General features: G+C 29.7%; 8 protein-coding genes and 1 non-coding gene across 9 annotated transcripts in view; 5 read left to right on the top strand and 4 right to left on the bottom strand.

The window, feature by feature from the left end:
- EXO70F1 (exocyst subunit exo70 family protein F1) overlaps positions 1-2212 on the bottom strand; it is a 2466-nt gene extending 254 nt beyond the window's left edge. The window contains exon 1 of the mRNA XM_028063183.2: positions 1-2212. This exon is cut by the window's left edge and continues 254 nt beyond it. Coding sequence (XP_027918984.1) covers positions 57-2048 — 1992 coding nt within the window. The 5' untranslated portion in view covers positions 2049-2212 and the 3' untranslated portion in view covers positions 1-56.
- Positions 2213-12392: 10180 nt separating this feature from the next.
- On the bottom strand, positions 12393-17919 carry PAP24 (purple acid phosphatase 24). The gene is made up of 13 exons (XM_028065449.2): positions 17903-17919; positions 16998-17214; positions 16682-16773; positions 16472-16541; positions 16254-16376; positions 15974-16066; positions 15588-15717; positions 14786-14867; positions 14561-14693; positions 14044-14249; positions 13828-13953; positions 13205-13514; positions 12393-13003 (listed from the first exon to the last, which is right to left on the bottom strand). Exons 2-13 carry the CDS (start codon positions 17202-17204, stop codon positions 12698-12700), a joined length of 1878 nt encoding a protein of 625 aa, XP_027921250.1. The 5' UTR covers positions 17205-17214; positions 17903-17919; the 3' UTR covers positions 12393-12697.
- A 5350-nt stretch (positions 17920-23269) lies between these two features.
- LOC146887957 (subtilisin-like protease Glyma18g48580) lies at positions 23270-24692 on the top strand. The gene is made up of 5 exons (XM_085670474.1): positions 23270-23350; positions 23506-23615; positions 23703-23800; positions 23887-24048; positions 24631-24692. Exons 1-5 carry the CDS (start codon positions 23270-23272, stop codon positions 24690-24692), a joined length of 513 nt encoding a protein of 170 aa, XP_085526600.1.
- On the top strand, positions 24639-26984 carry LOC146887956 (subtilisin-like protease SBT5.4). Its single transcript, XM_085670788.1, has 6 exons — positions 24639-25159; positions 25252-25349; positions 25426-25671; positions 25764-25878; positions 25966-26173; positions 26258-26984. Exons 1-6 carry the CDS (start codon positions 24701-24703, stop codon positions 26806-26808), a joined length of 1677 nt encoding a protein of 558 aa, XP_085526914.1. The 5' UTR covers positions 24639-24700; the 3' UTR covers positions 26809-26984.
- A 3234-nt stretch (positions 26985-30218) lies between these two features.
- LOC114175516 (subtilisin-like protease SBT5.4) lies at positions 30219-36351 on the top strand. Its single transcript, XM_085670787.1, has 11 exons — positions 30219-30299; positions 30406-30515; positions 30603-30700; positions 30787-30948; positions 33468-33582; positions 33796-34336; positions 34486-34583; positions 34665-34901; positions 34986-35100; positions 35180-35393; positions 35492-36351. Exons 1-11 carry the CDS (start codon positions 30219-30221, stop codon positions 36043-36045), a joined length of 2325 nt encoding a protein of 774 aa, XP_085526913.1. The 3' UTR covers positions 36046-36351.
- Positions 36352-36574: 223 nt separating this feature from the next.
- Positions 36575-37590, bottom strand: ATPD (F-type H+-transporting ATPase subunit delta). Its single transcript, XM_028060730.2, has one exon. The coding sequence runs from the start codon at positions 37475-37477 to the stop codon at positions 36734-36736; it is 744 nt and encodes a 247-aa protein (XP_027916531.1). The 5' UTR covers positions 37478-37590; the 3' UTR covers positions 36575-36733.
- An 8064-nt stretch (positions 37591-45654) lies between these two features.
- LOC114179889 (NAD(P)-binding Rossmann-fold superfamily protein) lies at positions 45655-51175 on the top strand. The gene is made up of 14 exons (XM_028066379.2): positions 45655-45979; positions 46125-46193; positions 46304-46417; positions 47243-47371; positions 47660-47728; positions 47876-48028; positions 48127-48163; positions 48715-48797; positions 49080-49154; positions 49369-49443; positions 49652-49738; positions 49863-49978; positions 50172-50218; positions 50910-51175. The coding sequence occupies exons 1-14, from the start codon at positions 45890-45892 to the stop codon at positions 51044-51046; spliced, it is 1281 nt and encodes a 426-aa protein (XP_027922180.1). The 5' UTR covers positions 45655-45889; the 3' UTR covers positions 51047-51175.
- Positions 51176-52511: 1336 nt separating this feature from the next.
- On the bottom strand, positions 52512-56319 carry LOC114177295 (Cytidine/deoxycytidylate deaminase family protein). Its single transcript, XM_028062576.2, has 9 exons — positions 56000-56319; positions 55838-55913; positions 55684-55723; positions 55547-55605; positions 55426-55463; positions 55182-55245; positions 54727-54780; positions 53130-53231; positions 52512-52934 (listed from the first exon to the last, which is right to left on the bottom strand). The coding sequence occupies exons 1-9, from the start codon at positions 56164-56166 to the stop codon at positions 52878-52880; spliced, it is 657 nt and encodes a 218-aa protein (XP_027918377.1). The 5' UTR covers positions 56167-56319; the 3' UTR covers positions 52512-52877.
- A 3319-nt stretch (positions 56320-59638) lies between these two features.
- Positions 59639-59719, top strand: TRNAL-AAG (transfer RNA leucine (anticodon AAG)). The gene has a single exon. It is a non-coding gene; the product is annotated as a tRNA-Leu (tRNA).
- Positions 59720-72089: the final 12370 nt, after the last annotated feature.

Raw genomic sequence — 72089 nt, 5'->3', positions numbered from 1 at the left:
CATTTTCAAGTAATCCTCATAAAATGAGTTCACCTGCTAAAAGATCTTATAATGTACTATGTACTTTTCCTCCTTATGTGATGCAATACAGCAGGGGATCCTTCAAATAAATCTAATAGATAGGTCTCTAGATCCTCTGGTGTATACTTGATGTATTTCCCCGCATGCCTTCCCTCTAACTGACTCCTAAACCTACCCACAAAAGAGCGATATGCAGGAATCACCTTCTCCGATATAGATATCCGCAGCTCCTCTCGAAGCTGATCATCCGGTACCTTCCAAGCAGTCTGGATCCTATAAATTTCTTCAAAGCAGGCATTGAAGCTTTTGAATCTCTCCTTCAAAGCCATCTTCGACGCATTATTAGAGCTCCCTCCAATCCCTTCATCCTTCAAACAAGACAAGGCCCTGCTCCAAGAGGCTCTGAGATACCCTGTAGCATACTGCCTTATCTGACCACGTCGTTTCCGAATCCAATTATCCCCCAAGACCTTCCCAAGATCCGAGTCCTTCACTTTCCGCACTAGGTAATACAGATTGTTCATCAAAAACACCTGCTGCATAGCACTATCTTCATAAAGCCTCGACTTCTCCTCAAGATTATACTCAAGCTCGGACATGAGCAACAGAATCCGCTGCCCCAAGGGCGTCATGGCCTCCAACTGCGAACCATCACCACCAAGATCATTTTTAAACCGATGGAGATCCTCCTCGCTAATCTCCAAAAGCGAATCCATGGGGTCACCATAATCCACAAGCAACTTGAGGTAATTCATGACATATCGAGGCAGCGGGTGAACATCCCCAGTTATGACTGGCTTCTTGGAAGTTTCATTCCTAATGCAATTCTCAAACTCAGCAAAAGTTCCTTTGGCAGCCTCACCAAGTCCACTCAGCACTCCATTGGCCTCACCAATCACAAACTCATCCGAAACCATGGCCTGCAAATCAGGCATGGCATCCCTCAGAGCCTCATACATGTCCAAAATCCGAAACAGCTTTTCCGGCGAGCGCTTACAAATCGAAATAGCCTCGCCAAAATTCAGCAACTGCATAACACACCCCTTAGCAGTCTCATTGAAACAAATCTCCTTCAAATCATCCAAATCCCCGAACAAACTATCACACAGCCTCTTCTCACCACTCAACAAAACCCCAACAGCAACCTTCACAGCCTGAACCCAATTCTTCATCTTCTCATCCAAACTTCTCCACTCAACCCTCTGAACCTCTTCAATACTCAACCGCTCAACACCCAGAATGACTAAACACTCATCCAGAGCGTCGCGACGGACACTGCTATAAACCTGAAGACACTCTCTTTCATAACCAGACCTAACCATGCGATCGATAATTTCCCTGAGATCCTGAACCGCTTCGGGACGAACCAAATCGACGAACAAATCGTCGCCAAGGCTCGCGCCTCGCTCGTGGAAGCGACTCGAGCCGACCTCACCGAAGCTCTCTAGGGTATCGTCGATGGCGCTGTCGTGCGAACCGAACGAGAGCGAAACCCTCCTGATCGAACCGTAGCGGCTCATGGCGTCGAGCGGGATCGTGTTGCAAATCAGCACGTGCCGCATCTCGTCCTCCAGTCGCGACATCGCAAGCTGAATCGCGTTCTCCGCCCGGTCCACGATGGCGGGCCCTGTGCGTCCGACGGCGGAGGACGGTGGCGCGATCGAAAACTGCTCCATCCAGTGGATGATCTCGTCAACCGCGGAAAAGTACTCCGCGGGATTGTTCGGAGGGTTGAAGAGAGAAGTGGATTGACGAGAAGGCTCCTCGGAGAGAGATGCGTCAGCGAGAATCACTTTCTCCGCGGCTTCGAAGCGGTCGAGTTCCTCCTCTTCGGAGGATTTGGAATCGTCGCCGTTTATTAGGTCGGAGATGCCGGAGAGTCGGTTATCGAAGGTGGAAAAGATCAGAAGCATGTCTTCGCGATCCTCTTTGGCGGCTCTGAGACTCTTCACGATCTGCTGAGCCGTGGCTAGGACGCGGTCATCTCCGCCGGCGCCGCCGCCAAGACTTGTGGTGGTGGTGGCCATGTTTTCCTCCACCAAAACGGTTTTAGGGTTTTTCTATATTTATTTGTTGAGTTTCTTTTTTCTTGTGTGTGTGTGTGTGTGTGTGAGCGGAGAAGGGTTGGAGTGAAGAGTTTGGAGTCAGAGAATTGTTGGAGTGAGAAGGGAAAGGGGAAAGGAAAAGGGAAAGGAAGATATGCTGGTGAGCATTATTCTCGGATATGTCAGAATTTTATTTATTTCTATTTTTTATTTTCCATTTTTTATTTTTTATTTTTTGTGTTGTTGCGGAGTGTTTGGGGAGACAGAAAATAAGGGAAGAAAAAAGCAGTTTTAGCCGGCATAGTTGGAGTTAGAGAGTGAGGACCTTGCTAATCACGCTGTGGACTTTGTGGGGTTTTTACGATCTTGGTTCATATTTGGGTAAACAAACAACCCCTTTCTCTTTTTTTAATAAGCTCACCAATCACCATGCCTCTCTTCTACATCCAAAATCCTCTTTTTCAACCCTTCTCCAAATTTCAATAATTAATTATATCTATCACAGTTATAATTGTAAACTGTTTGAGTTTAAACATTTGTCAAAACTTATTTTAACAATACTCATTTGATTAAAGTGAGAAAACACATGTACGAATCTAAAACAACTATATTGAAAGGTTTAACAGTAATCTAAGGATGACTGTTAGAGGAAAACATTGTTAACAATATATCACGGAAAATGATATATTAATTTAGTTAAAACAACTAAAATATGAACGTTGAACAATAATCCTTTTTCCTTTTTTTTTTAATTTAAATGTATTTTTTATCTTACTTTCTGTCCTTTAAATAAATAGGAGTTTAAGAAAAAAATGTTTGAACCAGGATATTTCTCCTGATATGATTAATTTGAGGCAGACCATTCTTCTTCAAAGTCCCAGTAATTTGCCATTAATTTAAATCGTTTTCATTCAAAGGGTATTTTTTGGGACTTGAACAAAAGAGATTTGGAAAATCACCCGGTATTAAGTAGTATCAATGGGTTTAATTCGTTCCAGCTTAAATCAAGACTAAAAATTATTTATTAAAACCCATTCGTTCGTATTAATTTGATTTAAATTTTAAAATATTATTGATCTAGCCAAACTAAATTAATATTACTAAAACCTGGTTTTTTCCAGTTAACGAGAAAAAGAGACTTAAATTAAAAATACGATAATAAAGCTATGGTTAAAAGATGGTTATAAAAAAATACATAATATATTTTTTTTATATTTATGAAAAATAATGTATAAAGATTTAGATAAAAAAAAATAATGCTAACTATTAAATTAAAATTAAATAATGAGTTTGTGTTTAATTTTTTTTTCTTCACAAACAAAAAAAACAAGTAAAAATGAAAGATGACTATAATATGTGAGAAAGTCACATCATAATAATAAAAAGAAAAAGAATATTTTAATAAATAATTTTATTTTTTATTATATTTATTTATTAACATTAAATATTATGTTTTATGAAAAAAATAAAAGATATATAATTTAATTTTCACCAATTCTTAATATGTAGTAAATATAATTTTAAATTTAAAAAATAATCTCAATATATAAATTTTAAAAACTTGAAAAATTTGAGGGATTCATGACATCTCCTGCTCTAAATAAGAGATGGATGTCATAAGACGAATATATATCTAGTTAGAAGTTGACTATTTAAACCTTATTAGATTATTGAAAGAGAATAGCGGAAACAATATAACTAACATTGATTCATAAAGGATAATCAAAATAGAGAATCGAAACAAATTGAAAAAAAGGATAAGACAACAACCACTACAATGACATGTATAATATATCTTCACCATTCAAGATGTGTGGACTCTAAAACTGTTATGAGAATTTTTTAGGACAGTTATAAAATGACTTGACATGTATCTTAACGGTTAAGGGAGTGATAGAATATATAAATAGGTTAATTTTATATTTTTGGGTGACAACAAATCGTGGGAACAATAATACATTGTGAGAATGTCCCATACATGAAAAATAATTAATCTGGTATTGGTTATTACAATTTGGATCACCGATTTTATTTATTTATTTTACAAGTTTCTTTACTTTTCTTGATAATTTAATATATGCAGTTTATTTTGCATTATTTACATTTCATTGCAATCCATGTATCTATTTATTGTCACCTCCATATACATCATTTCTTGATTCGCCATCTTAATTCATACTTCATTCATTGTGTTTTTGTTTTCCTTTCATCGTTATTAAAATCCACAAACAAACAAAACGGAGTATATTAGTTGGACATACACGAAATCCTAATTGAAATTCAAGTGAAAAAGATATCGAATTCTTTAAGTGTTTATGTTAGAATAACTCACAACATAAATAATTTCTACATCAAATTAATCTTGTATGTAAATATTAGAGTAAAATACCCTAGATAGATGGAAGAACATGTGTTTGCTAACTCTATTAAGAAAGAACTTTATGTAATTGATTTAATTTAAGTAATACTAATAATTTAACTATTAAAATTAAATTCTCGAAAACAATTATTAACATTAAAAAATATATTTATGATAATAAATAATGTTTTAAGTTAATATATTTAATTGTTTTGACGTGTCTCGTTCAATTATGTCATGTATTAATTACTTCAATTAGAAAAACAAAACATTAACAAATTGTATATAAGTTTTTTTCTTATTTTACCTACATCATTATATACTTTTGCCAAATTATAATATAATTTGACTTCAATATTGTTTTGATCATAATTTTTGTTCAATTTTTTCAATTTGGTTGTATTTTTTTTTTTCAATTTGGTCATAATATTCATCAATTTTGTTCAATGTGATGGTTTTGACTAACATTTTTTAAATCATTAACGAATGACGAACGCTAATTATTATATGTCATTTTATAATTTTATATATATATATATATATATATATATATATATATTAAATACTTACTTTTAATATATATTATCAACATAAATAATTTCCATTTTGTAGTTTATTAAAAATACTTTATATGTGACTTCTAAATTAATTGTTACCTAAATAATTAATTTTATTGTCTTCGACAGGTAAATTTATTTATGTATTATAATCACTACAATTATAAAATAAAATATAAGTAAGCAAATAAAAAAAACCAATCAAGATTTTGAAAATTACTGTATAAAATTTAAGGTCTTATTTGTTTTATGAAATACATAAGAGTTACTAACACAAATTTTAAAATTTAACAGCTTTGTATAAAGTTGATATTAATACCTAAATTAGTATGAAGGTTCATTTGAAGATTAAAATTATAATTTTGATCTGACTTAATTGTGTTTTTAGTCATTGAATTTTTATATGAAATTGAAATTCTTCTTTGTCCAAATTTTTTAAATATTTTGATCCTCAAATCTTAAAATTAAATGAATAAAGTCTTTTTAACCTAATTAAGTTAAATTGTTTTGATGTGTCAAAAATATTTTTCAACGGACATTAAAACAAAAATGTGTCAAACCGTCTAAAAAACTCAAATATTAACATAAAACACATTAGACAAGTAAATAACAAGTAACATAATTAAATTAAAAATATTATATCCATTAATTTTTTAAGTTTTAGTACCAGAACTTATCAAAATTTAAGAGAAAAATGAATTCTAGTTTTACGTCAACATTTAGAAACTAAAAAAATACTTAACACTTTCTATCTTAATTTGATACCTTGTGTCAATTATGATAGAATTTTACACTACTCATGTAAGAATTTTTATTAAGTTTTCACCGCTAAACATTTTTATCTACTTGATTTAGGTTATCGATAATATTTTAAATAATTAACTTTATTAACAATTTCATGACTAACAACTCACCTCATACACCTAAACATGCATAGGAGCGTCAAATCTCAACTTATTTTGCAACATTAATTTAACTAGTTTTACTAAATTGAATACTACATTTGCGAATACAATGACACTGGATGGGTCAATTGTGGATAGTGTTTATCAACTATTCATTTCGTCTAAAAAAAGTTGTCCTATTATCTATCTTGTTATTGGATATTGTGAATAACTATTCATGGATTTTTTAATACACAAGTATTCATGGATAATCTACAAATATATATATATATATATATATATATATATATATATATATATATATATATTAAAAATAATAAAAAAAAATTATTTAATAACAACTCTTTAAAATATAAACTTAGATAAAAAAATTTGATATTTAAGTACATAACAAATTAAATGAATCAATAAAATATTAATACAAATAAATTTTAGGTTTAATTACTCGGATAATACTTACTTTGGTAGAGGTGTGTCAATCTGGTATCCACTTCTAAAAAAATGTTTGCATCTCACCTTTTAAAAAAGTGTTTCAATTAGATCTCATTCAGACGGAGTTAACTAACACAGTTAACGACGTGTCACGTGTCAGTCTGTGATTTTTTTTAGTTTTTAAAAAAAAAATATTTTTTTTTATTTTTTGAAAAAAAATAAAAATGCCACATGTCAGGTTCCTGTGTGACACGTGGCATTGTCATTGCCACGTGTCAGTGTCACTATCATATACCATTTGTGTTGATTTCGATTTAGTCACCATATATGCCTTTTTGTTTCAATTTAGTACCTACTTATGTATATATGATTCAATTTTGTCCGATTTTTTTTTAATAATTAAAATATTTTTGTAATCCACTTTTTATAAAATTAAAACTAATTAAGTATAAATATTTTTACAAAATTAAGTACTAAAATTTATATTGTTTCTCTCAATTTCAGACCAAATTTATTATTTGTATATATGTTATACTAATATTGTTTATTAAAAACGATTTTTTAACATATTACTATATTAATTAATTTTTTATTAAGTATTCATGTTTTGTTAATTCTTATTTTTTTTCCAAAATATAACAATATTGTCTCTTACTAATTTTTAACCAAAATTTATATTTGTATGAATGTTATACTAATTTTTTATTTATTGAAAATGACTTAATAAAATGACTTTTACCAATAAATTTTAATATAAATATCAAATACTTATTTTTTTATAACAATTTTATACTTAATTACTTTTAATTTTATAAAAAATGGATTTTAATTATTAAAAAAATTAGGTCAAAATTGAATCAGATACACATAAGTAGGTATTAAATTGAAACAAAAAGACATATATGGAGACTAAATCGAAATCAACATAATAACATCTGATAGTGACACTGACACGTGGCATTGCAATGTCACAATGCCATATGACACACACAGGGACATGACACGTGACATTTTTTTTATATATTTTTTTAAAGAAATTTATTTATTTTTTTAATAAAAAAAAACCACATATGACAGGTTGTTAATAACGTTAGTCAACTCAACTCTGTCTGAAAGGGACATAATTGAAGCACTTACTTTTTTAAAATGTGGGATGCAATTGACACTTTTTTAAAAGTAGGTACTTGATTGACACACCTCTACCAAAATGAATACTATTCGAATAATTAAACCAAATTTATATATTTCTATTTATTCCATATAATTAATATACGAAGAAAAAAAAATAGTGGACTGGACCTTGCTTTAAATAAGTAAATTAACATTCATAAATAATTTCACATAGATAAAAATAAAACTCAAATATGCATCCCATTTATAACTCTACTTAAAGTATCATTGCCTATTTTAACATTTTGAACATACAACAATTACGAAATCAACTTTACATTATTGCTAACAATCCAGGAACACCATTACAATCAAACTCACTCAAACAATTTAACTTTCAATTAAATGCAAGTAACAATGATACAATTTGCAAAATTTCAATCGTTCAACAACTCATAAATTATAAACTAATTATTACCATATTAAAACTCATTTTTACATTCCAAAATCACTTATTCCCCTAACCTAGTTTATATGCGAAGTATAGTTACGAATTATTTTAGTGGAATCTTTGATTATTATTATTATTTTTTCAGAACTGAACTTTAAAATCACAATTACTTTAAACCATTTATGTATAATTGTAAAATTTAATCACATCCTTCATTCTCACACAAGTGTTCTTTAATCTTAATAAAATCACAATTACTTTAAACCATTTATGTATAATTGTAAAATTTAATCACATTCTTCATTCTCACATAAGTGTTATTTAATCTTAATAGGTCTCTACGGTCAGTCATGGTCTCCCAAAATTTTTAATTTTTTAAAATATATATTTATTTTTAAAATTTTTAAAAATAAATGTTTTAGATATATTTTTATTTATAAAATATAATACTTAACGTTAATAAACAATTAAATATAATAGAGAAAAATAAAATTTATTGAGATTTTTTTATTGTCTTTTATTGTTTTATTGTATTAATCTTTTACTCTTATCTTCTTTTGTTTTTTTTTTTTAAATAGAAAGCTAGACAAATTTATTTTTTCTACTCTCATCAGTTCTCTTCCATTTTTAAAGACACAAAAGGTAACTTTGTATCTTAAAATATTAGTTTGATATTTAATATTTTTTTCGTCTCATGATTTTTTTTTATGAATATAAAAGGAAAAGTTATGTATCGTGTATTGTGTATTTTTTTCATAACTATTTTTTAAATGTGACTTGATTATCATAGAAATTACATTTTTCAATTTTCGATTAAATTTTGATAAATTATTCTATAGTCTTATTTATTTTTTAAATAGGTACATCGATAAATAATAAAATAATATATTCATTTTTAATAATGAAAGGAAAAATATTCGTGAAGATAAAAACAACACATATTTACTTCCTTCTTCGTGCATATTTTTTAAGCAAGCATGATACTAAGGATCCAATGGTTGAATTAGAAGAATCCTTTCTTAATATTAAAAAAATTACATGTAAAAAGTTTTATATTAATCCTTTAAAACTTATTCCATATCCCAGGAAAATGTTATCAAATATGAGAATATCCAATGAGTGAAAGAGATAAAATTAGAAATCTTATTTAAAATGGGTTCCATATCAAATATAACTTCAAAATTATCATCTTTATAAGAAACATACAAAGAATATCAATATTAAATTATATATTTTTTTGTTATATTAGTAGACAATGATTAAATATATGAATTTTAAGTATATTATTTTAATTCCTTCCAAATTTTTGATGAAGATATGTCAATATATATATTAATTTTAATTATTTATATCAATATATAATGATTAATATTTATTCTTTCCAATTTCGTATTAAAATTCCTTGGACAAATGTCAACAGTTGTTTCGCTTTTCTGTTTTTGGTTTTAATTTCAACACATATATAAAAAATATGTGTAAACTGTTAACCCATATCTGTGAAAAACTACAAGTCAAATTAAAAAGTCGTTGAAAATATCCTCAAAATAGATTCACCAAATTTTTAATTCTTTATACTATAATTTTTAATAAAGATTTATTATCATTACTTAATCAATACTTTTTGCAATGCTTTAAAATAAAAATCGAGTATTTGGTATTGGAATGAATTCAAATTTAGAAAGTTTCAGATCCTGAAAATTGAAGTGTGAAAGCACATTTGAGAAAGTGCGTGATATTTTGAGGACCGAGTTGATCCGGTCAAACAGATTAATCACTGAATTCATTGAAACATGCAAAGCAAAATGGATCTGAAGCTTTTAATTTTAAGTATAATATAATTAATATTTAACTAGGAGTTGACCTTTGATTGATTGATCGAAAGTTATTTGATCTCATTTTATTAATCAACCAACTTGTTGGTCAAGGGTCTATTTCAATCTTATGTTCACATCTTATTTTATTTTTCAATTTCTGGTAGAATAACTTTCTTGAGTTTTTTTATATTATTTTTTCTAATCAATCCAAATAGTTTTGGCTCACAATATCAACAAAAATGTTTATGTCTTTAATTTTTCTTTCATTTTATAAATTATATTTTATTTATTTATTTTTATTTAATATACTATTTTTTCATTATTAATAATGATATTTTTACTTTTCTCTTCAATTCATTTTTATTTAAAATTAAAAAATAAAACCTTAAGTGTGGAAACCTTTTAAATTAATATATATTTCATGATGTTAAATAATTCATTCATGTTTATTATAACATATTTATTATGTTTTAAAAAAATAATGAAAAATGAAGCATCTATTTGAAATTTTATCCGCACCGCACAGCATATTCATTTCCAGGCTTAGATTAATTTATTATTTTAGTTTTTAATTCTTATTATTGTATTCATTCCCGTTTTACTTCGTTGCGTGCATTTCGATAAATATTGCTTTTTGTGGTAATTTTTAGTGAAAAAATAGACTTACTTAATAAAGGATGAAAGTAATAGAAAATAAAATAGAAATAGAAATATTAGTATTGTTTAAAAGATAAATGTTTTGGCTGAAAATTTATTTAGTTAGATTTTATGTATTGTTTTATTTATTTTAAATTAAATACCACTTAGCGTGTTATTTGACTTGTTTTCTTCTTCCAATTTAATAAAAAATATTACAACTTCCTTTTCTTTAAGAAGCGTACGAAATCCTAGTCAAAATAATATTATGACTTAGAGTGGTATAGTATTCACATTTATAACCTATAGCACAGATATCGTTTTACGTGTAAGAAAACTGAAACTTCGATTATCAGTTGAAATAAAATTTAACATCGTTAAAAATGAAAGATTAAATTTTGAATGTAAGAGTACTAAACAAAATTAAGTTATAAATATGAACCAATTATAATTTTTCGTTACGAGAAAAAAAAATTAACCTTTTCATTTTAAAAGATGAATGAATGTGAATTCTTTCTCTCCAAAATATCTTAAAAACTCAAAACTCATTAAATCGATGGTGGTGGGTACATGTATTCGAAAATATCTAACGATATCGCGTGGAACTATGTCTAATAAAATTCGCTAGGTAAGACTCTAATTTGACTCTGATACCATGTTAGAAGTTGACTTAAGCCTAATTCAACTCTAAAAATTATTGTAAGATGATAATTGCATCCACTTATATATTATGAATTGGCCTGATTTCTGGTCGATGTGTGTTTTGTAACAGGTTATAAGAAAATTTGTAGCATGAGGCCTGTGATAATATATTGTAAAATTATTGACCCCATGCAATATATTTTAATAATGAAAAAAAAATCCAAAATATGACTGACACTTCTAAATTACGTTTTAGATAATTTTTTCTAATTGAGGAAAAAAGATGTGTATAAGAAAAATAGTGAAAAAAAGAAAGATTTGTGTTTAAAACATCTTTCTTCGTTAGCCTTAAAGTGAGTTTTTAATTTAAATTTTTATGAGTTTTATTATATAATTTTTTTTAAATCCCATATTTTTTCTTTGGTAATTTTTTTTTATAATATCTCATGATATTATATTTATACATCAACCTATATAATATCTAATTGACTAAAAACTGTTTTTAATGTAAAAAAAATGACTTTTTACTTTTGAGAGCAAATGTTGTATTTAAGATTACCAAATTTAAATTTATTGTCTCTGAGCTTATTCTAATATAGGAGTTATGAATTTGGGATGTCTTTATAAAGAAATAGAAGAAAACATATAAAGTTTTGTTGAAAGGAATTGATTAAAAAAAGTAAATAATTAAAAAAAAAAGTTATACCAGAAAATCTTTTAAGTAAAATGCCTTTCAAAAATTAAAATAATAAGGCCAACACTGAAAGTAAACTTGAAAGTTTGGTTTAATAAAATAAAAACATTTGGTAAATATCTTTTCTAATTTAAAATGTTGACTTTGAACCGTGTCAAATGAGCGTAACGACGTGATTAAATAAGTAGCCGACTCAATTTATTGCGATAAAGTTTTGTTGTTATGTTGAAATAATACCAAATCTTCTAACTAATTATTATTTTCTATTTACTTTGAGTGTTTTAGTAGAAGTTCTCATCCACCATCGTTTATTTATTATATTTTCTTTTTACGAAATTCTTCCTTTAATATTACTTTATTTGTTATCTTATAAATACATCTTCAGACGAAAATGATAAACGTTTAAACGAAGTGAAACCTAAAAATTATAATTGCATAAACTATATTCTTTTCCATATAATTAAATTATATTTCAAATAGAAATCATATAAATATGCATAAAAGGTATTTAATCAGTGATTTTAATCGTTTATGATTCAGTTTAACTAGTTTATAGCAGAGTTTTTCAAAATAAACTTGTTTAATAAAATCATATCTAATATTTCTAATTAAATAAGTTAATTTAGCTTTCAATAAAAAAAAATTGAGGTTTCCACTGTTTTACTAAATATTTACTATGTTGAGAAAAACAAAGATCTATAGACCTCTTAAAACTTCTAACAATAATAACAATATAAATACAAGGATTATATATATAACTTTCAATGACTTGATACTATTTTTTATTTTTTTTTTACTTTTTAGAAACTCTCTTTAACACTATTTTTCTCTCACAATTTTTCTCTATGACAATGAAGATGTTCCTTCTGACCAAGCTATTGCTTGTGCATCCATTGCACTTCACTTCACATATTCATAGAGAAGTTTCCCTTTGACATTTCATAAGGTGGAAAGAAAAGACATTAGAAAATGTTGTCACTTAATTTTTAAAGAAAGAAAAGCTATTAAAAGCTTCATGTGTGTAAAGCAGTTCAAGTTGCTGAAGTGGTTGCTTCGCAGCCATCACGCACACAGGCTAAGACATCTTTGTAATCCCTTGAAACGGTGAAAGAATCGTAGACCTTTCCATCACTGCTTTTCTTGTATTCAAAGAGGAGAGATGAATGATTGAATGCTGTCAACTTTACAAACCCAAAATCATAGTCTCTGTAAAGACTCCACTTAGGGGTTACTTCACTGAATTTTGACAAGTGGCTTCCTGCACCTCCAGTAACAACATGAATTGTTCCATTCACAACACCAGAATAATGAGACCTTTCATCATTCACACACTGATTCTGCATATGGGTTTTGTTCATAAAAACATTGGCATTATTATCGTAACAGTAGTAACAGCAGTTCAATAATTTGATGAAGTTAAAAATGCAAACCATGAAAAGCATACAATGAAAGTAACAAATCATTAACTTTTCAACTGTGCATGCGCAAGTTAGTTTGGATTTAAATAAAGTCATGACATATTAGGCTATTGTCTTTACCTGATATATGGGGCATGTCCTTTCGTAGTTATGTACATGACCATAAAATGCAATATCTACTTTATATTTCTGCCACAGTCTCTGTAAACTTTCCCTTCCCATGGGCTCTTCAAATGAGCCGTCCTTGGCATACCCAGAAGCAGAAGAATATCCAAGCACACGATGAGCCACAAAAATCAACCAGGGTTGTTTCTGTCTATCTACTGTTGCAAGGCAATGTTCAATGAATTTGTATTGTTCTGTTCCTTCTCTCCAATCATGTTCACTGTCAGCTATGCAGAAGTGAAACATGCCATAATCCGTCGCGTACCTAGATATTCAGAATATCATTTTTTTATATATCAAACACGAAAAATAATTACAGTTCATCCTTAGAATCACAGACTACATTCTTTTGTATATAACTCGGTTGTTCACTTTAGAATATCAGAAGTATAACATTCTTATGTCATGAATCATTCTTCAACATCATTCTTATAATTATCCATAAAAGTTCACATTGGTGCGTTTCAATTAGCTTATAATGCAATCAAAATAGCTTTATAATCAGTATAGTACAAACACAGATAAAAGAAGAGATTTTCGCAAAAAATTGATTTTTTTTTTCATGGAACTGAGTGTACCAAAAGTTTGCTCTGTTCTCTGCTGGAACAAAATACATGTTCTGGGCCAAAACTCCACACTCGCCGCCTGAATCTGTACTGTTATAAAAGGATCCTGTGTTGGGCCAATCACGTTCGTGATTACCACTGCAGGATTATCAGACAATTCTAGTTCAATATATGAGTCACACAAATCTAATTTACTTGCAAATAAAGTTGTGGAAAATAGGACAAAACCTGGCAATCATGTAAGGTACTCTTGATGCAATTGGTTCCACTTGAGCAGTGAATTGGTCCCACTGCGAGATGTATCCATTTGCATAAGTTATATCTCCTATGTGGAAAACAATGTCAATATTTTCTAAATCCTTGATGAGCTGGTCAGTGGTGTTAAGCGAACCAGGTTGATAGGCATTATACTCATTTGAACCATCGCGCTCGGCCTGAAACAAAATGGAAGAAAATCCAATGCTTTTGTCGTAATCATTTAAAATTGACTCAATTCTATATAAAATCTGTTTGTAAAGTGAGGTCTGTAATAACCCACTTATGGTTGATATCAGATCTCTAACAATGATCAAATAAGAAAAGATGATAAGAAGGTTGAGTTATTTTTCTTGATAAATCCATCATAGGCAAATATTTCATAATATGCCTAAAGATTACACTTGGTTAGAGAAGACTTGGTTCTTCCTCTCAGACAGTTTTAGAGTATTCTTCTTTATCTACATTTTATTTTGAAGATTAACGTTACCTTTCCCATGTCACCAAATATGATAACACGTTGCAGTGAGTCCTGTCCAGGATAAGGTGATGACTTAAATGAATATTGCTTGCTCCAGATGTAAGCACCATTAGACAGTAGATGCCCTAATCGATAGGTATACCTGAAGCGATATATAAATTTTTAAAAGTTACAGAACAAACATTTCTAGTTCCTCATTGTGTTATAAGAAGAAATGGATATCTGAATGCATACACTAAGTTTGGCCAAAGACTTTTTAGAAAACTTGTATGTATGAAACCAGGGTCACGCCACCCAACAGTTCGTGCAGGTGAACCTGCAAGTGAGAATAGCCAAAGAACCACATTATGAAGCTATACAAAAAGCCTAAGAAGATCCATTTTCAAAAGAATAAAATGCAGCAATCTGGATATGAGTTTCCAACATATAACTAAGACAAAATTAATATTCCAACATTTAATTGCTTCCAGTTGCAGGAGAATTACAACTCTTTTGGTAGTAAGCTTTTGGTGATGTGATGAAATGTAGCAAATTGTACAGAAATCATGAAAAGTGAGATTTGATGGCTATTGAAACAGGAAAATCATTAGTGGTTACGGACATAAGCTTACCGAAAAATACTTCTTCTATTTAAACTTAGATTTTCAGTTCTTTGTTTCTTACCGTCTCACCCTCCATTTCACATGATGCTACTCTAGAATAATTTTCAGGAATAGAAGCTTGTTCTCCTTAGTGTGTTTTCATGATACCTTATGAGGAACATTATAGAAGGGGCAATAGAGAATAAACCATCAGGTTTCAGTTTATTCAGTTTCAAAACCCATGTTTTGCACGGTCAAGGTTCAAGGTTCAAAGTAAAAGACTAGATTATAGATTAATGCTCATGATGACTCCTAGCAAGGGTTAAGACAATTTACAGAATACTAAGCAAAAAATCATTTTGCACTTAGGTTTCTGAAAAACATTAACTGGAACAGACCATAGTATGCAGTAAAAAAAGTGTTGTGCGATGGCAATACGACCAAATAAACCATACCACACATGCTGTTACGACCAAATGTCAATGTTCCGGCTGGAGATTGCACTTGTGTTTTACCCTTAGGACCCCACTCAACAAACGGTATAGCTTCATTTATGTGATATCCACTAGTCCAGGTAACTGTCATCTGCATAAGACAGACCGAATAATTCAGAAATCACTTCGTAGTCGTAATAGTGTTTCCAGAGTGCTAAAGAAAAGAAAATAGCATGAATTCCTATTTCCATAATATCATTCATCATAGGATGTTTGTGCTCTAAATCTATTAAATCTATACATGTTGCCTTAGGATACTTGCTAGTTTTGTGCTTCATTTCATATATAGGAATTGTAAGACTGAAGAAAAACCATAATAGGAGAAATCATATGGAGGATAAACTTACTTCATCCCAAGACTTCCCCTGAGCAAGTCGTGGATATAGAGGCACCTTAGGATTGACAAATGATATGAAATTGGAAACTGCCACAAGCTTAGGCTGCATTGTTCAATCAGATGATTCCAAGTCAGTCATAAAATCATATACATACTGTGCATAAAGATAGGTGGTTTGGTATTGAGCGATAAGTGTAGCATAGTTGCAGAATCAATTAGCATGAGCATGATTTAGTAAGAATGGGAGGGAGATAACAGATATAAGAACAGCTGAAAGGGCCAGTAAGCACATTTAATAGTCCTCCTGAAAATAGAGCAAAGGAGAAATCTGCACGTTGATTGATCAACTGGAACTTCAAAGAACCTTTTCCTGTCTTGGTATAGTGTGAGTTGGAGTAATTCAAAAACTGGAACTGGTACAAAATTTCAAACAAACATGAGAAATGCATCACTTTTTGAAAATAAATCCAACCCAATCAGAGATCTATGATAGATCTATGACACATACCTTAACTGGGGCCGAGCATATGTACGGAATCTCTTCTCTTGGATCACTCACAGGTGGACATGTTGATGAACTGCCATTACAAAAATAAGACTCTCTTTTAGTTCTTCTAACAAACAATATATAAGCACAGGGTTTTGACATAACTAAATTTGAAAATTTCAGTTATTGAGGAACAGTATGCAATATCAAGAGAAGATGTGTAATTATTACTTGAGCTTCGCAGGAGAGAAAACTCCAACCCAATCATCTGCAGATGGGTTAGGGTAATCAATATCTACTCTCACCCATTGGGTATCCTCACCCTGAAATCATACACATCATCATAGTACAAATGAGTAAACTTAGGTCCACTGGTAATAAGTACTAACTAACTATGACAGTGCTCTTATTTGCAAAAATATGAGACTAAACTGTGTAACAATATCTCAGTCAAACACGACCTCGAACTTGGAATCTTATAATAATATAGTTGTGAATGTTTATTCTTATCTTAGAAATTAGCCAAGTTTAAGGAAAATGTTGTTACCTTTGTACCGAGAAGCGACGGTGTGGCAGTGATGGAAGCGGCAGAGTGGAGAGACACAACAGCTTTATTGATGGCAATCTTGGAGAGTGGTTGGTCCCCGAAGCCATGAATATGAGCAAAACAAAAAACGATGTTGAAGTTCACCAACCACGCCACCACAACTACCAGATTCCTCATGTTAAGGAACCCTTCTACCCTCATCTTCATGTGCTATTATCTGTATTGGAAAATTCAGGAAGAGGTCGAATAAATAAGTTATATGCTGTTTGGATACCAGAATCATTCCACCTTGACTTTCTTGTATTTTGTGTTTGTTTTACTCAACTCTAACATGCTTTGCAGTAGAAAGAGTAAGAACTTGATGGTCTCATTATTGCAGCATATAGGGAAGACCCAAAGAGATGATGTGAACTCAACATTGATTTTCTTCCAAGAACAACCCTTTTAAGTCAACAAATTACACCAGTAACATGTTTGTTTTTTCTTAATCAAATTATTCTGGTTAATCTCTGTCACGGACATTGTATTGTAATGCTCAAAACATGCGTTAAATTGTAAATATTTTATGATGTTTTGAAATGAGACTATAATTCATCACTTTCAAATTTTCGATAATACATAGTTTTTATTTTCTCTTTTCCATTTAACTTCAAAATTACACTCACACTTAAATTTTCCACATATTTTTCCTCTATAATAACGGATACTTTAATTGGATTGTGTTGCCCCCACAAGCCCTGTTAGTCAACACACACGATACTTAGCCTGAATACCGAAGGAGAACCAATAATTGTGAAGGTTATAAATAGCATTCATAACATAACATGCAGACAAAATTGGATGTATTTTGGTTAAATTTATGCATACTGATATTAAAAAGACAAAATAAAATTAAGAAAAAATACCTTAATTTGATAACTATGATTCTGACAAATTTTCCTTCAAACGTATGAAGACTTACGCGTATATCTACACCAAAACTGATTTTTATTTTTCGTCAACACTTGAAACAAAAAACTCTGTGGCATCGAAAAAGGAACACTTTACCGAGAGAGAAGAAACGTAGTATATTTTTTAGGCAGTGTTGCGCCCACCTTTATTTATATCACAACAATTTTATTCCTTTTTTTGGTTTTTAATTTTTATCTCATAAAAATAAAAACCACTTATCCATGTACTGCTTTATTGATATATCCTTTGCAAATTCTCTCTCGAACTTGTTGATTTTTTGGTAACAAATCAGATTTCTTTATTAAATTATAGTTAATAAAATATTTATTTGTTAACAAGCTTAGTCGACCTAGTCTTATCCAATCAATTTATAAATTTTCAATTTTTTATTAATTGTATTTTTTTATAGCAAAAGATAGAATAATATTCTACTTAAAAAATGTTATCCTTTTAAATATTTAATCAGTAATATATTTTTCCTATCAACAAAAATCAAAACAACACTCTTTAATCGTCTAATATTATTAAGTATCTTTTACTTTCTAACCGCTAGATATAATATTATATTTCTTTTTTACTTTTATGTTAACTCTAAAATATGTTATAGCAGTCAAATTTTAATAAGTGTTAACACATGATGAATTACTTAAGAAACTCCTATCTTCTTTTATTTATAATATTTTTGTCAAGATTTGTATTTATATAGAGCTCAAACTCATCATCAAAAGTTGATAGATTCTTTCTTAATTAATCATTAATCCCATAAGAATTTAGGGTGTGTTCACTTGAAAGAGTGAATTTGAGAGAGAGTGAGTGAATGAATCTGAGTGAATTTGTGTGAATTTAAGTGGATGAATTTTAGTTATTTCTTTTAATAGATTTGGAAGTAAAGTGAATGGATTTAAGAGTGAAATTTGTAAAAATTTGGAAATGAATAAATTGATATGATAGATAAAATTAATATACTATAATATTTATTTATTATTATTTATTATTATCAGTATTTATAATAATAATAATTATATTATTAATTAAATAATATAATTATTATATATCATTATTTAAATAATATAATTATTCATATATTATTATTTATTTAATATATAATAATAATAATTATATATGTAAAAATTAAAGTTGAACTACCATCCTCCAAACTTCTCTTTTAGGAGAGATAATCATTCCAAAATACATACTTCCATATCATTGTAAATCCTTTAAAACGAACACAAATGAATCTTGCAAATCTTCGTATAGAATCCATTTGCGCTCGCAAATCATGTGAAACGAGCAGGCCCTTAGTCATATCCAATAATTATTCAATTAACATCACGAAGTATTAGATGTGAGATATCAAAGTATAATAAAATAATTTGTTAATTTCTATGATAATCTCAAGTCTAAGAATATTACATATTTATTCAAAATAATTTTTCATTGACAATTCAAAGGTAATCTTAACCGTCAGGAAATTCTTCTTTAAGTGAGTTCAATGACATATATCTATATGTGTAATTTAAAAAATGATATATTTTAATATTTTAAAAAATAATTTAATCTTTTAATCTTGTTTGCCATCGTCCTTATGTTGTCAAACGTTACCAACCTACCATGTCTTGTGTCAGCGGGACGTTAAAACCGCCATTGTTTGGCGTCGTCGCCGGTGCTGGTAAGGTTTTTTTTTCGTTTTGTGTTTTGTTTTGCACTTTTTGCTTCAATTTTTTTTTTTTGCTTTTTCCCTACCATTTTTGTGGTTTATTGTTTTTTGATGGTTGCGTTTTTTATACCTTTGTGTTAAGATATTGTTGGCTTTTTTGTATTTAGGAGTTCTTTTAAATTCAAATTTGTAAAAATGGGTCCGTTAATTTTTTTTTTGCAAAATAGGATCAAGTCGTCATGGTGGAGGACGACATTACAGGTGAAGTCGTCGTCTACCATACCGGTTTCTTTTTTTTTTCAAAAAGCGAAATCGTACTCTAGGAGCCGGTTTCCATTCACTTTAAAAGTAAAGTCGTCCTTAGACATGACGACTTCAATTTTTTTTTTTACGTTTAGCTTTATATATATATATATATATATATATATATATATATATTATTTAGTTTTTTTTAAAAAATATTTGTTTACAATAGAGAAACAATGTGACATCCTCCTTTCATCTAATGGCGATTTTTCCGCCAGTTTCTTCTGATTTGGTCAAAACGCCCTCTGCTTCTCCGTTTGATTTTACAAATTTAGTATTTTATTAAATGATACTTTTTATTTGATAGTTAGTAGACTAACTAAAACATAAATAAAATAAACCTAAACAAATTAAATATTCAAATATAATTATTGAAGGATCTTTTAATATTTTTTAATTTGTATCATTTTATCTTTTTAATTTTGTATTAAGATTTAAAGATTAAGTATTTTAGAATTTTTTAAAACTATTTTTTTACATTTTTACTGTAGACAAATATTTTAAAAAAACTAAATAATATATTTTAAAAAATATACATAAAGTTGAACGTAAAAAACAAAAACAAAAAGTGAAGTCGTCATGCCCAAGGACGACTGCACTTTTAAAGTGAATGAAAACCGGCTTCCTAGAGCACGGTTTCGCTTTTTGGAATAAAAAAAAGGAAACCGGCACGGTGGAGGACGACTTCACCTGTAATGTCGTCCTCCTCCATCACGACTTGACCCTATTTTGCAAAAAAAAAAAATACGGACCCATTTTTACAAATTTGAATTTAAAAGAACCCCTAAATACAAAAAAACCAATATTGTTGCATTGTGGTGAGACTATGTGGCATCTCCTCCATTGTTACTCAATTTCACGCTTCCAGGTTCTTAATTTTACTATGGGCCTATAAATTTCTAGTATATTGTTTATTTGTTGTATGTTAGATATGTGATTAACTAAGGGGTTAAATAAATTGATTTATTTTGTTTGGTTTGAGATTGTTCATGCTCGTATTACAAGTAGTTAGGAAACAATGATAATTGCATTCAATCAAATATTTATTCGTAAATTTGTCTTTTTATATATTAATTGAAATTATTGTCTTGTGTGTAGAAACTCAAGACTCCTACTCCAATTCCTGATAAGTCCATTAAGTATTTAAGGATAACATGTGCACAATACATTATACAAATGAACAATAGTAATTTGTATATTTATTTGTTGTAAGGATAACATCTTTTTGTAATGATGATAGTCCATTAAATATTCTGACTTATTCTAGTTTGATAAATATAATGTTCTATTTCTAGGCTGGTTTTTTGGTATATTTTGTGCGGTATGTATGAAGAAACAAACACAAGTAATGTATTTAAAAAGAAACTCATACTTTATGCCTCGGTTAAGACCAAAACTAAAGCACAAAGGGGTTATTAGGCCTCAATTTTGATAATAATAGATGTCTAATACACTCTTTTTGTTAAAATTTCATTTAATTTTTAAGGACATTAGGCCTCGATTTTGGTCTTAACTAAGGCCTGATATCCTTTATGATCTAAAATTTTATTTACTTTTTAACGTATTAGGGCTGTTGCTAGAACCGAAGTATAACGTCCTTAAAATTAAATTAAATTTTAAATCAAAAAGAGGACTTGGTTTAGTTGTTTTTGAACCAAAACATAATGTTAAACTTTATGCTTCGATTCATAACCGAGACTAAAAGATCACCTTTTTTACCTTACTTGTATAGACTTCAGATCAACAATTAAAACTCAATGTCCAAAATATTCACGATCAAAACTTTTTTGCACTTGTGTTTATAATTACATGAAATCTATTTGGCGTAAATAAAAATTAAAAATATTTGGAATGATTTGTTTTGGAATTCCTAAAAGCTAAAATAGTTTATATGATAAACGGTGTTTGTAACAGTAATATGTAAATATTCCATTATATCAGTTTGACTATTTAAGAAACTAAACAAAATAAATATTTCATTTGATTTAATGACTAGTTAACGTAAAATAACATTAATTTATTTTAATCAATTTATAATAAAGTCAATTTATTACCACCTAAAACTTAGCAAACATTTCTCACAAAACAATATATATATATATATATATATATATATATATATATATATATATATATATATATATATATATATATATAAAAGTAAGGTAAAAAAATAAATAAACACTTCTCTCTATGTTTATCATAATTAGGGATGACAAAAATATCCGTGTCCGCGGATATCTGCGGATAAAATCCGTGAGTTACTACCCGCGGGTATTTATTATCCGCGGGTAGCGGGTAGCGGGTATCAGGTATTTTAATACCCGCTTATAAACGGGTCGGGTACGGGTATCATACTATCCGTACTCGCGGATACCCGTTACCCGCAAAAATTAAAATTAAAATTTAATTTATATTTTATTAAGTTAAATTTAATTAAAATTAGAAGTAATAGTATATTTTATTATGTCAAATTTAATTATAATTATAATTATAATTATAATTATAATTTAATTTAATTTATATTTTATTTTTATAATTTTATATTAAAAAATTTATAAAACATATTTTTTTAAATATTTGCGGGTATCGAGTATCCACGGGTACCCGCGAATTTTAAAAATATCTGCGGGTATTTTTTAAGCAGATACCCAGCAGATAAATGGACGAGTAACGAGTGAATTTTTTTTTTTGCGGGTCGGGTTGCGGGTAGGCACTATCCGTACCCGACCCGACCCGACCCGCTGTCATCCCTAATCATAATCATGGTCTCATATAAAAAATAGGTATTGTTTTATTTTAAAAAATAAAATATATAAAATAAATATAAGGATTAAAAAAGGATATGGAACATAAGTAAATGATAATTAATTATTTAAAACATTCCATGAAATAAAAACTAATATCAATTAGATGCATTGTCGGGTAATCACCAATTCATTCATTCTATCATTGTATTTTACTACTATATATTATTATTAATTACTAATTAGATATAGAATAATTAATCTTAATTATTTTACTAATGTATTGAAGCATTATCATTGTGTTTTATATTTGTTATTATTAATATATTTGCCATATTGATATGATCATTTCTTACCAAAAGTAAAATTTACTATATTCATTTTATTTTAAAGTAATTGATTATTCATTAAGTTTATTACTAAACACAATCCTTGTATTAAGAAATATTAAATGATTTATGGGCATAGTTGGCTCAATTTGGAATACTCAATCAGGAAAGAAGGTTGACTTGATTTTATAAGTTTTAAATAATAATAGTGATATAAGCAAGAAAAAATATAAAAACTTGCATATCTCTTAGATTTATTGTGGAAAACAAAACAACTCACTAATGGCACGACCCATTTCTCATGTCTTATTTTCACTTGTTCTCTGTATTCTGCTGCAAGATCATATCCAAGCACTCAAACAGGTAAGCTCTATTGTTCAACAATTTTCTAGTTTTTAGCATTGCGAAGTGATTTTAAGGTTCTTGTGATGGAAAAAGAAAGTGTTACCTAATTAACACAGTTTTATTTTACAATAGCATTTGTAACTTTTTGTTATTCATGTTTTTGTTTTTTTCAGTCGTATATTGTATACTTAGGATCACATTCTTTCGGTCCAAAGCCTTTGTTGGTTGATCTTGAATCTGTCACAAACTCTCACTATGATTTTCTTGGATCTTACGTGGGAAGGTATAGATTTTATCCCAACTTTATGAAATACTTGATGAAAAAAGCAATATAGATTAACTACATGTTTCTTGTTCTTGTTTTTCACAGTATTGAAAAGGCGAAAGAATCAATCTTTTATTCTTATAATAGATATATTAATGGGTTTGCTGCAGTACTTGAGGAAGATGAAGCAGCGAATGTTGCAAGTAAGTGCATTTTATTCTGCAAAATGTATTATTTGAGAAACTGTTATTTTAATGTTGTAACTGTTGTTTGTGATTGATGCATGTAGAGCATCCCAGTGTGATATCAGTTTTCTTAAACAAAAAACGAAAATTGCACACAACACATTCATGGAACTTCCTTGGGTTAGAAAGAAATGGTGGGTTTCCACCTCAGTCAATATGGCGGAAGACTAAGGGTGAAGATGTCATTATTGGAAATATAGATACAGGTAAATGACAATTAATCAAATAATTTATTTTTATCATTACATTTATAAATTATTAAAATCAAAGAAAATATATAATTGAATATTTCAAATAAATTAATCTTGAATGTAACTGTCATGATAAATACAATAGTGCAAAAAATATGCCTTAAACAAGTACACTACAGTTTTCAGGAGTTTGTTTTGTAAAAGCTTTTACACTACAAGATAATTATGAATTTTAAGTTAGTTACTTTTTATTTTAATTATTTTAAATAGTAACTCTTTAACAGTTAAATTAAGGAAAAGCAAGGATCGAGATAAGTTACTCTTCAAATGCTTTGACATTTTTATGAATCTTTAATCAATCTTCGTTGCCAAGTATGAACCCTCTTTTTGTTGATGCTGTGACGTGTGTCAGGTGCTTGGCCCGAATCCAAGAGTTTTAATGATGAAGGGTTTGGACCCATCCCAAAAAGGTGGCGTGGAATCTGTGAAACGGAAGATAATTTTAAATGCAACAGGTTCATTCATTTTATACCTAAGATCATAGTTTTAATCGTGTTTAATATTTGAACTGATTTAACGTTTTTACTGTAAATGCAGGAAGCTTATTGGAGCAAGATATTTCTACAAAGGGTATGAGGCAAGTATCGGTGAAAAACTGAACGCGTCGATGCTTAGTGCACGCGATTACGAAGGTCATGGTTCACATACTTTATCAACAGCTGGTGGTAACGTTGTTCCTGGTGCTAATGTTTTTGGGTTTGGCAATGGAACTGCAAGTGGTGGATCACCAAAAGCTCGAGTTGCAGCCTACAAGGCTTGTTGGCCTCCGGGGTGTTTTGATGCAGACATTTTTGCTGCTTTTGAGGCTGCCATAAGTGATGGTGTCAACGTGATTACCATGTCTGTGGGTTCAGAAAATCCATCTGAGTTTTCTGAAAGTGCTATATCTGTAGGCTCCTTCCATGCAGTTTCCCACGGCATAACATTGATAGCTTCTGGAGGAAATTCAGGACCTGTTCCTGGATCCGTATCCAACAATGAACCCTGGACTCTCACAGTTGGAGCAAGCACAATCGACAGAGACTTCGCTAGTAATGTCGTACTTGGTAACAGGAAAATCTTCAAGGTACGTATGTTGTTTACACATACAATACAACCTTGTTTTTTGTCTTTGTTCTTTTTTGTTTTCAAGACTCCTTTTTGTTTTGTTATTGCTAGGGAACTAGTCTTTCAAGGTCTGGCTTACCATCTAACAAGAAGTACCCATTGATTAGCGCTGTTCAAGCACAAACTACATCGGCATCTTCTGTTAACGCGTAAAAATTACTCATGATACCGACTTCATGTTTGGGTTGTTCTTGTTCTCTCTTGTAACATTTTTCATTCTTGCAGGCCTAATTGCATTAATGGCACTCTTGACGCTAGGAAGGTGAAGGGGAAGATTTTGGTGTGTCTTCGCGGTGTAAATGGTAGAGTAGAGAAGGGTGTTGTAGCTGCTAGTTTAGGAGCTGTTGGAATGATTCTGGTTAATGATGAGGGCAACGGTGATAATATTATATCCGACCCCCATGTGCTTCCTGCTACACATGTTGGCTTTGAGACCGGCAAATACATTTATAGTTACATCAACCGTACCAAGTAATTCTCTTTCTCGTACTTCAAGCTTTTATGCTGGTTCTGGTTTCATGGTTAGGACCTTTTACATAGATAGCATTTTATTTCATCATCAGGTTTCCCGTGGCTTATATCTCTAGAGCGAAAACAGAACTGGGTACGAAGCCAGCTCCAGTTATGGCTGCATTTTCATCAAGGGGTCCCAATCTCCTCGACCCAGCAATCCTCAAGGTTCGGTTTTTCCTTGATGATGAACTCACCCTTTAGTATTTAAATATGAAATAATTGTATGACTGCAACTTTTGTTTTGTGTTTCAGCCTGATATCACTGCACCAGGAGTCAGTATCATTGCTGCTAATACTGAAGCCTTAGATCCCACAGAATCTGACCAAACATTAACTCCTTACATTGTATTGTCTGGCACTTCAATGTCATGTCCTCATGTTGCTGGTGTTGTTGGGTTGCTCAAAGCCCTCCATCCTAATTGGAGCCCAGCCGCTATTAAGTCAGCAATCATTACCTCAGGTAAATTATATATATGCATGCATTGCAATTTTAATTTCGCTTAATTTTTCACACATTCATTATAGAATTTCATGCATTTTGCAGCAACTACGAAAGATAACACTGGAAGGCGTATCCGAGATTCATCATGGAAGGAGTCAACACCATATGACTTTGGTGCAGGTCACATTCGACCGAATCGTGCTGCATACCCTGGACTTATATATGACCTAACTACTACTGATTATTTAAACTATTTGTGTGGTCGTGGCTACAAAAGTTCCCAGCTTAAGTTGTTCTACCACAAGCCTTACACTTGTCCCAAGTCCTTCAATTTAGCAGATTTCAATTACCCAACAATCACGATTCCTCGGATTGAATATGGACAATCTGTTAATGTTTCGCGAACAGTTACAAATGTTGGGTCCCCAAGCGTGTATAGAGTTCGCATTGAGGCGCCACCAAATGTTGCAGTTTCTGTTGAGCCTGCGAAACTGAAGTTCAAGGGAAAGGGTGAGAAAAAAGAGTTTCGAGTTTCATTGACCTTGAAGTCGAAAACTGAGAACACTACTGATTTCGTATATGGGTTGTTGACGTGGACTAATCACAAGAACCGCGTTAGGAGTCCAATTGTAGTTAACTTGAATAATTTCTGAGGTTTCTGTGTTTGTATTTTATCTTTGCAATAAGGGTTCTGTTGAACAATCGAAGCTCTCTGGAATCTTAGAAGAGAAGAATGTATCAGCCATTGTTAATGTTCATCAGTTGTTTAAGGCTACATGTTTCAGGAAGATCTAATGAATTCTTTCAACATCAATGTTAGATTTAAAACGAGGCGTAAACATCCTTTGCAGTGTTTATAGTAGCCATTTTGATACAAGGGTTCTCACAATTTGTTTGTTTTCGATCGACTAAGTATCAAAATTTAGTTCTCAATATATATTCTTTATAAACTAATTTTTCATCAATTTTTAGCGGTAAGAAAATTGAGAAGTCTTTTGTAGTATTTGGCTATGTATTATAATTATAAAATTATAATATAATAAAACACACATGAATAAGAGAGACATGACTCTGGTAGAATCTCTCCTCCATAGAATGAGGTCATAATCGATAGATCTTTCGGCTCTATGTTGGGCCCAACCATTATTTTAACATAGAATTATATTAATACTACATAAATGTGTTTTGTTCAAAGGGATAATATAAATCGATTGTGTTAGTGATGGAGCTAGTGATACATTCTAGGAGTGATTAATATTTGTATTTTTAATATTGAAAAAATTATATAATTTTCTTCTAACATTAAAATGTGAATTATATAACTATAGAGTCTGAATTAAATATTTTTTTTGAGGGTTAAACATATATATAGATATATTTCTTTTTTTTTTTGAAACTTTATTAATTAGTACATACTTTTCTTTGAAAAATTGTATAATTGTTTCTAGTTTATATATTGATAGGTCAATGGTTGAGTTGTTTGTTTGTGAGTTTGTCATATATATTGATAGGTTTTATTATGTATAAGATTGTTAATGTAAATATTCATTTTGACTTGCTAACTGTAAAATTTACCTATATAAATGTTAAATTTAAACAACTTTCAGACGCCAAATATTATTGTAATTAATAATAGCGTTTTTAAACTATTAATTTTATTTATTACTTTTAATAGAAAATTATCATAGCCAAACAGATATAAATGTAAAAAAAATTCAGTTTTTTATTGATCCATGTATTTTATATCATTATGAAACTTAGATTCAGTTTATGTAGACATGTTGATGGAATGATTCATGATCCAATTTTTTGTTTTTTTATTAATGAGTTTAATTTTTATAATTAGTTTTCTTCTGTATACATTATTTTAACTCTTTTCGTCTGTCAACAAAACCTTTTACTTTTATAACTTCCAAATAAACAATTGATGAGCCGTGATAACTTACTTTTATATGGGTAGTTTTTTCATTTTGTTAGGAGTGCATAATTTTATTTATATTGAGTTTATAGGGGTCATTTATACTTTAAAACATGTTTGAAGGAAGTACTTTCAAAAATTTTGGTTGGAGAATGATACTTTTTTAGTCTTTCATGGTTATTTTGATCAACGAGTAATCCTTTGAAGTCTTTAGAGAAATATGACATGGATACTTGCATTTTTGTAAGTATATATGCAATTCAAAGTTACTCTTGTTTTTCGTGAAAAAAAAATCATTGTCTTAATAATTTAACTAATTTAGTTTTGATTCATAAAGAATAATAGAAGTGGTTTAATGTTTTACTTCGATATATGTTTTTTTTTTTTTCATAATAAGTATAGTATATCTATATTTTGTGAAGTGTAATTTTTGTCATGGTTTGGTGTAATCCCCATGCTTTTATATTCTTTTATTTTATTTTACTTTTTAATAAATTTTGATGTAATAATGATTGATGGACTTTAGGATGTTCGCATTGTTGAGATGTCAAAGTTTATAGTAACACCTAATATAATTTTATTTGAAAAATACTTATATAATATTTTAATTATAGTTATTGTATTTCATAAAAATGTTGTTGCGCTTTCACTAATCATTATATGTTCAGTATTATTCTTTAATATAGAAAGACAATAATATTTACTATATTCAATTTACAAAACCCCTTTTTTTTATCAAAATAGTAAAACAGTACATATATAGTATAACTTAATTTTAAGTTATAAAGATGTATTGAAGTAATTTGCGTATTTTTTACTATTATTAAACAAAGAGAAGGATAAAGATTATATAGATAGAAATATTGGTAAATAATAAATTATTGTTAGTATATTTTGTCTTCATTTCTTACATTTGAAGTTGACTTAAATATATTGTTCATATTTCAAATTTACATGGAGAATAATTAAAAAGGTGTTTAATATTATTTTTAAATTATTAATTACAAAAAGAAACTTTTAAATAATGACCAACTTTAGTTATTAAAAATATGTTTAGAAATACATTTTCTAATTAGAGACCAATTTAAAACTATTTTAGTTATTAATTTAAGAACCAATTATATTTTTTTAAACTAAAAGTTACTAATATTAGTAAAGATTATATGAATAGAAATATTGGTAAACAATAAATTATTGTTAGTATATTTTGTCTTCATTTCTTACATTTGAAGTTGACTTAAATATAGTGTTGATATATAAAATAATATTTATAAATTTACATAGAAAATAATAAAGGGCGTTTAATATTATTTTGAAATCATTAACTACAAAAAAAAATTCTTAAATTATATATAATTTTAGTGATTAAAAATATGGTTAGAGATCATTTTTTAATTAAAGAACAATTTATGAACCAATTTATAGAAACTAGTTTAGTTTATCAATTATAATTTTTTGAAACTATTTTAGTTATTAATAATTTTTAGCTTATAAATTGATATTTAAATTGGTCACTATAATAACTAATTAATTTTTGTCACTAAATTTGATTATTCTTCAAAAAATTTCTTGTAATGTAAATAACATGTAATATTACAATTATTTTTAATTATTAATTACGGGCAAATATTATAAATCTGATTTAGTTGTTTAATATTAAAAGTTAACTAATGTTTATATCTGGTAACTTTTAATATTAAAATTTTAACTTAAATAAATATATCTTAAAATGTTGCAACAGGGTGAAATTGAATTACTCTATAAACTAAATAAATGCAATTTGAATTACTTCATCTCAACAAAACATCTACAACTTCGAAAAAGAAAAACTATACTAATAATTCAAATATACCGTATTTCAAATTTTTTTATTTAAGTAATTACGTTTTTTTTTTTTGTATCTACTATTATGCAGATACAGAATAATGTTCATAACATTTTAATTTATGTTTCATAGAAAAGTGTTATTATCCATTCAATTCCTTTATTTAATAGAATATTTGCCTTAGAATCAATTTGGAGCATAATCGGGTGGACTTTGAATCCACATGATTTGGTTTCAGATACTGTGACATAATAACAACAGCTATATAAGAAATAGAAATCATAAACACATTTCAACAAACACCTTCATAACACAAAACAATGTCACTAACCATTTCTCATGTGTTATTATCTCTTATTTTTGGGGTTGTGTTGGCTGAACCAACTCAAGCAATCAAACAGGTAAACCCTGTCTCAAAACCCCACTCACACAGCTTATGATACTTTTAAAGTTTCATAATTTTCATATTTGAAGTAATTAATATATGTTTTGCTTTTTTCTTTTCAGTCGTATATTGTATACTTAGGATCACATTCTTTTGGTCCAAATCCTTCTTTGGTTGATCTTGAAACTGTCACAAACTCTCACTACGATTTTCTTGGATCTTACGTGGGAAGGTATAGATTTTATCCCAACTTTATGAAATACTTGTTGAAAAAAGCAATATAGATTAACTACATGTTTCTTGTTCTTGTTTTTCACAGCATTGAAAAGGCGAAAGAATCAATCTTTTATTCTTATAATAGATATATTAATGGGTTTGCTGCAGTACTTGAGGAAGATGAAGCAGCGAATGTTGCAAGTATGAGCATTTTATTCTGCAAAATGTATTATTTGAGAAACTGTTATTTTAATGTTGTAACTGTTGTTTGTGATTGATGCATGTAGAGCATCCCAGTGTGATATCAGTTTTCTTAAACAAAGAACGAAAATTGCACACAACACATTCATGGAATTTTCTTGGGTTAGAGAGAAATGGTGAATTCCCTGAGGCATCAGCATGGCGAAAGACATTGGGTGAAGATGTGATCATTGGAAACCTTGACACAGGTAAGTGATGAAATGAACCAATAATTTATTTTTTTGCTTTCGATTGCCTTATACAGTTTCCTTTTTAGCCTTTCCATGTAAATAATTTTGTTTAATTAATACAGGTTGATGATTTCAGAATTTTTTTTCTATGAATGCTGTTTGCAGGTTGATCATATAATACTTTGATAATATTACTAACTCTTAGTTTTAATTTAACTTTATCATAAAAAATCATTAACATCTTTTGTAATCATTTTTGCACTAATATTTATATTCATATTTGCTGGACAGATCAGACAAGAATAATGACTCTTTAAAAAGTGTATTTGTTACTTAATTAATTTAAACAATTAATGTATAATACAATGAAATATTAAAATTAAGAATAAGCCAATTAGTCATGAAGTAAGTGATTTGGTTATTAAAATTTAGACTGTCCCTTATTATCAATTACCTTGAGATAAATAATACGATCATATTGAATATATTATATTTTATCAAAATACAGATTTTAAAAATTAACTTTAATTTCAAAGAAAAAATTATTTTACTGCTGAAATATTTTGTCTCTCTATTGAAAAATTAGACGGACACATATTATCAATTACTTTAAGATAAATAATATGATAATATTGAATATATTATATTTTATTAAAATACAGATTTTAAAAATTAACTTTAATTTCAAAAGAAAATTTTATTTTACTATTGAAATATTTGGTATCTCTATTTTTAGATTAATTTTTCATGTACTATGCATTTTATAGATTTTTTTAAATTTTAACCTTTTAGATATATTTTAAGTATTTTAAATAAATTTGAAGGAAAAACATAAAAATAATCTTAAATAGAAAATTTACTTAATACAGCTGGATTCAAGTTAAATTCAAATGTTATAGTTTAAATTTTTTTATTTTAAAAATCTATTATTTTGTGGTTATTTTAAATTTGTTAATATATAATGATTTAAAGCTAGTATCTGGACTAACTTGACCTAGACCACACTAGATTAAGTTGAACTTGGCCTTGACTTATGTCAAATTAACTCGGGTCTCGTCAACTTTGCCTAACTTGGCCCAACTTGATTTCAACCTAATTCAGCCTTGTGCGGATTTGTCCTATCTCAACTTGACGTGTTTAAAGTTAACTTGACTTGACTTACCTAGCCCAGGTTACCATGGCCCAACTTAAACCCCTTCCAACTCAATTAGATGTGGACTTAGTTGACTCAAACTAAGTATGGAGTAACTAAATCAAACTTGAACTCAAGTTAACTTAACTTGACTTTAGCCCTATCTAACTCAACTTAGCCTTATCTATATGGATCCAAGCTAACTCAACCTTATCTAAGCCTTGTCCGCCTTAATTTAACTTGGGCCTCGCCTATTTCAACTCAACCTAGGTCTTACCAAATTAACCCGACTTAGTTTAAGCTAAACTAAACTTAATGTGGATATGTCCCAACCCGACTTATCATGGACTCAGGCTGAATTGGCTTAAATTGGGCTTGTTTTTTATTTGGCCTAAAGTGAGCCCGTCAATTTGATTTTGAATGGACTTGAGATTACTCAACTTTACATAGGCCCAAGCTTACTTGACCCAACTCAACTCAATTTGACCTACTTCAGCTCTTCCTCGACTTTGTCGACTTGGCTCAACTAGGGTTTGACTTGACTTAGCCTGACATGGACCGGCCTCAATTTGACCTAACATGGGTCAACCCTAATTTATCCTAACATAAGTTCAAACCAACTCAAATTGACCTAGATCCTAACCAACATGACACGACCCTGCTTAATTTAGTTAGATCCATCTTGGCCAACTTGATATAGTTTTATCCCAAATTAACTTGACTTGTGCTCAAGTTAACTAAGATTGACTCCAACTCGACCTAACTTTGGTTCCATTCCAGCGTAGCCTATATTTGATCTGACTTGACCTAATCTAATGTGAGTTTAGTCTAGCTTAGCGTGACTTAGTGTGATTGATCCAATTTGTTTTGGTTCTTTTTCAATCCAACTTTACATGACTTTGATCCAATTTAATTGAACCTTACATGAACTAGGCCCAACCTAGCCTAGTCTCGTCTTATTTGAGTGTGACTTAATTTCCGAACCAACTTAGACTTATCTTAATTTTGGATATTCAAAAGTTTAAAAAGAATATATATTCAACTATGTTTGGTTCAATTTCGGTTAAATGGATTAAATTCATTTAAACAAACATAAAATAATATGAATTTAGATAATTATGTATCGAATTTGAAAATTTTGACGTTATTCACACACTTATCCTAATATTTATTCTTTTTGACTTTGTTTGCGTGGTGTTTATTTTCCCTCTGCTCATTACATTTTTTGGTGTTCTGATATGTAATACCTGTTTTATGATAAGTTAACAGTTAAACTAAAGTAATCTGTTTTGCTCTTGGTACTCAAGCAATATAATACATTTCATGAAGCTCTTAACGTTCTTGCTTCTATTACTAGCTTATTTTAATAAATTCTCGTACCAATGTCAAAACTTTTGTGATACAGGTGTTTGGCCCGAATCCAAGAGCTTCAGTGACGAAGGGTTAGGGCCCATCCCAAAACGGTGGCGTGGAATATGTCAAACACATAAAAAAGCTCAAGATAAATTCCAATGCAACAGGTTCATTCTTTTTACTCTAGCTAATTTCTCCGAACAAATACTTCATGAACATCCCTTGTGGTGATGAGTTTTTCCGTGTTAATATGTGTTCGTTAAGTATTATTCATGAACTGGTATTTGGTGGCAAGGCATCGCTATTGCATCGTGAGGATATTCATTTGCTTAACTATGTCTGGTATTTTCATCAATGTGACATTTTTTTACCATATGCAGGAAGCTTATTGGAGCAAGATATTTTTACAAAGGCTACGAGGCAAAGTTTAATACAAAACTGAATGAGTCATTGCTTAGTGCACGTGACAACGAAGGCCATGGTTCACATACTTTGTCAACAGCTGGTGGTAGCTTTGTTCCTGGAGCTAGTGTTTTTGGCATTGGAAATGGAACAGCAAGTGGTGGATCACCAAAAGCACGAGTTGCAGCATATAAGGTGTGTTGGCCAAGTCTCGCGTTCAGTGGTGGATGTTTTGATGCAGACGTTATGGCTGCTTTTGAGGCAGCCATAGGTGACGGGGTTGATGTGCTTTCGGTGTCTTTGGGAACGGAGGCACAAGATTATTTCGAAGACGTTATTGCCATAGGATCCTTCCATGCAGTTGCCAATGGCATAGTAGTAGTGGCTTCTGCAGGAAATTCAGGACCTTTTCCTGAATCTGTATCCAACATTGGACCATGGATGCTCACAGTTGCTGCAAGCACAGTAGATAGAGACTTCGCTAGTTATGTTACACTTGGTGACAACAAAATCATCAAGGTATAATTTTTCTAAAACCTTGTCTTTCTTCTCATAGGAAAACATGTATCTTGAGCTTTTGCCTTTTTTTCATTTTCAAGCCGAACATTTTCAATATCAATATCAAGTACAGTCAGAAATCTACCCTCTTGTCTTTCTGTTATTGTCAGGGAGGTAGCCTTTCAGAGCATGGATTATCATCTGATGATGCGTACCCATTGATTAGTTCTGTAGAGGCCAAATATTTCAATGCATCTATTTCTGAAGCGTAAGAACACTCATACAAACTTGACCTTCTAAATTACCTTAGCATTGGGGATGTTCTTCTGTAATTCAGTCCTTGTTGCAGACTTAATTGCCAGGATGGAACTCTTGATCCTGAGAAGGTGAAGGGGAAAATATTGGTCTGTTTTGGAGATAAATTAGCGACTAATGTGGAAGCTATCAGGGTAGGCGCCGTTGGGTTGCTTTTGCTTAATGAAAGGAATGCAGGGAATGAAGTTTTACCCCAACCCTACTTGCTTCCTGCTGCTAATGTTGGCTTTGATGATGGCAATTACATTTACAATTACATCAGCAGCACCAAGTAACTTCCTTCCTCACGCCTCAGTTTTTATGAGCTTTGATTTCTGGATTGGAACTTTTCTTAATTAACATTTTACATTATCAGGTCTCCTACAGCTTATATTTCCAGAGTGAAAACAGAGTTGGGTGTGAAGCCAGCTCCGAATGTGGCTTCATTTTCAGCAAGGGGCCCCAATCATATTGATCCGGCAATCCTCAAGGTTCAATTGTTTGATTTTGATGATCGTATCACCAAATGTAAAGTGATCGTATGAGTGTAATTTTTGGTTTCTGTTTCAGCCTGATATCACTGCACCAGGATTCAACATCATAGCTGCTTATACCGAAGCCGTATCTGCTACAGGTCTAGAATCTGACACACGAATAACTCCTTACTTTTTATTTAGTGGTACTTCAATGTCATGTCCTCATGTTGCTGGCCTTGCTGGGCTGCTCAAAGCCCTTCATCCTGATTGGAGCCCAGCTGCTATAAAGTCAGCAATCATGACCTCAGGTAAAACTATATACACAGGCCTTACATTTTACACGCATGTAGAATTTTACATTCATATTCTTGCACACCCTAATCATAACATTTCATGCATTTTGCAGCAACTTCAACAGATAACTCTAGAAAACCTATCCAGGACTCGTCATTGAACGAGGCAACTCCATTTGACTATGGTGCAGGGCACATTAAACCTAACAGTGCTGTGGACCCTGGACTTGTATATGACCTGAATATTACTGATTATTTGAACTATTTGTGTGGTCGTGGCTACAACAGTTCCCAGCTTAAGATGTTCAACCACAAGCCTTATACTTGTCCAGAGTCGTTCAGTTTAGCAGATTTCAATTATCCAGCAATCACAATTTCTGAGTTTGGCCCTGGACATTCTGTGAATGTCTCTCGAACTGTCACTAATGTTGGGTCCGGAAGCACGTATAGAGTGCGCATCAAAGCGCCACCACATGTTGAAGTTTCAGTCGAGCCTAGGAAACTGAGGTTTAAAAAAACGGGTGAAAAGAAGGAGTTCAGAGTGGCATTGACTTTGAAGAAGAAAACTGAAAGCACCACTGATTTTGTATTCGGATGGTTGACGTGGACTGATAAAAAGCACCATGTTAGGAGTCCCATTGCAGTTAACATGACACAAGTGAGATGAGATTTATGTTGCTGCTGTATTTACCCTGCCAGTATTTGGAGGGGTGTTTTCATCCATTGTTTTCTTATCTCTGCAATAAAAGTTGTGTTCAATTGTAAAACTAAGTAGAAAAGTGGTTGTTTTATGTGTTTGTCCCTCTTAATTCTAAAGCCGTTTTTATTATGCGTATACATAAAAAAATTTAAAAAGTAAGAAAGATGTGGAGATAAGTAAGAGATGATTCCTGATACAACAATCTGTAGGGAATTGAAGTAATCGATTTTGTTCCTCGTCAAACATGCTGAACCTTGAAATATGTTGTAACTAAATAGAATTGTACATATTTGCGATGAACAAATCCTCAAATACATTTAAGATTGTATTTTTTCTTTCAACCCACGGATCAAAGGAAGTAAATGAATTGTAGCATTTGAATTATGGTTCCTCCCGCTGAAACAGTCTCTTCACGGGGTTTATTGGATAAGGTCTAACGATGTGATTGAATTGTCATCAAGAAGTGGAGTTCCCAGATAAACTAACGTGAAAATAATTCAAGAAATAAAGGCGAGGTAAGTATTATAAGATTGCAGAGAGTGTGAGAAATCGTTCATCATATCTCATAGATTACATACACATTATACTTAGCCCAAAAATAATAGGAAACGAAATGGAATAGAAAAAGATATGACGATAGAGAAGGTAGAGAGGGTTATACGGCGAGTGTGATATCACTCAACTCAAGCTGAGCAGCAATGTCCTCAAGCTGCTTCCTGACGCTCATGTCAATCAATTTGGAGCCAGAATTGCCGTATCTCACAGTGAAACCGGCCACCAAACTAGGGTCAAGGAGGGTCTTGATCCTCACGTTTTTGGCCCCAGTCAGCTTCTGAACCTGCTTCGCGATTTGCGCCAGGTGCTGGGACTCCAACTTCACAACCGAAGTCACCACCGCCAGCTCCGTGTCGGTCAACTTGTTATACACCAATTCGAACTCCTTCGCTATCTCGTTAATGAGATCGATCCTCTGCGCGTCCACCAGGATGTAGAGGAAGTTTCTGGTGTGCGGTTGGAACGCCGAGGACTCGGCGATATCGTCCACCAGCTGCCGCTTCTTCTCCACGTCCAGCGTGGGATCCGCGAAGAAGTCCGACACCGTCGAGTCCGAGAACAGCTCGCTGATTTTCTCGATGTCGGCGGCGGTGGCGTCCAGCGTGCTGTTGCCGCTCGCCACGTCAGCCAGGGCCTGGGCGTAGCTGGAAGCCACCGTGGCCGACATTCTGGCGCCCGCGGCGCCGTTGGAGCGGCGGGTGGCGGCGGCGAGCTTGAGCTTGAGGGCGGAGAAAGTGGAACGGGGAAAGGAGACGGTGAGCGCGGGTTTCTGGGAAAGGGACTTTCCGGGGATTAGAACGTGTTTGGATTGAAGGGAAGCGGTGGGATGCTGCAAGGACGCCATTTTTGCGGTGAGTGAGGAATGTGCGTGATTGTGTTGTGAATTGTGATATCTCTCTTTTTCTTTTGGTTTTGTTTTTTGTTTTGTGATGGTGTGGAGCAAGTGAAGGGGCTCTTGGAGGATTGAGAGGATCACTGTGGCCTCTTATCTCAGGGATAAGATAATCAACTTTGGACACGTGGACGCCTATGTGTGGAAGAAGGACCTTTCTCGTTTCTGATTTGGATTTTTTTATTTTTTTTAGAAAATAATGTTCGGACCAGAAAAATTAAGACGAAGGCCACCACTGGATGAAGTTTATCACCGTATCTTGTTTTTGATTAAGTGTCATTTCAGCTAATCTCCCTTTCACATTTCCAGCATCACATTGTTCATCATTTTCTCAATCTAACATTTCAACAACGTTAGGATGGTTAATAGTTCATTTATCAGTAACAAACTCTTTTCCAAAAATCAAAAATCAAAAAGTAACATTGATGTCTGCCTATAATCTGTGTATTGGGATAACTCTACGTATAAAAATGAACATTTTTTAAATTTTCATAAATAAAAACTAGATAAATAATTCATTTACAGAAGAAAATATAAACACTAACATTGATGTATTATTCGAAACAACTTAATGATCAACTCTTTTTCATTATCGCAACCTAAACCACTTCGATTTAAATTACCATAACATATTAATGAGTTGTCTTTAATCTGTTTATCGTATATTCAATGCATGGTTTGATCTTAATTCTAAATCCGTGAAATTTATTCTCCAGTTTTATTTCAGTGGATTTGTAAGGTACATGCTTTGAATTGTACACTGTCACATCTTTAACCTTAATTTACAAATTCGATCGATACATAAATAAGCGTTTCATTTACCTTCATTCGACCGGTGCATGCAATCCATTGTTCTCTTGGGATTTTGTTACATGCATCTTCTAGATTTCATTTTTACATTACCAAGTTAAAATTACGTAATATTCCGTCTAATGTATTATTTCAAATATTACGTCCACTAAATAAATATGTTAGGAATCACATCTCAAACTTACTTCACTTTCACAAAATCAGTTTATAAGATAAAATATACATTCACTTATATATTATAAAATTATTTTATCTTTAATCGATATGACACTACACATTAATGATTAGAATTAAATGTTCAAGAAACACAAATCTTGTTAGGATATGTTTTAATTAGGAATCTAATATTATGTTAGGGAGTGAACTTTAAGTCTAATTCAATTCTATAAAATCAACTAAGATAAGATTTGCACCCATTTATATATATTATAAAATTGTCTTATCTTTAATTGATGTGAAAATTTCAACAAAACATATTAAAATGAGTTCAAATTATAACATATACCATGATATAGATGCTCCGGATCCTTTAAAAGAAGTATAGAAAATAAGCCAAAGTTGTAGAAAAAATTAGGTTAAATAAAATTGTCAATTCATATTTCTATTAATCCACTCGTTCTATGTTTTTGTTGCCGATTTTTCCTACCAAACCTCACTTTTCTTAATTGTATTAATCCATGTAATGTTTTTAACTATGACATTATATATATATATATATATATATATATATATATATAATATTTAATTAAAAATATGAATTTTTAGTACTTAAATAAACAATAAAATTTAATCAAAAACTCTACTTGAAGACTTAAAACAAAATTAAACATATTTGTTAATCATAAACTGTCGTAACCGAAATCGCGACGGAAAGGCAAACCGACAAAGAAAACGGGTTTTAAAAAGAGATTGGGAGTCGCCACCACAGTTATTTTTGGAAAACTATGGAAAAACCATAAAAATAAAGCAAGTCTGCGAAAAACCATATTTTGGATTCGGGAGTCGGTTACGCGCAGGGAAGGTGTTAGCACCCTACCGCGCCCGCCCGAGGGCGGTACCTTGAATTAAAAATGCAAAGTTAATGTGATTTTCAAAATATTAATTTTCCCCAAAAATAATAAGACAAAAATATTAAAAAGAAACAAAAAAATATTTTTTTAATTTTTTGGGCCCGACAAGGATTGACCTCGGTCCTACGTATTCTCATTAAAAATGAGAAATCAGGGTTACGTAGTTCTTTAAAAGATATTTAAAAAAATAATTGAGAAAAAAAGATTTGATTTTTGTTAAAGGTGAACCTGACAAGGACTGGCCTTGCTCCTAGGTATCTCACGTTAGAGAATCAAGGATCACGTAGTTCTTAAAAAAGACTTTTTGCTGAAAATGTTGATATTTTTGTATTTTAAAAAATTTTGTATTTTTTTTGGTATTTTTTGAATTACTTGAAAATATGTGTCATACGACGCGAGCGGTCGAGCAAACATTAAAAGAGAAAAAAAAAAAAAACTATTTTTGGTATTTTTGAAAATGAGTGTCACACGGTGCAGGCAACCGGACAGACACAATAAAGCAAAAAAAGAACATTTTCCGTTTTTTCTATTTTTCTATTTTTTTTTTATAATTTTTATAATTTAAAACATTTTTGTTTACTCTTTTTGTTTGAGGAAAAAAAAATAGATAAATGACAAAAAAGGATAAAAGAAAATTTAATAACAAAAGGACAAAAGTGAAAGAAAGAAAAAAAAATTAATAATAATAATAGGGTGCATGAGTAATGTGTGAGGTGCATGAAGTAAACATAAAACACAGGCCCAAAACAAGATAAACATAAACAGGGTTGCAAGGTTATTAATTATGGTGGTGCACGAAGTAAAACATGAAACAAGGGTGACAGGGGGTGCAAGGTTAGTAAATATTAGGGGTACTCGCAGACAAAATTAAAACAGGGGTGCGAGATAAAGGAAAAAGGGGGTGGCAGGGTAAAGCATGAAACAAGTGTGGCATGGGTGCGAGGTTAGTAAATATCAGGGGTACTCGCAGCAAAATTTAAAACAGGGGTGCGAGATAAAGGAAAAAGGGGGTGCGTAGAGTAAAATGTGAAACAAGTGTGGCAGGGGTGCGAGGTTAGTAAATATCAGGGGGTACTCGCAGCATAAAATTAAAACAGGGGTGCGAGATAAAGGAAAAAAGGGGTGCGTAGAGTAAAATGTGAAACAAGTGTGGCAGGGGTGCGAGGTTAGTAAATATCAGGGGGTACTCGCAGCAAAAAATTAAAACAGGGGTGCGAGATAAAGGAAAAAGGGGTGCACAGAGTAAAACACGAAACAAGTGTGGAAAGGGGTGTGACGTTAGTAAATATCAGGGAGTACTCGTAGCATAAAATTAAAACAGGGGTGCAAGATAAAAGAAAAAGGGGTGCGCAGAATAAAACAAATCCAATTTTTCAAACCCTAATGAAGTGAGCTCTCCTTCACAAACACAAACAGCTCCTTCCTCATCACCGCAGACCACCACCACGACTCCAACAGCAACCGCCGTCACTGCACGTCCCACCACCGGCAAAAGACGCCGCCGCCGCCGCCGGTCGCCGTCGAAGGTGTCGCCGGCTAGAACAAGCCTCCCGAATCGCCTCTTTTCTTCCTTCTTCCCCCCGCGCGACCACATGACGGCACCACTTCCCTTCACGCGAGACACCAACTCCCCGGTCTATCAAAGCCGCCGGCGACGGCGCTAAACCATACCAGAAGCGACGCCGGCCTCCGAGGTGCTCCAAGGTTCTTGAGCCTCTTCCCGCACGAGCCACACCGGGTTTGGAAGCTACGCCTTCGAGCCTTACTGCCGCGCCCCAACTGTGATCAGAGCCGCCATCACTATCCCCTTTCGACTTGTGCTTTACTCCGAATTGTGCTGGGTTGTGATGATGAATTTGGAGTGTTGTATTGTGTTGTTTGTGGTGTATGCAAATTCGGGTGGTGTTTGTATTTGTGTAGGTGGAATGGCGTTGATGATTCACGGTGGTATTGGGTTGGGGTTATGTGTTGTTGACATTGTGAGGACGACTCTTGCCGATCTCTTCAATCTCTCTTTACCCTCTCAAAGATGTTACTTTTCCTCTTTTGTAGTAATGTTTCCCTGTGTTTGTTTTTTCAATTTGATTCTCCTCTGTGTGGTTCATCATGAATTCCTGATGCCTATATTTCTTTAGCCATGTGAGAAGTGGAAAGGGGTTGCTTCCTGCAACATGGCTACCCTATCTCCTATCCACCATAGACACCATCTTTCCATTGATCTATGCAATCTTCTCTCTCTTATTATTTTTTTTAATCTATTTTATTTTTTCTTAAATAATAAAAAATAAAAAAGGAATATAAAGAAAATTGTAAATAAAATAAAAATAAATAAAATAAGATTAAATCAAAGAAAATAATAATAATAATAATATAAAATAAAATAAAACAAAATTAAATTAAATAAAAATAGAATAGAATAATAATAATAAAACAAAACAAAACAAAATAAAATATAAAATAAAATAAAAAATAGAATAGAATAATAATAATAAAAGTAAAGTAAAGTAAAATAAGATGAAAAGAAAAAAAAACAAAATAAAAGTAAAATAAAATTATGAGGAAAAAAAGTAAAATACATTATAATCCGGACAAAAATAGGTGTTGACATAAACCATAAATGCATTAAACAAACCGTTTATACATTAAAAATTCTTAACAATTTAAATGTTTACTCGCTATACCGTTATACAAATAAATGGGTGAATTCAAACTCAACTGATACGTTTATAAATTATACATAACTGCGTTAACTAAATTGAAAATGTATTACTTATAATTATACATTTTCATTTATTTTATATGTTTAAATGTATTCTACAAATTGGATTTTTTTTTATTAAACTTTTAGCTTTTTAAAATTCACATATAATAAAAAATTTGAACATAATTTCTAGAAGTTACTTACCTGCATTCAGTTTTAAATATTAAATAATTTGTTAATACTAATTTCATCTTATTAATTACTCATCTTTCAATTTTAGTTTATCTTTATTCTTATTAACTATATTCAAGAGTACTTTTATAATTAATTACATAACATAAATAAAAATCTTACATATCAATTAAATACCATGAAAACAAATTAATTTTGTTGGCAAAATAAGAAGATGAAATTAGTTGTAAGGTTTTGATAATGATAAAAACAATAAACTTTAAACAAATATTGAAATATTTGTAATTTATATTATAAAGTTGACTAAACCTTTGTAATATGTTCATAATAGTGAAAATGTGTATGGAGGACGTAGTTTAGTAAGTCACAACGTTCGCACAAAATCACTATGGGAAAATGTATGTTCGTGAGAGAAGGTTTTTAAAAAAAAAAATATGGAATAATCAATTATCGATTATTACTAGCATTTGCAACTTGACATTTCAGTTACTTGACCTAATTTTCAAAAGTTTATATATATTAAGTTAAACTAGTTTTTTTTTTTTTTGTGAATCAGAAGTTTAGTGTTGTGTTAGTAAAAAAACTATGTGAGTGTTTGAAAAATGGGTTTTGAAAATTCTAGAGTGATAATTTTTACTAAGTAAGTTATTTAGAGATTGAGTGTTATTGTTGCATGGAAAATTGTTCATTCCTCGTGGATTCAAAGAATATGATTTTTTTTTTTATCTATTATGTGAATTAAAAGAGGTATTTCCATCATTTGTGTGATTTAGAGAATATGTTTACCTTTTGTAGTTTTTAATCTTGTGGCTTGAAAGATGTGTGATCTAAATCTAAACTTTCTATCTAGAATTGTAGGTGTAATTTATCTGAGTGATTGAGTTAACATATGAATCTATGTCTTTCTTATTCGTATTGATATAAATATTCTGTGTCAATTTTTTTTTTACCTACTTTCTTTAATCCGTAGTTATATTAAAGAAAAAAAATTTAATTAAACATTAATTTTTTTTTCTTTTGAAAAGATTTTAAAGTATTAATTTTTTTAACTAAACCAATTTATCCTCTTAGTTTTTGTCCACACGAAAAATCTGTTACGTGATCCTAAACAACTTTTACGTTTCCCCTAAATCAAATTTAAACAAATTTTTAAGGAGTTTCACTTAAATATAATTAGTCAAAGTGAAACTATTTATAAGTCTTATTTAAATCATATAATTATGTTTTCTACATAAGAATAATTAATTAAAGGAATTTTACCCATAAATTAGTTTTGCAATTATCTTAATTCTCCCAAGTGAGTGAATTATTATACATTATTATTTTTTTTTTTACTTTTATCTGCTAATTTCAATTAAAAAGTTAACGATGAAAGAGATAGGTTAAAAAAATATTAGAAAAAAATTCTTTAAAATGCTTGTATTAAAGATAAACTCTATTAATTAATTATGTTAAGAAAATGTCTTCAGAGATCAGAATAAATTTGGTTATTTTTTTATTGTGTATCTATTAAATATATTTTATTTGTTGAGTACTTAAAAAAATTGTTTTTAATTTTATCATTATTATTTTTTAATTGGTTGACTAGATGCTATTTTGTTCCGTTAATTTTTTTAAGTTGTTTTTCCCTGTTATTTTATTATTTTATGTTAATATGAAACGTTTTCGTTTTATGATTAAAAACATATAGCTTTTATTATTGAATGAGTAAAAATAAAATAAAGAGGCAAACAAAACAAAATAATCTAAATAGATATTGAAAAACTGTGAAATCTTCACATAACCGTTTATCATTTGAAGATCTTCTTCGACTCTGATATTTTTATACAAAAAATAAAATAAAATTCAAACTTATAAAAATGGTCCTTTCTTAGATATTCATAGACAAAGTGAACATATAATAATTTTAGATTATATAATATTAACTATTGATATAAATAAAAATGGTAATTTAAAGAGAAAATTTTCATAATTAAAAAAATTATAGTACTTTAACTTAGGTTCCTTCCTTAATTGGATTCCTTTTAATTTAAGTTTGAGTATAAAAAATAATCATTTAGGAATTGAAATATTCATAATCCAGTAGCATATGTATTATTTTTTTTTTCTATTTTAAAAGGATAGTTTTTATAATTTTTTTAAAATCTCACAATATTAATGCATATAATTAAGAGTAATTAATATGTAATATTCGTATTGAAATGATACATACGAAAACACTCTACTTTTTTCAAATATTCTTATCCATTATAAAATATACGAAAAATTAAGAATAATATTATTTAAATTTGCACTAATTTTTTAAAATAATTTATATTAGGCTTAAATCCATTTTTAATCCGTTTTAAATTCTAATTACAAATTTGGTTCTCTAATGTTTCATCTAATTTTTAATTTTTAAAAAAATTGTCATGTGTCACATCCTGGTGTGAAACAACGTGACAAAGTACGGTCACATGTCAATGTCCTTGAAGTATCATTATCTTAATTTCAATTTAATTCTCACATATGTATATTTGTTTCGATTTAGTCTCTACTTTGTTTTAATTTTGTCTGAATATTTTTTTACAAATAGAGAAATATTATCTATCCCTTAAAACCAAATTTATTATTTATATAATTTTTATATTGATATTTGCTACAAAAAAATGACTTACAAAATTAATTACTCATATTTATATTAAAATTTAGTAGTGAAAGTCATAAATAACAAAATATGAGTATAACAATTTCAATAATACTCATAATTTTTATTAAAAATGACGTCATAACATATTACATTTTTGCTTAATTGTTAATCATGTTTTGTTATTCATGACATTTACCACTAAACTTTAATATAAAGATGAGTAATTAATTTTGTAAGTCATTTTTTAATAACAAATATCAATATAACATTTATATAAATAATAAATTTTGTTTTAAGAGAGATACAATACTTATCTGAAAAAAAATTTTGAAAAAAATAGAGTGGGGACTAAATTGAAATAAATAAACATACGTGGGGACTAAATTGAAATAAATAAATTTATGTTATGACTAAATTGAAACAAATAAATATATGTGAAGACTAAATTAAAATTAAGACAATAACACTTTAAATAGACACTCTTGTCATATGACACACCAAGTATATGATATTAGGCAATTTTTTTTTAAATTAAAAAAAATGAAAAAAATTGACACATAATATGTTATAACGATATTAATAATTTTTTTTTAAAATAGATCTAATTGATACATTTTCAAAACGAAATTAAAATTTATTTAAAAGCAGATACCGAATTAAAATTTATTAACGAAATTGAGTAGCAATCCGCTAATTAAACATTAATACACTAACCAAAGCAAGTAACGGCAGGTCAGGGAGACTTGAAGTAACCTATGCTGGTGACCCTAGTAGAGTGATAGGCTTACACACAATAACAGGGAGCCAAACCACCTTTCTCTGACTACAGCACCAACACATTGCTCTAAAACTTCAAATTCAGCGTTTCTGCAAATTCCAAATTTCCAACTATCCACAGAAACGCGCGATCCGCACAAAACTGAATAAAGGCGTTTGAAAAACGCTGTTGATTCGGGAGCGAGATGGAGGTCGAACTCAAACAGTTGAACGCCGATCTTCAATTTCTGAGCCAATCGCTTCCCGATCCATCTCATCATGCTTTGCTCCGCAAGGTTTTTTTCTTCTTTTCAAATCCGAATTTATATTCCGATTCCATCGATTAAGCTGAAGACTCCTCACGAGTGTTAATGTACGTTATTAGATCCAATTATAAACATAACGAGAGTGTGTGGTATTTTTGCTTTTATTTTGTTAAAGATTCAATTGCGTGTTGAGGACCTTGGCAAGCTTGCAGCGGCTGCACCTGTTCATCGCTCCAAAGTTGAGGTAATTGAATTGCCTATTGGTCTGGTACATCACTGTATTTTTTTTTATTTGATGAATTTATAATGTTAAGTTTAATTGAATGGTTTTTCTTCTTATTACATTGTTGCCAGGATATGAGTGCTGAGGTTGTAGATAGCAATCCTTATAGTCGGCTTATGGCACTTCAGAGAATGGGTATTGTGGAGAACTATGAAAGAATACGCGATTTCTCCGTTGCCATAGTTGTCTGTATTAATCTCCTTTATCACTCTTAGTTGCTGTAGTATAAAATTTGTGACACGAGTGTTTTTATTTTTTTTGCTAATGGCATGAATTTGTAAATTTAAAAGACCAAAGTGCGGGTTGAATTACAAGAGCATGAAACATTACTCTTCCCCCTAGACTTGGATTTAATTAAGGAGGTCTTATCGTTAATTCCTCTTAGAATCACCTTTATTTTGGGAGACTACTTAGAATGACATTCTTATTGTTTATTTATGGTCATTTGTTTTGATAAAATGAAGTTAGGAATATATACCGTCTAAGTTCTCAGCAAAGATAATAAGCTTGTTGGAGTATTTTTTTTTTTTATCCATTGCTACAATATTTTTTCAATATGACAATTCATGGTGAATATATTGTTGATAGGGAGGATAACTTAATCTGAATTTTTCTATTGAAATATGTAATTAGAGTTATCTCTATCTTTGGCATTCTTGTTTGAGTATGTTCTGAAGTTATTCCATGTTCTATTTGTACATAAAGGATTGTTATGCGTGACATTTAATTAGACATTCTAGCTAGCTATAATTGGACATAAACTCCTTTAATTCAGATCATACTCACTGAGAAAATTGATTTATGCAAAGTGTTTCTGCGGCCTTGTTGAATTCTTTTATTAGAGGATAAGCCTTTTGGCCATGAACATAGACAATGGTTGAATAATTTTTTAGAGGATAAACCAATAGGTGATCCTGACTATTTTTAACTCTATCGAAAAGATCCTCTTAATTTTTTTCTTGTATTTTGAGTGAAAAAGTTGATTTTGGGTTATTCTTGCACAAACACAGGGGATTGGTGGTGTAGGAAGTGTTGCAGCTGAGATGCTGACTAGATGCGGCATAGGTCGACTTTTGTTGTATGATTATGACAAAGTGGAGCTTGCAAACATGAATAGGTTGTTCTTTCGTCCAGATCAGGTGAGTATCCAATTCTTCATTTTTCTTGTTTTGCAATTATTTATTTTTGAATGTTTATCATTTCTACACATTATGCCGTGAAATTGAAAGGGCTAATAACATGAGTGATTTTTAACATTAATTCACATGGCTGACAAAATGCAAATGTGAAGTTTAATGCTAATAGCTAACTGTAGAATTTTGCACTGAAAAAGCTGTAAATTGAATTATATTTGCCATCATGAAGTTTCTAGAAGTTCCCTGTATCCGTACCATAAATTGTGTGATATAATATTTTTATCTTTCCAGGTTGGTTTGACTAAGACTGATGCAGCTGTACAGACTCTTTCAGACATAAACCCTGATGTTGTACTAGAGGTAAATATTATGTAGTGTTCATAGACTCAGGGATCTTTTCACGTATCTATGTAACTGTTAATATGAATCTTTATAAACATTTTGATGATTGGTAATATGTTAATACTCTTTCCCTGCTGACATTTTTCCCTTTTCCTTTTGATTTAGAGCTATACACTGAATATCACAACCGTCACAGGTTTTGAAACCTTTATGTCAAGTTTGAAAAAAAAATCATTTCGCCCAAATAAAGAAGGGAGCGGCGTGGATCTGGTTTTAAGTTGTGTGGATAATTACGAAGCAAGAATGGCTGTTAACCAGGTATATAAAAAACAATTTCAATTAAAACAAATTACTTTTCTTTTGTTTGGTTTTCCTTGGGAATTCTCATGTCTGACTGGTTTCTGGAAGCACTGCAGGCCTGTAATGAATTGAGTCAAACATGGATGGAGTCAGGTAAGCATAAGGATCTGCAAATCTCCTCTCTTGTTAGGGATAAAATTCTTGTACTTGTTTATGGAAGGAAACTAAATTGCTCTGGATTGACTCCACCTTTGTCAATATTGTGGAGTAGTCATGTGAAAAGAATCGGTGATACTCAGATAGAAATAAACATGGTTTTGATAAATATTGCAAAACATAATTTTCCTTTGCCAATATTTTATGGTGCTAAAAAAGGATACATACCTTCGTATGTATATGTGGCTACTGACTACTTACTGGCATATGTTATATGACATGCCAGCATCTAATGCATTCTATATGCAATATTTTTATTTTGATTTTGCATGTCTGTATGTGTGAAGTATTTTATGGTGCTAAATAAGTGTACATACCTTCGTATGTATATGTGGCTACTGACTATTTACTGGCATATGTTATATGACATGCCAGCATCTAATGCATTATATATGCAATATTTTTATTTTTATTTTGCATGTCCGTATGTATAAAGTATGGATCTTTTTTGGTGTGTGGAAACTCATGAAATATACAAATTTGAACAGGTGTTTCTGAGGATGCTGTTTCTGGCCATATTCAACTACTTATTCCTGGTGAAACTGCCTGTTTTGCTTGTGCACCTCCTCTGGTATGGCCCATTCTTCTACGAGTTTGTGTATGAATCATAATTGATGATGAGTGGCCTCAAGGAATTAAACTTAATTACTTCTGGTGCTATGCATGATTTCTGAAGCTCATCCATATGACATAGACCACTTGAGCTATTTAATCACTAGATATAAAAAACTTTGGATGAATGACTTTGTAGATAATCTATTGATGTGTGTAACTTCATCCACCTTGCAGTAAATGTGAGTTTTTTATGCAGTATGTACAACATGTGAAGCATACATTTACGTTTTCCTTTTAGGTTGTTGCATCTGGGGTAGATGAACGCACACTCAAGCGCGAAGGGGTCTGTGCCGCATCATTACCCACCACTATGGTAAACTATGATTCTCTATATCTTACATTGGCGGCTTCTCTTCTTCGTAGTTTTAAATTCAAATACTGTGATGTTATGTCTTTTTAAATTTTCAATAGACATGACATTTTCAACTGATTTAGGGGCTTATTTATTTGTGTTCATTGTTTAGAATGTGCAGCACACTTTTAGTTTATTGTTATCTAACATTACAAAATCTTATTTGATTTCCTAGGGGGTTGTTGCTGGCCTTCTAGTCCAAAACACACTAAAATTATTGTTAGGCTTTGGACAAGTCTCTCCATATTTGGTAAGGGCTGGATTGATGTTTTCTTTATTCTTCTTCCTGAGTTGTTACAAATGGTTCCTTTATTCTGAAAAACAAATTAACAAAGTAACAAACTAAGTTTGTTCTTCAGAGGAATCTGGTGAGGCTACTTCAATGAAAGACAGTCTCTGTTTTTGTTAAATACATTAACTGTATGCTGGTATGCTCACAGTGGTTTGTTTATCTTTAGGGATATAATTCTCTTAAGGATTTTTTTCCAACTATGCAAATGAGGCCAAACCCTCAATGTTCAAATGTTGCTTGCCTGAAAAGACAGGTCAGTTTATGTTTTGAAATTTTGAAAATCATTGCATGGAAGTGTTTCCAATCATGTCCTATTTGATCTCGTCAATAAATTCATCGCTCCTTCTAAATACGAAACTGCTATACATATTATGCAGGAAGAATACATGCTTGCAAAACCAGCAAGAGATGCTGCAGCCAAAGCAAAAATGGAAGCTGAAGTACTATCAATTGAGGAAGTGCCACTTCACGACGATAATGAATGGAATATAAGGTGTTTAATGACTCTGTTCTTGTTCATTTGTGTGTGTTTAAGAGAAGATACGAAACACAGTTATCAGTTGGCATAGATTTAATCCCTGATATCGCTATCATTTATGCAAAGTACCCCATAGTATCAAACGTTATTCCCTCTATCGAAATTTTAGCCTTTACATTTAGTGATGTTCTTTTGCATTAATTTCCAGTGTTGTTAATGATGTTGAGCTGGACGGTCCGGATACCAGAAGTTCAGGTAATATTAATTTATATTTTTTGAAAGTTTAAATTCATAATCATTAGCTCAGAATTTATCCTTCCTTACATGTGAATTAAAGTGCTGCATGATTTTCTATGTGGTTGTTATCACTGCTAGATAATTCAGGAAGTAAAAAATGTTGGCACTAAAATTTGCATGGCCCCATTTCTTGTGTATGTGATCAGCTTATATAATTCTGTAAGTGTTTTTATAGTAACAATGAAATAAAGTAAGAATGAATAAAAATTCTCTAAAATTTATATTATGCATCTTAACATTTTCAGATGTTAAATGAAGAAACTTTTAAGATAATGTTGAAGTACATAGATTGAAATCTTGGGAAAGGATGATTCACTTAATTTGTGCAACTCATTTTTATTTTTTAGAGCTCACTGAAACTGGGCCAAAGATGCATTGGTTGGTTTCCTAGTTTGTGGGAACACGGGTGAAATTCAGCTCCTTCCTGTAAATGTTTTCACATAAAATGTTGCTTTCTCTGGTGCACCATTACTGCTAAAGCAAAATTTTTTATCCCTTATGACATTTTGGTTCGTCGAAAGGGTAAATTGCTATTCTCAATGTTAGTAGGGAATGCGTTTACATTTCGATCTGATGAAGGGTTCAAGATCTGTTTTTGTTTTCGGTGCTCATTTTCAATTAATATTTATATACCTTTTCTCAATTTCAGATGTTCTGCCGGAAGGTCTCACGCATGAACTTCCTAGTGCAGACGAGTTTCACAAGGCAATTTCTGACGCGCCAGTGGCTGACAACGACGACCTTGAAGATCTTCGTAGGCAACTTGAAGCCATTAATTCTGCATAGTGTCAATATTTGTCTTTTTTAAAGTAAAAAACTTCTGAATTTAATTGTTCAATTAAGCCAGTTTAACTTAGCATCACTGTGTTTGAAAATTGAGAAAAACTAATTTTAAATTATTGACTTTTTTGACAATCTATTCTGCACTTTTAATTAAACATGTGTTGTTTATTAAAAATATAAAAATGTTTTTTAATCAAAACTAACGGCTTCAAAATTTGTTTTAGTTTCGGAAAGTGATTCTTAAATATATCGAAGCGTATGAGTTGCTTAGTTCATTACACTTTCCATCCCTAATCAGCTTATTGAGTTAAAAATCATCTGATTTTCTAACATGGTATAAAAATAAGGACTTGCGGAAGCTTTGTTAACATACAAAGATATTATTCTTAACAAATACGAAGATTTGACTTTCTAGATTTGAGTTTTTTATGAACTTCACCGGTATAGCTCTACGACGAATTTGCTATTCGGAATTCATTTTTATCACAAGCGTGAATCGCTCTTTTCTCCTTTCATCTTGTATTGTTCTGGCTTGCCGCAATATCTGCATTGGAATGATGTTTAAGAGAGCCAAATTTGAATATCATCGTGGGGGAAATATGAATATTGGGTGGGTCCTCGATGGCCTTATTCCGGATTAAGGCAAGACCCTTGGGCATATGGATCGGTTAATTTGTATTATACTTACACAAGTCATGTTGAGATTATTACAGAATATATGCATATGGCTATTATCTATTAAGACATGTCGAAATGAATTAGGATCCGTGAATCAATTTAATTCATCACATATTTAAGTTGGGTCAGGTTAAGAGATTTTGTTTTTTATTCTGAATGAAAACTGGTTGAGTTTACTTAATCCACAAGTTATGAGTTCAAGTTAGATTAGACTCGCTTAATCCGCAATTCATTTAATTTTTAAAAATCTATTTTTTATCTTTGAACCTAATTTGATTATATTTATATGCATTTCTTTATAAATTTGAGATCCTCCAAATTTTAATATATATAAAAAAACAAAATTATCTTCAACTTGCAAATTTAAATATTTGAAAATGATAAAAAAATATTTTTATTTTTAAATGGGTTAAATCTACGATGAATTGAATTGAAATGTAAAATTTCTAATTAAACATAAAGTAAATCAATTTGAACTCACTTATTTTTAACTTAAATCATAATAAATCAACCTAATTGTGCCAAATTAACTCACCTTCAAACCCCTAATTCTAGTAGATGTTCTAATTTTCCTCATTGCTTATTTTGAATGATACAATTGATAAACACCTTTTTTAGAAATAGAATTAAAAGGAAAGAGTCACCAAAAATAATAAAAACACGAATAATCATATTTTGACTCATTTTTTTTATCTATTTTTAACCTATTACTTTAATCACCTTTTAATTATATATTTTAATTCTTTTTAATAATGTGATGTGTTAATGTAAAAATGATTGGAGTAATAGATTAAAGATAAAAAAAAATAATTAAAATATAATTATCTAAAAACACGGATATCATCAACGTTTTGTATTTCCCGCACAAGGTACATAGACATACTAAAAAACAACCTTCACATCCTTTGAGTACATTTTACAATATCCTACACACAAGACCTAAATAACAACTACTTCTACAACTAAGAAACTGACTTTTATGCATGTTAAACAAGCTCACGTTCCGACTCTTTACAGTCTACAGTAAAGTGGAGGAGTGATTTCTGCTGATTTGGTCAGAGCCTTCCAACTCTTCTTTCCGTTCCTTTCTCTTGAAATGTGTAAGAGAGGTGTTGTATCATATTTCAAAGTAAAAATTAAAGTCAAACTTCAAAATCTAGTTCTCCTCAAACTTCAGATGAATTCCATTCATCAGTGGTTGATGTTTCCTGACCTGCATGATAAGGAAATTCTTCACACCAATATTATAATCCATATCTTCTTCAGAATGCCTAGAGATATTAAAAACAAATATAAGGAACTAACAGCTACAGAAGCTAATTATACTGAATCAGAATCAGTGGGTACCCTCAAGCCTATTGAACTGCAACGATAATTTATTTACAACAAAAGTGTACGAAAATGTTACCTTTACACCAGCTAATGAAAGTAGTTTGTGAGAGGCTATATATGCCATAGCTGAATTTTCTAATCTCTTCTCCACAAAATAAATTACTTCAGAAACTCCTGACTGCAAGAAATAATTTAACAGATAATTTAAAGATTGGGTAGTAAGATAAAGATATGTTCGACAAGTGTACTGTTACCGATCATAAATTATTGTAATTTTCATCAACTTAACGCCAAAAAGCAGTTGTTATTCACATTATACAAACTAAGTTTTACCCCTCAGGGAAGCCTAACATAATGACAGAATGTAGCAGTTGTAAATGACACCTGATTCAACACACATAAATGAGGCGATTTATTTTAGAATTTTGACTTGTGATTAACTTATCTCACACAAACTACTTGTAACATCAGAGTTATCTCTTACTTAGTAGATCAATATAATATCTTCGATACACATTATCACACCAATGCTAATATTGAAATGATAGTAAGTGATCTAACAAGGTTTGTAATCACTAGGATAAACTTTAATGTTATAATTATATTTGGCAAAACTAATTTAAAGCTTTTGAAGGTAAAAGAAAAACTGACTAGTTGTTGAAAGTTGGTAATGTTTTAACTAGCTTATTAAAACGTAAGTGTAAGTGTTTGATAAATATAAAATGACAAAAATAAGCATGCCAGTACGATGTTGTATATAACTTTTAATTTCATTGATAAAAATGTATTTCGGAGTTTTTATAATTTTAGTCTTTAATTAATTTAGAATTTTTTGTAATCTTATTTATAATCAAATTCAAAATAAAAAAATATCATACCTTTTAGTAGATATCATATTTTCATTATTTCAATTAATGTAATAGTTAAAAACAGAGGAATATAAAAAGTCATCATTTATCAATAATATTAATATTTTGAAGTCTAGTATCAATATAATAAAACATATAGTGTATATAGTATAATGGTCAAAATAAATAGTATAAAAGAAATTACAAAATTAATTATTATCAATATCTTATGCGATAGAGGAAAAAATCTTAAGTAAAAAAAGAATAAATAAACCTTACTTTATGAGTGGAAGAGAAAAATTTAAATGTAAAAAACCTTACCTTATGTAAAAATAATAAAAGGAAGACTGAATGATAATTTAAAAAAATAAAAGTAATAATAATTATAAAAAACAATAAGTGTTTTAAAAAAACACTACAACCTAGTAAAAATATTGTGTTTACCCACCCAACACTTTTAATAAAGTTTTGAAAATAAAAAAGACTTTTCAGCTAGCAAGCAAGTTTAAGTTAGCTCAAACATGTTACAGATATCCTATCCTAGAATTTGAGTTAGCATTAAACTCAACTCCGCAAAACCATGAAAATGTATAGCACTTCTATATTTTAATTCAAGGAAAATAATTTTTAATAAAATTTAATTGTTAAAATATCATTATCCTTAATTTAATTACATTTTTAATCGATATAAGAACTCCGACATATTTTCTTATAAGAACAAGAAAGGTAATGCACTACTCTCGTAAATGCTTAATGATTTGAAAGAAAAAAAAGAAGACAGTTCATCAAAACATATTATAGGCCAAGCAGCACAAGGTTACCAACCTGGATTATGATCTTAGCACATTCATTGCAGGGAAACATGGTCACATATAGCCGCTGCAACGATTAGACAAGAGAAGAAGTGATAAGCGGAACCTCTTTGTATCAGGTGATTAAATAAATAGTTTGTTTACAACTCATGGGTTCTGTAAGCAATCCTGAGTATATATTAGTTAAGATATTTAAAAAAGAAAGTTTTCGCTGAAATTTACATTCTGAATGAATTGGAAACCACAATAAAAATACATTAATGAAGACTTTCTGTTTTGTTAGCATTTGTCACAACTTACAAATAATCATTAAAAAATTTCTTTTATATGATAACTGGTAAGGGTAGTGACATACTCAGTGTCATACATAGTCAAGTTTCCAAAGGAAAATTATAAATGAAGCACAAGTGAATATTCCCTTTAAGACATTGAAATGATATGTTAACTAGAGAGTGCAGCGAAACTCACTTGTCCCGCAGCAGAAGCATGATTTGTGTTAAGAATAGCATTTACCTCTGCATGACAAACATAACTAAAGCAGACACAAAAAGCATAATTAACACGATCACGTTTAATAAAATAACCCAATTACTTAAACAAGAACATTATCAAGCCACACAGAAGATTCAATGCATAATAAAATCCATCTCATCAAAACAAAACTACCATTAAAATTTCAGCGAGAGTGCATAAATCAACGCAGCACACTTACGGGTACTTAGTCTCCAAAGGATTCCCAGACCTGGATTTCTGAAACACGGAGATTTCTGACTGAGAATGTTTAAACAATACTGAAATAAAAACAACACAAATAGTTCTCTTAGAATACCAACCTTTGCCCAGGGTAGCTTGTCATCAGAACAACCCCTTGGAAACCCATTATAACCAATTCCTGACAGAAGAAGAATCAAAGTAAAAATCCATGTTTCACATAAGAAAGCGATTGGATATAAGAACCTAATCAACTTACCAAGAATTATACCATCTTGACTCACCAAACAAGCACCAACCTGCAACATTAACAACCCCAAATACACAAGGTTATGATTTAAACCAATTCAAGCAAATCCAAAATCCCAAAATCCAAATTCAAGTGTATTTACAAAAATTGAAATAAACATGACCTGCCTGTTAGGGTCTTTGGACCTCTCAGCTGACAAAAATGCAATTGCCATAAAATAATCATCCCAGGATAAATATCTGTAAAATTATAAAAATTAAATAAATAAAGACAAAAAAAAAACATTCAATCCATCCATTTTTGGTCACAGATAACTCAAACTTACCCTTTCCTTTTGGAAGGGTCGAAAGGGTCCTGAGGAGAGGAAACGGTGCCGTTTTGGGACGATTTCACGCGCGCTTGAGAGCGGCAGAAGAAGCGGAAAGCAACTGCAGATGTCATAGCACCGATCACAGTTGCCGTGAAAACTAAAGTAACCTCGCGATAGTTCATAGATTCAGAAATATGAAAACCAAAGCGAATTGGATTTGAGAGAAGATGCAGTTTTGGGTGAAGATGTGAAAAATAAAAATTGTATGAACTACAGAATAAATAAATCAACACAAGACTTGGAACTTGGAAGCGGGAAAGAGCGCGGGAAATTTTCTTAGGGAATGTGTTTCACACTAATTTAGTTAAACTTTATAGGATAGAAAAAATGAATTTAAATTGACTTAGTATTATTATATCTTCTTCTTTTTCTTAAGAGTGGAAAGAGGGAGTAGAAAAAGAAAATTATTGTTTTGATTAAAAAACAAAATATTTATAAGTATTTAATTAATATGATAGAAATGTTCTTATTTAAAAGTAAAATATAATTAAATTTTAAAATTATTTAAATAGTTATCATTAACTTCAAGCTCAAAGTATGTCTTAATATAAATAGAATATTCACTTATCAATTTTTAAACATGTTAGTCAAAATCAAATTGTTAAAATCGTGAAAGTTATTGAAAATTATGTTTTTAAGCATTGTTAGTCGGTCAGAGCCTTCTATTTTTTTAAATATGTTTTTGTCCCTTAACTAATTTTTAATGAAAATTAAAATTAGTTTATCTTCGAAATTTTAATTCAATTTAGTTACTCAATGTTATAACTATGTGGATTTATTTATTTTAATTAAATTTGTTTTATTTGACGTTTCATGTGTGTTTCATGATCATTTCTTAGCTAACATTGAAACAAAATTGTGTTAAATAGTATAAACAATTCAAATATTATCATGAAATGCATTTGAAACATTCAATCAACTTAATAAAATTTGATTGAAATGACTTAATCCACACAATTCTAAAATTGAAAAAATAAATTGAATCAAAATTTTGAAAAAAGACTAATTATCATTTTTACTAAAAACTTAAGAACAAAAACATATTAACTTTTTTTTTCTTGTACAGTGAAACTCATTATATTTTTTTAAACATCTTTCATTATTATCTTTAAAAAAAACACATACTTTTTTAAAATATTCGGTAAAAATTAAATTATCTTTTTTAGAATTATGACTTGTTCCACCAAAATTGGTGATTCTTTTATTATTGGACTCCTTTTGACCACACTTTTGAAGCAACCCTTCCATTTTTCATGAACTTTCCCTGTCAAGGTAAATATTATCAGGAATAAGTTTTTCCAATAAAATTTTTTTTTTTTTTTTTTACTTTTCTTATCAACTATTATCACGCATCATCAATCAATAAAAATACATCAAGATTTATCTGCATGATGAATCGTTCACCCTTTTTATTTAGGATTTTATTTTTACGAATAAGTTAATACCTCGTTCTATTAGAGCATTTCTAACATATCAATTTTAATATTTTTTTAAAATTTAATTACAATAGCTTATACGAAATTTTCATTCAGGTAAATTAATATACTATGAAGCGATTATTAAGAACTTAAGTAAGACGTTGAGTTTTAAAAATAAAACTTAAAATGTGGGTTTTAAATTTCTTTAAGGTGCGAAAAAGAAAATTATCATCGAATTTAATTTCACCGACCAAGACGCTAGAATAGAGACATGCCCACTTAATTTATTGTGGCTCACTCTACTCTATTTTTCTGAAAGATTCATGTATAGTTACAAGAAACACAATTCATTCACCTATTAACAAAAACAATGATGGGAGGTATCCCACAACGTGTGTTTTGTCCTTTTATAAATTTATAAAAGAAAAACGTAAATTTGAAAAAGAAAACACATAACATCAATACACAGATATTTAAAAACTACAATAAGATAAATAAATGACTTATTATACCTAGTAATAATGTCCTTTTAAGTCTTTACAACATTTACTAAGTGTCTTTTAACACTACTTTTCTTAGCATCTCAAAGATATTTTTTTGGAATCTGGTATCAATGTGGTATCAATTTAGTGACAAAGTTAAGAATCAAGCAATACAAGTCTCGATCATCCTAATATCATCATCAAATCTATTAGTGTTATTTTTTAAGATTTAAATAAATTTAGTAACAAAGTTTATAAAGGATAGAGTGATCTTGGTCTTTATAATATTATCATTAAATTTACTATTATTTGAAGTTTTTTTTTTTTTCTAAAATCGAACTAAGGTTGATTGGTTTGATTATTAAGAAGGGTGTAATTATTAATAGTTTAAAAAAGTTAGAACTAAGGGTTGGTAGGTTTGATGATCAAGAAAGATGTAATTATTTGTTGGAAGTCTCGCATTGACTAGAGATAAGACCAATTCACAATATATAAGTGGGTGCAATCCTTATTTTACAAGCTGATTTTATGGGGGTTGAGTTAGGCTTAAACTCTACTTTTAACATGGTATCAGAGTCAGGTTAGAGTCTATCCTAGCGAACTTTCTTGGATATTATGTTTCATCCGATATCGGACCGTTAACGGACCATCCAGTTTTAGAAATTTTTAGAAAGTAAACGATCTGATGAAATGCATCGAAGAGATGCAAATGATGCAATGTCCGAAAAGCAATTGAACATGTGAGCATAGACTATAGAGTATGGAGAATGATGGGAAGATATAATTGAATGAAGTTTTGAAGTGTGAAAAGTAGAAAGTGTTTAATGATAGAGGCAATAGGAGAAGGAAATATTAATTTGGGAAAGTTATAGATGAATGATGATGCATGTGAAAAAGTTAGAGAGGTTTGAAAGTTGGATGTGGCTTCTTCTTCTCTTCATCTAACTCCATTATCAACTTTTGAGGCTAAACCCCATAAGCACCATTTGAGGGAGTGATGGAAGCCACTTTAGCACAATCATTCATTTATCATGGCCTCCAACTAAGCCTTCTCTAACATATTCTTCTTTGGGACCCCTTTTTTCTTCAACCACCCCTCTGCCAGTTGTACCATAACATAACATAACACTCTCCTCTTATTTTTGGTTTCAACTTTTCACAAGAAAACACACTTCCCATTATCATCATCACTCTTCTTTTTGTTTCTTTCTATCAAACTTTCCTATTCCCTTCTCTGCTTCCTAACAAATAACACTTCATCATCAATATCAAACATTTACTGTCCATGTAAAAATTCTCTTTATTATTTCCTAACATCTTACCATATCTGATTTTGGTTACCCTTATTATTTAATTATCTTTTTTATTTTTTTATGTATAATATAGCTGTACACGTATGTAGCAACCCTTTGATCGTATACGTGTAGATTCATTTGACAAAATTCTACACAAAAAACTAAGGTTGTATATAATCAAAAGTTTATGATTTAATCAATAAAAATCAAGTTCTGTGTAACATTATATCGAGGTGATTAAAGTTTTTGTATGTAGAGTATGAATTGCTAGTATAATATCTTTTAAATTTAGTATCCAATAAAATATAATTATTTAGACGCATCAAATTAATCATTAAGTTATGTTTTAAATTATGTTCAGAAGCTTGATAATATTATATTAAGTAAATTTATCATCAAGTTGAGATGGCCGAGTTGGTCTAAGGCGCCAGATTAAGGTTCTGGTCCGAAAGGGCGTGGGTTCAAATCCCACTCTCAACAATTTGTTATTTTTTTCATTTTTCTTTTATTTTTTAATTATATATTTCGTTTTTTTCATTTTTCTTTTATTTTTTAATTATATATTTCGTTTTTTTCATTTTTCTTTTATTTTTTAATTATATATTTCGTTTTTTTCATTTTTCTTTTATTTTTTAATTATATATTTCGTTTTTTTCATTTTTCTTTTATTTTTTAATTATATATTTCGTTTTTTTCATTTTTCTTTTATTTTTTAATTATATATTTCGTTTTTTTCATTTTTCTTTTATTTTTTATTTATATATAGTTCTTTTAATCATTCGTTTAACATTATCTTTGATGGTCTTAAAATTAATCAAATTTTTTTTTAGTCATTCTAGAAAATGCATTTTTTTCATTCCTAAAGAATTTGATATTTTTATTTTCTTTCATCATGTTGATTTTAACAAACATAAATAGTATTCGTGTTAAGGATTTAAAAAAAATTAGTGAAGGTGTCTAAAACCAAAACTGTTTGCGGATGTTAATTGAGGTATTTCATAGACCTTCTGTTAAACACATTCGTACTCCTGTAATAAAAGAAAGAAAAAACAATTTTATACTCTTGAAAAATAATATACTTTTTATTTTTGAGAAATGAAAACCGTAAATTATATAAAAAAAAAAAATTAGAGTCGATAGTAGTTTAAAAATATTGAGACTCAATTAATTTAATATTAAACATTTGAGTATAAATAAAATTGTTATAAATGAGTTCATTATTTTAAAATATATTATTTTTTTATAAACCAATTTTTTAAACTTCGTTGACTTCTCTTTAGGATTTCTTGTCTTATATTTGCCTAATTGAATATCTAATACCGTAGAGTATGAAGGTATTTTGTACTCTAATAATTATTCACACTCAAGTAGAGTATAATAGCTTATGTGGTGAGAGTAGTAAGAGGTCTTTGCTACTAGACTTGTTTGGTCCTAGGCGCAAAGGGGATTTACCTTGTGTGTGGTTGGGTGATAATCCCTTAAGGCTGGGCTCTCCAAAGTTTAGAAATCACCATAGATGCACACCACTAGTGAGTCTAATATCAAATGCATGTATCCAAATAATTGAGTTTAGCGTCAACGACTTTGTGTGCATATATCCTTGTATATCCATTATACTTATGGTTGTGTGCACTTAACATGATTTAATTATTCTAGAATTTTCCTTTATTATCATTAGCTTACTCTTTTGTGTGCTTTGTGTTTTCTTGCGTTGTTTGTCTCTTTCTTTTGCAATGATCACCTATTCGGTGGGAGTAGATGAAGTTGCAGGTTTAAAGGTACCTCTGGAGGATGAGGAGTCATAAGTTGTAATGGTGGAAGGTCTAGTAGTGGTTAGTTTTTTGTATAAAATTTGTTGGTTTAGTTTGAATGTATAAATGATATATTTTTATAGTTATATCTTTTGTAATGTATATTTTATACCCTAGATTACCTTTTTGTAATACTATGATGAAATATTTTATTTTCTTAGTTTTAAGCTACTAAAATGGGATGTTACAAAAACAATATTTATTTTTGAGATATAAAAATACTTTTCCCATTAGTAAAAAAGAAAAATTGAGATATAAAATAAGTTTTTTAGATATAAAAATCTTGTCTCAGACATCGGCCTAAGATGGATTGACTCCGTCTTTGACTCAAGCTCAAAATATCGTTTTTAATAATTGGTTAAAATATTTTAGTGGGTCAAACTCACCTTGACCCTGACCCTAACCCACTTGAGAGGGGACTTATGAAGATGAGACATTTTTTTGACCCTCTTATTTGGGGACCCCTTAAATGGGACTTAACAATGAGTGTGCAAGGACTGACCTAATGGACCATTGACTAAATTGACATCTCTAAATATCATATATAACTTTTTTAATAAACTTGCGATAACCTTTAACACCACCTTAATGTTTATGACTAAATTTCACAAAACTTATTTGCGAATTCAAGTTTTTTTACACACCTCTCAAGTTCAACTCTTTTGAACTTACCATTTGCTTGCTAATATGATAATTGGTAATTTGTAATAGTTTAAAGGCTTAATTACTCGGAACATACCCAGTTTGGTTACAAAATTTCAAAATGGTACCCACTTTTAAGTTTGTCTCAATTTAGTACCCAAATTTGTAATGTGCATCATTGTAGTACACTCCGTTAAGTTTTCGCAAACGCCGTTAAGTACCTTGCCACGTGTCAACCTCTGGTTTTTTAATTAAAAAAATTACCATGTGTCACATCCTTGATGTGACACGTGGCATTGTCAGTGACACGTGGCAAGATATCGCCACATGGCAAGGTACCTACCAAGTGTCATTGTCTTGATTTCAATTTAATCTCCACATGTGTCTATTTGTTTCAATTTAGTACCCATATATGTTTATTTGTTTCAATTTAGCCCCTGCTCTATTTGTTTGAATTTTGTTCAAATATATATTTTTTTAAAATACAAAAATATTGTATCTCTTTTAAGACAAAATTTATTATTTATATAAATGTTATATTGATATTTGTTACTAAAAATGACTTATAAAATTAAGTATTGAAATTTATATTAAAGTTAATGGTAAAATTCATAAATAACAGATATTACTAAATTTAACTTGAGTATTTTACTAAATTTATATTAAGTATTTTACTATTAACTTTAATATAAATTTCAATACTTAATTTTATAAGTCATTTTTAATAACAAATATAAATATAACATTTATATAAATAATAAATTTGGTCTTAAGAGAGACACAATATTTCTCTATTTTGTAAAAGAATATTTGGACGAAATTGAAACAAATAGAGCGAGGACTAAATTGAAACAAATAAACAAATATGGGTACTAAATTGAAACAAATAGACATATATGGGGACTCAGTTGAAATCAAGGCAATGACATTCACAAGGTACCTTGTCATGTAGTGGTACCTTGCCACGTGTCACTGACAATGCCATGTGTCACATCAAGGATTTGACATGTGGCAATTTTTTTTTAAATTTAAAAAATAATTAAAAAAAAAAATAGAGGCTGACATGTGGCAAGGTACTTAACGACGTTTGTGAAAACTTAACGGATTGTACTACATTGATGCACATTACGAATTTGGGTATAAAATTGAGACAAACTTAAAAGTGGGTACCATTTTGAGATTTTGGAACCAAACTGGTTATGTTCCGAATAATTTTGAACACCATATTCTCACTGGTAATTAGTATTAATTTAAGATATACTTTTGTATAATTCGAATTTGAACATAATTTAACTTTAAAATTTTTACTTACAAAATAAAATATTTATGTTTTTTTTTTATACATCACTCATCAATATTTAAGAAGAGTGTTTATTTTATACATTCTTTTCAACACATTTTTTTTATTATTTAAAATTATTTAAAACTATAAATTAAGTGAGAAAAATAGAAAATAAAATGTGAAACCTATCAAAATACGTGATTTTTAAACAAAATTGCTAACAATAGAAAGTGTGTTGCTAACAATTTTCACTTAAATGTTAAAACTGAACAAGAAATCATTATATATTTTTTTTTCTCTCCGCACAACAAATTATCCAATTATTAAGTACCATTTCAAACCTAAATAACTCATTACTTTAAAATTCTTAAATAATGACTAATTTTAGTGAAAAAAAATAATTAGTCACTATTAGAGATTAATTTACATATCAATTACTTTGATATAAAAAAAGTTAGTGATCAATTTAGATACACTTCATTATTGTGACCAATTTAAAATTTTAATTACTATAATTTTTAGTTTATAAATTAGTATATAAATTGATCACTATATTATTTTTGTCACTAAAATTAGTTAATATTTAAGAATTTTCTTGTATTGATTATACTAGTAAGAAATAACTACACACACTAACCAATACCTCAATAGTTAATGTTAGTGATAAATTTAGAGACCAATTTACTATACTGACCAATTTAGAAATCAATTTAGAAACTATTTTAGTTACCAATAATTTTTAGTCACTAAAATTAGTTAATATTTAAGAATTTTCTTGTATTGATTATACTAGTAAGAAATAACTACACACACTAACCAATACCTCAATAGTTAATGTTAGTGATAAATTTAGAGACCAATTTATTATACTGACCAATTTAGTAATCAATTTAGAAACTATTTTAGTTACCAATAATTTTTAGTTTATAAATTGGTATTTAAATTTGTCACAATATTATTTTTTATCACTAAAATTGGTTATTATTTAAGATTTTTCTTGTAGTGACTATATCTGAAGGTTTTGGGTTAAGAGTGGTGCAATGTGGGGGTTGAGCTCATGCTCATTAATGTTGTATCTCCCAAGTGATCCTCTCTCGAAAGACCCAACAATTGTATCACTGTATCGAAAGTCTTAGCTCGAGAGGAAAGTACGAATGTGAAACGACTAAGACTCACTGAGTGATCCTCTCTCAAAAGACTTAATTAATATAAAAGCAAATTAGACAAGAATCCAATCAATTATCTTGATCTACCATGTATACAAACTCATAAAGGTTACAATCTATTTATAAACCTTTTATCTTTTATTCATTTTAACATTTAATTCCTATAAAAGTTCAGATCTTACAATAATAAAATTTAAACGCATTTATTCTTAGATAATCCAATTTTTATTAGATTATAAAAAAAAAAATTGGCTGGACTTTGTTTCTTCAAATGGACATGAAAGGAGAATTTGATGAACCATTCATTTAAAGAAAAAAAAAGCTGCAAATTATATAAGCAACAGAAAGCAGTACACATAATTGTTCTACCTCACACTGTTGTTGTGCATTAAATTGTTGAAGATGTTTGATGTGTAGTTTTGTGAATTAAGTTATAAGACTTTTTTGTCTTCCTCATCATCCCATGGTACATAGACCACACAGATTTGATGTTTCCCACCCACGTGATGCTTAGAAGATGAAAAATTAATAAACAAAATTGAAGGGCCCCTACCTCTAAGATGAAGGGTAGTATGTGAGGGTGAGGAAAGCACAATGATGAATGATGTGTGTTAGCCCCTCCCTACAATACCTCATTTCCCACTCTCCCACGTGCCAATCTGCCCAAAGCGTGGGCGTGGCTTGCTCAATGCTTATATACATTTCCCTTTTTGCTCCCCTTCCCAGACACCCCAACCCTACCATAAAGCTACACTTTTACATCAACCCCAAAATGTGTATTAATTTAAACATCACACAACTACTATCAAAATATGGAGTGAGTATTAAAGGAAAACTTTATCATTATATAAAAAGAAAACTCATATCAAAATTATATTCATATTTCATGTAGATTGAAGTCTTGTTTTATTAATGTTGTATCATTCTAATAAATCCCTATTCGAAACTCGTATCATTGATTTCAGAAGTGATTATTTATTTTAATAACATACTCAAACAAGTCAAATATAGGTGAAAAATCCTATAATTTTAAGCTACAACAAAGAAATAATTATAACTCAAAACGTCACCAAGTGTCTTTTTTTTTCGGATTAAAGAGTTAGGATAACTTCAAGGTACATAATAAACCCAGTCAAAAATTTCTTTTACGACAAATTATTTTATCTAAAAATATGTTGTCAACGTGAATTTTATGAGTAATGTTAGAATCAAAATTTTGGAATCATCACTTTGGAAGGAACTTTCCTAACCAACCACTATGAATGAGTCGAGAGCTAAATTCACAAATATATGTTTGGAGATGTCTACCCTAGCGTAGGGTTCTGGATGCACTAGTTGGATGTAGGACTGAGTCTTGAAAAAAATAATAAGGATATAGGGAAATTTTTTATTTTACTTCTCTCGATAACTATTAAACAAATAAATTATCATCGAATTCGTGATAAAAAATTAAGTAAATACACCTATTCCATTTATCAATTCTAAATATCATATAAGAAAAATATATATTTCATAGATAATATAAATATTGATTAAAGAATAATAGAGGGTGAAATGATAGAACAAAATTTCAAACTAAGATAAAGTCTCCATGACTCACATATCATATTAAAAGCGAAACTTAAGCCTAATTCTCAATGAATCAGCTCAATAAAAGAGCATTTGTCTCCATTTATACATTGTAATTTGATTTTATCTCTCATCAATGTGGAATCTTTAACATAATAATTATCCAAATCAATAAAATATCACAAATCAATCATAATATTACATTATTACATTGAATAATTGGACTAAACAAATAGGTTTTAAAAGTATCATTGATAGGTCTCTTAATTGACTTATAGTCTAACATATTAAAAAATGTTGCATGTGTCTCCTTGCCAATGACGGACCTATGAAGGGACAGGGGGAGTCGTGGCCCCCCCCAACTTTTTTTCAAATTTTTTTATTTATGTTATATGAAAATTATTTTGTTTTTTATTTTTTAAATTATGTATAAGAAATTTGATTTTTTAGAATTTTTTAAATAATAAAAATATATATTGGAAATTGATAAGAATTAAAATAGGTATCTTTTTATTTATTTTATAAAATATAATATTTAATGCTAATAAATAATAAAGTATAAAATTAAATTTAATAAAAAATAAATAAATTTATTAAGATATTTTTTATTTTCTCTCTCACTATTTTTTGAGTTTCTCACATATTGTACCCACTTTGGACTTTTACTTGTTTTATTTTCTTTTGTTTATGAAGAAAAAAAGAAAGTTGAACACAAATTCATTATTTTGTGCTCTCATTTTTGTATGCTTTCTTCTATTATTGAAGAAAAATATAATTTTTCTTCTCAATTGATAGTGAAATATTAGTTTAATAATTAATATTATTTTTTATCTCACGAGCATTTGGTATATTCATTTTTATAAATATAAAAGAAAATGTTATGCACTAAGTGTTTTGTAATAACTAGTTTTTAATTGTGTCTTGATTATCATATATTTTTCTTTTATTAATTATGTATCGCAATTTTTATTTAGATTATGATAAATTATCTTTTAGTATATTTTTTTTAAAACATAAGTATATTGATAAAAAAAAATAAAATAATAAATTAATTATTTAAAAGTGATAAAATGGAAGCTACCGTGAGGAAGAAAATAGAAAAAATCAATCTTTGACAAAACTAGGAAGTCAATTACATCTACTTGATTGATTTTTTAATCAGTCTCGTCTTATTTTAACTCTTCTTGTTTCTACAACTATATCAGAAAGATAATTTTCTACAATCTACAATGAAAATTATCAAAATAAGATTGCAAAATAAAATGGAAGATGAATTTTTTTTGCTGACGATATGATTATTTACATTAAAAACAAAATATAACTAAAAATTTTAATATTGATTCAATTATTATTGAGTTCAACAATTTTACGGACCCATAATTAAATATATAAATTTTAAGTATATTTTGGCACCCCCACAAATATTGAGCAAGGTCCGCCACTGCTCCTTGCTCAAGTTGTGTGGTATCTCTTAAGCGTAAACTTATACTGATTTAGTGTCTTTCCAACAATTAATAAATAATATAAATTAAATCAAAACTTGCTCCTATGTTTATCCGCATTCAAACTATGACATGTCGCTTGAGTGATAAGTCTTGTCACTTAGTGTTAATACCATACTTACAATTGTATAACTTAATAAAATAAATTGGAGGCTTACCTAAACCGACAAAACTTTATTGCTTGAGCGATGAATTACTAGAGAATAAAGGATTGTTGTTATCTCTCTTGTTCAAATTTATGTCCCCTAGCTTGAACTAAGAGAGTTATCTCTCAGGCGTTCTATTGATTGTTCAAGCAACAATAGTATTTACTCAAGATTGAAGGACTTACTTAATTGTTGTTTGAGTGATACCTATTCACCGAAGCATGATATGTAAAAAGTATCATATATTGTAGAAAAATGAAAATCATCTCATCACCATCCCAAAATTCAATGGTCTTAATAAGTTTTAAAATATAAATTTAGACTTAAAAAATACATAATTTACTCGACATAATTAATAGTATTCAATTTGACAATTCCAAACTGTTATATAATTCAAAATCAATATAGTTTTTCAAATACATTTAACTTTAACTTTTTACAATTAAATCATTAATTCAACCAACAAGTACAATTATACTCGAATCAATAGATCAATTACAACTTAAAATAATTTAACTTATTCTAGAAGATACTTACACTCCCAAAGTAATTTATATAAAGAGTTGAAAATTCTACAAAATTTTAAAGACAACGTGCAATCTAATCAAGAAATACCAAACTTTAGTCGTAAGTTAAATAAATTAAATTTGTTGAGATAATACGTTTTCTCAACTGACAAACTCAATAACGAGGTAAAACACTATCGAATAAAGAAATTAAAAGATTTTCAAGATAAAAGAAATATATATGATTTGATTTTGAAAGAGGTAAAAATTGAAAGAAAAAACATAATTTTTTTAAAAAAGAAAACAATAAAACAAAGAAAAAAAAGAAGAAATTATCCTTATATATTTATTTAGATTTTTTTCATATTATAATTTATCTATTTTGTGAAGTGTAAATTTTGATATGAATTTGGTATGGTTATCCATGCAGTGTATTTATTAATTTAATATGGAATTATCAAATTTATATGTACAAAAATTTGACATCAAAAAATGGTTGTATATTTAAAACCAATAAATTGATGTAAAATGGATAATGAGTGTATATTTAAAATGGTTGTATATTTAATATGGTTACCCTATTTTCTCTTTCTCTCTTAACAAACTTGATGTAAGGGTTGTATATTTAAAATGCATAATGAGTCAGAGCCCATCAAAAAATATCTCATTTTATTTTTCTTAATTAAATCAGTGTGATCCAATAAATTGGTGACCCACCTGACATTATTTAAATATAATTTTCTACAATCATGAGATCAAGATTTAATAATTATCAATTCTTGTTATTACTACTATTACTAAACATGTAATTCATAAATTTTTTATTGAGATAATTAGTCTGAGTTTTAGTTAAATTGGAAATTATAAAAAAAAACTTATTTATAAACACACACTAAATATTGCACAATCTATTCATCAATAAAAAATATATTTTTTTGCTCTTTAAAAGATGTAAGAACACGCATAAAATCATTTTAATACACATTAAACTTGGAGCTAAAATGTTTATAGCAAAAATTTAGAGGTTAAAGTACTGCTTTCAAGTCAGTGTTTTAACTTTTAATCAATTTTACTTGCAAATATATTTTAAGGTAAATTTGAACATTATTTAAGAAATTGATAATTTTATTTTATTGAAATGCATAACAGTGCCTACTCCGTATAATTTTATCTAATGACGATCTTCCAGGAATTATAGTAATTTTTTTTTCTTTTAATTTCTTACTGTTAAGTATATTTTTGACGCTAGTTTGTAAATCGTAATACTCATTAAAATTATATTTATTTAGATACCATTATTAATAAGAAATGACAAATGAATTTGTTTTTGTTGGACTCCATCTTATTTTGATATAAATTTATGCATTGATTGAGTTTAAGTATAAGTAATAGTCAACTTATTTCAATTGAATTAGGAAAAAAACGAGGATTTTCATATCCACTATGTACTTGATCTCATATCCATTCCAATACTAATTTCCATTCTTATTTCGCTTTTGTTCAAATTACTAAAAAGTACCTATAATTTATTAGATAACATTATATATATATATATATATATATATATATATATATATATATATATATATTAAAATTTTGACTAAACATTTTCTTTTCTTTTATGTTATTTTGTTCAAAAGATGTGTTGTCAATTTCAATGTTCAAATAAACTTTATATCTCACATATAATTTTAAGTGTTTAATTGCGTAAACCCTTACTTTATGTTTAGACGAAGGATTTCAACATTTCAAAGAAATTGAAATACCTGGTAACTTTATTTTTTGCAATTGATTTCTCTTCATTTTTTATATAATTAGTTTGGATTAAGTAATTGAAATATCTTAGATTTCATTTTTTTTTGTTTGGATAAAATAATTTAATTTCTATTTTATAGCAAACTCAACTCTACCTTTGAGCCTAACTTAACTTAGCTCGACCTTCAATTCGATACGACTCATCTTGACTTTTGGTTCAAGTCGACTCAAGCCAATTCAACCTCAATTGATTTGAATTGGACTTATTTGAATCAATTCGACATCGACCCAATTTGAATCGATTTGACCGTAGTCGATTTGAAACAATTCGGCTTGAGTTGACTCGACTCAACCTTTAACTATGATATATTGCTTTAAACCCTATGTCTAGGCCAACTCAACTCGACCTTCGGCCCGAACCGACCTAGCTCGACCTTTAGCCAGGGCCAACTAGCTCATAGCCATTTCATCTGAACCTTCAGCTAGGGTCGTCTTAACTCAACCTTCGGTTGAGACCAACTCAGTTGACCTACAATCTGGGCCGACATGGCTCAACGTGAGGCGAACTTACTCGTCTCGACCTAAGTCCTAGGGTGGCTTGTCTCATCCTTTGGCACAAAAAAAAAGAATCTACAAATGAGATAAGTTGATACATATGGGCTATTGAAAGTAGGGACATATTGTAGTAATATATAATTTTTTAGAAATAGCCCACTAAGCAATATTGGAGAGAACATGTAATTACATTAGAAATGTACTAGAATATATGTTATCCTAAAAAGGTTGTAGGGATACAAGTGGATAAAGTGACCAAGACTAGAATATGTGGAGAAAAACCAAGGGAAGATGAAGGAAGTCCAATAACAACCAAAGAACGAAGAGGCAAACTAAGACTAAAGGCAATAAACAAACCATTACAAAATTTTGAACAAGTTGGGAGGAGAAGAGCAATGGATCAATCATCATCTAGGTTATGTTTGCCAATGGTGATGTGGGGGTCTTGTAAAATTTAATGCTTGTACTTAATAAGGCAACTACTGTTTTGGTGCAGCCATGACAACTTATCAACTGCAGATGGTTAAGGAGCATATGATAACATATAAAATTAGGACAAGGTGTTGGAAAGTGAGTGATATTCTTTAAAACACTTAATACTTATTCAGCCTATACAAATTATATATAAGGGTTTTTTGATAAGGACAATCATAGTCTCATCTGTATGATGCAATGTGAGCATTATAATGTGAGACTTTACCATTAGATTTTGCACATATTTTATGTGTATGGGTTGGAGCACCCCAAGTGCTTCACTATAAATATATATATATATATATATATATATATATATATATATATATATATATATATATATATATATGTTGATAAAAAAATGAATCGAGTTGTCTTGACCTTCTATCTGACCCGACTCGACTTTTTGGGCCCGTGAACTTTTTATGTCTTAACCAATGAGCAATTCCACAACTTGGAGAATTTTAATTGTCTTCTTTTTTGAGTGAATTTCAAATTATACTATTTTTTTTTATTTGAAATACCTTGCTGATTTTTTTTAATTTCATTTTTCTTTTAATTTTCTGGTTCAAACATGTCATTTTCCTTAAAAGAATTTCAAAATTTTCAAATAAATGAATTACTCTCTTAAATTGCCACATCCAAACACACAATTAATTTACTAGGTAATGTAAAATTTTATCTTCTTTGTTCTCTTTGATACTTAATTTTTCTTTTAGTTGAAAAAATTTTGTTTTACTAAAATAATTTTCATTTTCTTGGTTTAACTATTTTGGTCTTTGGAAAATCTTCTTACTTCTGAAGGTATTTTCTACCTTATTATACCCTTAATTATATATTTTTTTTTTCAATTTTATTCAAAGGTGTATCAAATTAATCTTTTTATTTGTTGTTCATTTTTGTCATGTAGAATGTTATTTTAATGATTTTTTATAAAATTATTTTTTGTTTGAATTTATTCTCAATAAATGTAATTTTACCACCAATTTATAAACATGCTTCATTCAATATAATATAATAATTTAATGTCATTGTCATAAATATTATTTACACCATCTGGTGCAATAACAACATTAAAGGGGTGTCACGTGTCAGTCCCTGAATTTTTTTTTAAAATTAAAATTTTGCCACATGTTAAGCTTACGCCGTGCCACGTGGCAGTGACAATGTTATGTGGCAGTGACAGTGCCATGTGTCACCATTATGTCAGGTGTCATTTTCTCATTCTCAATTTGGTTTATATATTTTTATTGTTGTCTCAATTTAGTTCAAATTTTTGTAAAAATTGTGCAATTTCGTTCTTCACCAAATTGAAACAAAAATTAATTTTTACATAAATGTTATATAAATAATTTTATTAAATTTGATATTTTTATTCAAACTGATATTTTTATTATATATTGTTAACAAAATTAAGTTTATTTAAATTTGTGTTTCACAAT

This window comes from Vigna unguiculata, chromosome 3 (assembly GCF_037176805.1).
Source record: "Vigna unguiculata cultivar grain cowpea cultivar isolate G323 ecotype 2 chromosome 3, ASM3717680v1, whole genome shotgun sequence".
Taxonomy (NCBI): domain Eukaryota; kingdom Viridiplantae; phylum Streptophyta; class Magnoliopsida; order Fabales; family Fabaceae; genus Vigna; species Vigna unguiculata.
The sequence above is the reverse complement of the archived record's forward strand: the minus strand, read 5'-3'. Positions and strand labels throughout refer to the sequence as shown.

Excerpts from the sequence above, each read along its gene's own strand:
- PAP24 (XM_028065449.2), bottom strand. The coding sequence starts at position 17,204 with ATGAAGATGAGGGTAGAAGGGTTCCTTAACATGAGGAATCTGGTAGTT. Across the intron at positions 13,954-14,043 it reads GTACCTTACATGATTGCCAG|TGGTAATCACGAACGTGATT; the intron begins GTTTTGTCCTAT and ends ATAATCCTGCAG. Across the intron at positions 13,515-13,827 it reads GAGAACAGAGCAAACTTTTG|GTACGCGACGGATTATGGCA; the intron begins GTACACTCAGTT and ends CTGAATATCTAG.
- LOC146887957 (XM_085670474.1), top strand. The coding sequence starts at position 23,270 with ATGGCACGACCCATTTCTCATGTCTTATTTTCACTTGTTCTCTGTATT. Across the intron at positions 23,351-23,505 it reads ATATCCAAGCACTCAAACAG|TCGTATATTGTATACTTAGG; the intron begins GTAAGCTCTATT and ends TGTTTTTTTCAG. Across the intron at positions 23,801-23,886 it reads TGAAGCAGCGAATGTTGCAA|AGCATCCCAGTGTGATATCA; the intron begins GTAAGTGCATTT and ends TGATGCATGTAG.
- LOC146887956 (XM_085670788.1), top strand. The coding sequence starts at position 24,701 with ATGCTTAGTGCACGCGATTACGAAGGTCATGGTTCACATACTTTATCA. Across the intron at positions 25,350-25,425 it reads TCGGCATCTTCTGTTAACGC|GCCTAATTGCATTAATGGCA; the intron begins GTAAAAATTACT and ends TCATTCTTGCAG. Across the intron at positions 25,879-25,965 it reads TCGACCCAGCAATCCTCAAG|CCTGATATCACTGCACCAGG; the intron begins GTTCGGTTTTTC and ends TTTGTGTTTCAG.
- LOC114175516 (XM_085670787.1), top strand. The coding sequence starts at position 30,219 with ATGTCACTAACCATTTCTCATGTGTTATTATCTCTTATTTTTGGGGTT. Across the intron at positions 30,701-30,786 it reads TGAAGCAGCGAATGTTGCAA|AGCATCCCAGTGTGATATCA; the intron begins GTATGAGCATTT and ends TGATGCATGTAG. Across the intron at positions 30,949-33,467 it reads CATTGGAAACCTTGACACAG|GTGTTTGGCCCGAATCCAAG; the intron begins GTAAGTGATGAA and ends TTTGTGATACAG.
- ATPD (XM_028060730.2), bottom strand. The coding sequence starts at position 37,477 with ATGGCGTCCTTGCAGCATCCCACCGCTTCCCTTCAATCCAAACACGTT.
- LOC114179889 (XM_028066379.2), top strand. The coding sequence starts at position 45,890 with ATGGAGGTCGAACTCAAACAGTTGAACGCCGATCTTCAATTTCTGAGC. Across the intron at positions 47,372-47,659 it reads TGTTCTTTCGTCCAGATCAG|GTTGGTTTGACTAAGACTGA; the intron begins GTGAGTATCCAA and ends TTATCTTTCCAG. Across the intron at positions 48,029-48,126 it reads CAAGAATGGCTGTTAACCAG|GCCTGTAATGAATTGAGTCA; the intron begins GTATATAAAAAA and ends GAAGCACTGCAG.
- LOC114177295 (XM_028062576.2), bottom strand. The coding sequence starts at position 56,166 with ATGAACTATCGCGAGGTTACTTTAGTTTTCACGGCAACTGTGATCGGT. Across the intron at positions 55,724-55,837 it reads CCAAAGACCCTAACAGGCAG|GTTGGTGCTTGTTTGGTGAG; the intron begins GTCATGTTTATT and ends TTAATGTTGCAG. Across the intron at positions 53,232-54,726 it reads GTGCTAAGATCATAATCCAG|TCAGGAGTTTCTGAAGTAAT; the intron begins GTTGGTAACCTT and ends TATTTCTTGCAG.